The 72,089-nt window shown below is 44.7% G+C and overlaps 2 protein-coding genes across 2 annotated transcripts; one reads left to right on the forward strand and one right to left on the reverse strand.

Annotated features, from left to right (window-relative positions):
• Window positions 1-4,627: 4,627 nt before the first annotated feature.
• On the forward strand, window positions 4,628-14,054 carry LOC140502823 (glutathione S-transferase theta-2B-like). Its single transcript, XM_072606840.1, has 6 exons — window positions 4,628-4,964; window positions 9,650-9,737; window positions 10,673-10,823; window positions 11,002-11,175; window positions 12,280-12,489; window positions 13,745-14,054. Exons 1-5 carry the CDS (start codon window positions 4,853-4,855, stop codon window positions 12,481-12,483), a joined length of 729 nt encoding a protein of 242 aa, XP_072462941.1. The 5' UTR covers window positions 4,628-4,852; the 3' UTR covers window positions 12,484-12,489; window positions 13,745-14,054.
• Window positions 14,055-32,769: 18,715 nt separating this feature from the next.
• Window positions 32,770-51,133, reverse strand: LOC140502822 (uncharacterized). Its single transcript, XM_072606839.1, has 2 exons — window positions 50,967-51,133; window positions 32,770-38,496 (listed from the first exon to the last, which is right to left on the reverse strand). The coding sequence occupies exon 2, from the start codon at window positions 38,184-38,186 to the stop codon at window positions 37,191-37,193; it is 996 nt and encodes a 331-aa protein (XP_072462940.1). The 5' UTR covers window positions 38,187-38,496; window positions 50,967-51,133; the 3' UTR covers window positions 32,770-37,190.
• Window positions 51,134-72,089: the final 20,956 nt, after the last annotated feature.

Raw genomic sequence — 72,089 nt, forward strand, 5'->3', positions numbered from 1 at the left:
CTAGGCAAGTAATTTAACCTTGTTGGACTTGGTTTCCTCATCTGTCAAATGAGTTGAAGAAGAACATGGAAAACTGCTCCAGCATCTCTGCCAAGAGAACCTCCAAATGGAGTCATTAAGAGTTGGACACTACTAAAATGATTGAACCTTGCCCAGCACATTTCCTATATCTATAAAAAGAAGGGAGTAGACTAGAATTACCTGGCCCTGAGGTCCCCTCCAGCTCTTGCTATAGGATCCTATGACTCCTAACATGTAATAAGGTTGGAAAGGCAGACTAGGGCTGGGATGTGAAAGGTTTTACATACCAGTCAAAGGAATTTATATTGACCCCTTTCCTTTTCCATCCCAGCTCTGCTTGGTTTCCACTCCAGGCAACATCAGCCCTTACCCCAAGATAAACTAATCCCTTGAAATGGAATCAGCAGGCAAAGTGTCACCTTCTCCCCTGACTCAGGTGCCTCTACCCTCTGATTGGAGGACTCCACCCAAGCCTTCTTTTATAGAGAGAGGACTCTGAACTTTCCAGGCAACTCTCCTTTCTCTATTAGTGACTCTGCTTTGTTTTAGGACATCTTGCTCCCAGGCTGGGTACTCCATTGTGCCCCCCCTTCAGCTTCCTTTTCTTTATTGTCTTCTGCTATTAGATTTAAGGTCCTTGGAGTCAGGAATTATCTTCCTTTTTCTTATTTGTATCCCCAGAATTTAGCACAGTACCTGGAACACAGTAGGTGCTTAAATGTTAATGTTAATGTTAATGAATTGAATTAATTTTGGAGGTAATAGGGAGCCACTGGAGGTTATTGAATAGAAGGGGCTTACATGGGCAGATCTGTGCTTTAAGATTCTATCTTTGGCAGTTATGTGGGGGATGGAATTAAAAGGGAAAAGACTTGAGGCAGGTAGACCTGGGAGCATTCTGCTGCAATAGCCTAAGCATTGTTGGTGGAGTTGTGAACTGATCCAGCCATTCTGGAGAATGATTTGAAACTATGCCCAAAGGGCTACTGAACTCTGCATATCCTTTGATCCAGCAATGCTGCTACTAGGTACATATCTCAAAGACATCAAAGAAATGGGAAACGATCTGTTTATATCAAATATATTTACAGCAGCTCTTTTGAGAGTGGTTAAGAATTGAAAATTGAAGGGGTGCCCATCAATTGGAGAATGGCTAAACAAGGTATGGGATACGATTGTGATAGAACATTACTGTGCTAAAAGAAATGACAAGCAGAATAATTTCAGAAAAACCTGGAATGACTTACATGAACTGATGCAAAGTAAAGTGAGCAGAACCAGGAGAACACTGTACACAGTAACAGCAATATTGTACAATGATTTACTGTAAATGACTTAGCTGTTCCCAGGAATATAATGTTCCAAGAACTTCCCAAAGGACTCATGAGGAAACATGCCATCCTCCTCCAGAGAAAGAAAGGATAATGTCTGAATACAGGCTGAAGGATGTATTTTTCTCTTTTTTCTTCCTTCCTTCCTTTTCTTCCTTTCATTCATTTTTATTCAAGTCTTCTTGTACACAATGACTAATATGGAATTGTTTTACATGATTACCCATGTATAAACTATATCAGATTGATTATTGTCTTAGAAACAGGGTAGAGGAGAGAGGGAGGGATACAAACTGGAACTCAAAACTTTTAAAATGTTTAAAATCGTTTTAATATGTAATTGGAAAAACAGTCTAAGTGTGAGGTGATGAGGGCCTGCATCAAGTGAGGGAAGGAAAATGATAATACTAAATGCTTGTGGACTGATCGAATGCCAGAAGCATGAGATGCTTTGAAGAGATGCTTATTGGATCTGGGGGCGGTGGGCTGTGCTTCAGCCTACTCATCCGAACTGACTCAAAGAGGGAATAATATACACACCGGGTTGGGTATAGAAATCTGTCTTAACACACAGGGAAGGAGGAAGGGAACAGCATTAGAGAGGGGAGGGCAGATTGTGGAAGATGGTGCTCAGAAGCAAAACACTTTTGAGGAGGGACAGGGTGAAAGGAGAGAGCGAAGGACAAATAAGGGGAAAATTGGATAGGGAGAATTACAGAGTTAGTGAACATAACTATGAAAAAATGTTTACAGAATGTTTCTTTGATAAATATATTGAAAACAGAGTCAAATTTATAAGAACACAAGTCATTTCTCAAATGATAAATAGTCAAAGGATACGAGCAGGCAGTTCTCAGAGGGAGAAATCAAAGCTATCTATAGTTGTACCAAAAGCATGCCCTAAATGACTGTTGATTAGAGAAATATACATCAAAGCAACTCTGAAATACTACTTCCCAGTTATCAAATTGGATTATCTGACAGAAAAGGAAAATGACAGATGATGGCAGGGATGTGAAAAACTAGAACACTAGGCCCCATTAGTGCAGTTTTGAACTGATCCAATCATTCTAGAGAGCAATTTGGAACTAAGCCCAAAGAGCTATAAATCTGCACACCCTGTGATCCAGCAATGCCACTCCTTGGTCTGTATGCCAAAGAGATTTTTTTTTAAAAAAGGAAAAGGACCTATACGTACAAAAAATATTTATGGCAGCTTTTTATTCTGGCAAAAATTGGAAATTGAGGACATGCCCATCAATTGTGCAGTAGCTAAACAAGTTGTCATATATGGTTGTTTTTCTAATATTTTTTTTTCCGATTACATGTAAAGACAATTTCTAACATTCAGCTTTTTGAAATTTCCTAGGTGGTGCAATGGAGAGAGTGGTAGAACTGGAGTTAGCAGGAAGTGAATGCAATTCCTGTCTCAGATCCTTCTCAGCCAGGTACCCCTAGGCAAGCTGTTTGATTTCTCTCCCTCAGTTTTCTTGTCTGCGTGATAGACATTGTTGACCTGAAAACTTGTTGAAGAAAAGGCAACAGGCTAATTGCATACATTTTATGATTTAATTAATTAATTGGTCAATTCCCTATTAAAGAAAACAGTTACATAATGCATTATGGAGCCAGAAATGTTCTGGCTACCCAGTGCAGAAATCCTCTGGCTTATATACATTTTGCCGTGAGAAAGGAACTCTCCTAGTTGAACAAATCATAAATTTAGTAGGACAAGACAATTAACAAAGCAATGTCAATCAAATGTTGAGATTCCAAGCTGGGTAAACATATGTCTCGGTGACAAGGAAGGAAATCCCACCACAGATAACTGACACAGGAAGGGGCAAACAATGTTCAATAGAAATTATGACCTAAGATGTCTATATTTTCTTTACCATTAATATGCCATAACATAGTATGTGTCTATAGATAATAAGATACAAAGGAAAGACCCATTATTCAAGATGCGTCATAGTTTAAAGGTCTCCAAGGAATGCAGAGTCAGCTTTGGCTGGCTTTTGCTGACATAGGAAGAAACTCTCTGAGTTTGCTTCAGAGAGAACAAAGAGATTATTCCAAAATTTTATATTAAACATTATCAACATAATAGCACTTGGCTCCCCTAGAGTTGTTGTAAGGATCCAATGAGTTTTGTAGACCTTAAAGCAGGGTGGACCTTTGAGTTATTTCCTAGAATCTCTCATACTTCTCAAGTCCTAATGCAAAGCAATTCTCCATTCATGCAGATACCAGAGCACCTGTAGCGTCCACTTTGTTTCCAGTGCTTGGCTACCACACAATGGCCACTGTGACTATTTTAGTGGGTAAAAGAATTCTTTTGGGCTAGCAGGGACTCAGAAAAGCAGAACCCAGACATGATTGCAACAGTGCACATAAAAGTATCCCTAAACAAATGTCAATGGAAAAGACCAGGACCTCACTGAGAGTGCAGTAGGTTTGCCCCTAGGACTGCAGGGTCAGCAGGGCCCTAGGCAGTTACTATAACCGTGATGTCTGCATAACCCTGTCTTTGTTTTTCAGGACGGTTTGATTCTGGGATAAGGAGAAAGGGATGGTGTGTGTACATTCATCAGTTACTTTGATAGAAAAACTTGATCCACCTGAGTTTGGTTAAAAAACAAACAGGCTAAATGCATACTGTTTACTCCCTTAAAGCCAGCAGAGTCAGAAAAACTTCTGACTAATACAAGAATGACCAGGCTTAAATCTGTTTAGGACAATCCAAGGTTGTCTGTGTCCTTCAGTTTTATGGTCTCTATAAGTGAGTAACTATACCACAAGAAAAGAATTTCTTAATTGTATAGGTTGTAAACACAATGAGAGAACAGAGTTGACAAAGTTTCAATTGAAATTATGACCCAAGACATCTGTGTTTTCTTTACCATTAACATGCCATAACATAGTATATGTCCACAAACTATTAAGATATGGAAAAAGTCCCATTATTCAAGATAGTGTCTTGGGTTAAGGGTCTCATGAAGTATGCTCAGGCAGTCCCATCTGACCTTGTTGACATAGGAAGAGGTATTTCCTTAGTTTACTTCAGAGAGGTCCAGGCTCTTCTTCTGCTTGATTAATTCAGATCAGAATGGCAAAGGCCTTTTCCAGTTTTACCAAACCAGACTAATCCGCAAAGGATCCAGCCAGGAGCCTTGGAGACCAGCAAATCGCTGGGCTGGCCCTGAGCCTAGGAGGTGGGGAGGGGAGAGAAGGCCATCTTCAGGAACAAGTTCTTTCCTCTCCTTCCTGTCCAGGCCTTGCCCTTAGAGTCTCAGGAGAGTAGAGGGAGAAAAGGGGGACGTCACACCGCGTCTCTAGGAACCAATCCGGCCTCTCCCAGCCCTCACTCAACTCCGGGCCTTTGCATTGGTCCTCCCGGAGGGCGGAGGACTGCCCCGACCCTGCTTAGAGAGGGACCTCCTCCTTCACCTCCTCCTCCTAGATCAGGATCCATCGGATCCGCACAGGTCTTTGCAGCCATGGGCTTGAAACTCTACCTGGACTTCCTCTCCCAGCCCAGCCGCGCCGTCTACCTCTTCGCCAAGGTTAATCGCATCCCCTTCGAGCTGCAGAGGGTGGAGCTGTTCCAGGGTGAGCGCCCAGCCCCAAATACTGACCCCCAAACGATCTCTGCCCCCCCTTAAACAAACCCTGCGCCCCTCACCCTGAGCTCAGCTCCAGTCCTGGACTCCATCCCAGCCAAGCCGTTCCTCTTCCCCCTTCCCCCTGAAAGTGGGAGTCGAGGGGCGGACGGGATGGGGGGTCATCCTGCAGATGGGCCCCGGGCTCCTTAGGAAAGAGGGGGCAGCTCCCTCCTCCCGGACTATCGCCGTAGGTATGGGGGCAACAGACACAAGAGCTCAAGATGGGCAGGGACCTCCCTCCTCCTGCTCCCCGACTTTTGGAGGACCTTTTGGATAGGGCTTGGAGGAGGCAAGGACAGGGTCCCACCAGTCACGGAGTGATCTGCTCCATGCCATCTAATGACCGAGATTACCCAGGGAGGGAAGGGTAGTCACTGAGGAGGGAGGTGAGCTTGGAGCCCGCTCTCCATAAAGAAGGAAACTTGCGGCTTTATGGCGGAAAGGAAATCCCTGCCTCCCACTTTCACTTTTCCCGGTCACAGACCATACTTTCTCCTTCCTCTCTCACTGGGAAGCGTTCTTGTCCCCTTCTCGCCCTCTTTCCTTCCCTCTTTCCCTCCATTCTAGAAAAAAATTCCCTTTTCCCCTTTGGAAGCTCATGCTGGACCTCAGATCTGGGGCGGTTCAGCTGTATGTGAGTCAGTCGTGCTGTGAACACTGTGGGCCTCTTCTTAGCTGGCCCGCAGTCCTGGGCACCCTGCCCTGAGGGCATCCTGGGCCACCTGCTGGGTGCTCTGAGCTATCCTCGGGGTATACAGGCAGGATTTTCATCAATAAATAAATGAAACAAAACAAACACCTTTGATATTCTGTCCCTGGGGTTTAGTGGAGTGACTGGCATCTAGTAGGTGCTTGTTGATTTGACTTAGTAAACGACCATAAAAAACTCCTGCCACTACCACTAGAGGGTTGCCTGGGTTTCTGGAGCTTATTGGAGTATGTGTCATTGGAGTTCCTTGAACCCAGGCCCTCTCGACTCCAAGTCCTCTAGTCCAGGGCCAACCAGCTTGCAGTACTAGTGCTGAAATCAACTGGAATCCTCCAGCCCAAACCAGTGACAAATGTACCAACCCCTTCCTGGTCCCCGTCCTGCAGGTTTCTCTCTCAGACAAGCTCAGGGGACCAGTGGTTCCATTAGGCTGCTTTTCTCATCTATTTCTATTGGTAATTCTTTATTTTTCTTCGGTGTACCCCTCCAAACTCATGGAAAAGAATTCTTCCTCTCTATTCTCTTTTGCTCTCTTTTCCTCTCTTCTTTCTCCCTCTCTTTTTCTCCTTCCACTTTCCCCTTCCTCTCCTCCAATCTGCCCCTCTCTCCCTTTCCTTCCTTTTTCTCTCCCTCTCTCTGTTCCTCCCTCTCTTCCTTTTCACTTCCCTGTCCAACTTTCCTGTATAATAAATAACATAGCCTCCTATCTTTTCAAGGGGAAAAAAACTTATTTCATTTTGGCACCCTTGAATCCCATGACCACATTAAACATCTTGCCTTTGTTGACCAACTAGTTATTCATTTGAAAATAATCAATTAAGTAGTCTAAAGATAATCAGATTAAATGGGGAAATCAAAACTCTCCAATTTGGCTAAACTAGTGGGGGAAAGGAAAATGAGGGGAACAGAAAGCTAAGGGATTGACTGGCAAACTGGAGGGAGAGAAGTGGGTTGGAAGGGAAGTGCTGCTGCCTTGGTGTTCCTCCTTCATTCTCAAAGAGAATCCATGAATGGGTAGAGCACAAGACCCAGGGCTACCCTGGAAACTGGCTGGCCTCTAGAGCCTGCTACTTGACTCAGTTTCATCTTTCTTGATACCTCAAACTCCAGAGTCTTCCAGGGGCAGGGCCATGTCCAGTTGCCCTGATCTATATCTGACCAATGGATCCAGATGGCTCTGGAGGAGAAAGTGAGGCTGGTGACTTTGCACAGCCCACCCTCACTGTACTTTTCACTTTCCTCCTGATGTCATGGTCCTCTTTCAGAACAAAGGACTAGAAACATCCAGGGGTCATATTTGTTTATTTCCCATTAATATAATTTGCACACACATATTTTTAATCAACTAAGCTCAGAGTCCTCAGTTCACTTCATTAAATATTTATGAAATGAACTGGAGAAAGCATTTCTCTCTATTAAATCCCTCAGTCTCTCAGGATTTAATCACTCCTGGGCAGGTAGGTGGCCTTGAAGTATATGGATGCTGCCTTGTGACCTTGGGCATGTCAATTAACCTTTATCAGCCTCAGTTTCCTCCTCTGAAAAATGGGAATAAAAACAGGATCCACCTTGTAAAGTTGTTGTGAGGATAAATGAGTTAATGAACTCAAAGCACATTGCCAAACTTTAAGGTGCTATATAAATGCTAGGGGACACAAAGAAAGCGCAAAGACATTCCCTGTCCTCAAGAAGCTCACAATGTCATGGGAAAGAAAACATTTTTTAGAAAAGCTGCCAAGGAAAGGAAGGCACCTGGTGTGGAGGCCTGGTGAAGTCCAGAGGGTGTAGCTAGGTGGGCTGCCCTGGGTACCCTCCTTAACCAGAGGATCTCCACCAGCCAAGCAGAGGTTCCAAGAGTGAATATTCTGAGGAGGTATCAGTCCCAGGGCTGATGGGATCTTTCAAGAGGAGGAGATTCTGGGAGAAGATGGTAAAGCCTCCAGGACTGCAAACAGGTGGGAGGTGAAGCCATCTAACATACTAACTCTCCCTCTTAGATGCACAGCACCTGGAAATGTGACTTTTTGTGCCATTGATGCCTTCATGGACATCACTGATAAAACTATTGACTGGCCAAGGACATGTCAGATCATTCAACCAGATCTGAATGTAGCATGATGTTTGCCTCTGTCCCACCTCCCTGCATTGTCATCTAGCCCAGAGGTTCCCAAACTTATTTGGCCTATTACTCCCTTTAAGAAAAAATTACCCTGAGGTCCCACCCCCCTGGAAATGTACTTTCTTTAACCCTTTAAGTTTTTTTTTAAAATTTGCATCATTTAAAAAAACCCAATATTTTTAATGACACACATTAAATTTTAATAATTTGTTGTAAATTTGTGGGGTTTGTTATTTTCTGCATGCCCCATTATCCATATAGTACTGTATTGTAAACATGTCATTATACATACATATTCCTGTCTCTGTGTTGGACTTCCTTGACAACCTGCTACAGGCTTGCCCTCCAATACTTGTTTGTTAAGACCTGTTGGTGGACTTAACCTCTGATCTGTTATAACTTGCATTTTGTATATTTACTTGGAAAATAATGTAGTCGCTACAACTTTAACTCTGTTATACATCAGATGCGACATGTACAAATGTTTGTTTCAAATTTTTCTTCTCATTTCCTTCTTCTTCTTCTTCTACCACCCCCTTATTTTTATTCAATATCCCCTCTTCCAAATGTACCCAACGGTACTACCACTCTCCTGGGCTGTTCCAGCTCTCCCCAAGGGACTGTATCACACACTTTGGAAACCTATTCTAGCCCACCTCTCCCCATCTTTTACACTCAGATAAAATGAGGCACTTTGTCATATGACTTGCTGTAACCTAAATACAAAACAGCTACTACATTATCCCATCTACTTGTGCAATGACCTCATTGTGCAAAAAGTCTGAGTGACCTCACATCCATCTCTTTAGACACCTCCAATGTTTCCATATCTCACGAAATTGTTTCTTTGCACCTTCAGAAATTATTTCATTGTTGAGAGCTACTCACTGGTTTGGGGTAACTTTCCTTACAGACTATTGGTCCATGAGATAGAACCCAAATTTTCCCTGAATTCTTGGGTATCTGTTCTCCAGAAATTCAGAGTGCATAGGAGACCATGACCACTTTACCTTGTTTTGTCACAAACCCTAGGGCAACTAGGTGACACAATGGGTCGAGTGCTGGGCCTAGAGTCAGGAAGACTCATCTTTCTGAGTTCAAATCTAGCCTCAGATACTTACTAGCTGTGTGACCCTGAGGAAGTCACTATATCCTGTTTGCCTCAGTTTCCTCATCTATAAAATGGGATGGAGAAGGAAATGGCAAACCCTTCCAGTATCTTTGCAAAGAAAACCTCAGATAGGGTCATGGAGAGTCAGAGAAGACTGAAAATGACTGAACATTAAAAGCACATCTCTCAGGTGGAACGGTCACCTGCACTCTAGGGTTCCATCATTTCTACTTTAGCACTACTTTCTACTTTCTACTCTTTTGCTCAGAACCAGGCACAGAATAAGATTCTCTCCTGTTGCCCCTTTCACCTGCTTGATCTCTTCTGGAATGAGGGGTTTGGCCTAGGTAGACTGGAAGAGGCCTTTAGGGCTTTGCCCTGTGCTGTCCTCTCTACTTTGACCTTGAGTAGACCACATTCATGACCTTGGTCTTGGGCTCACCTCCTTGGAGAAGACTTTTCCCTAGGAATGAGGAGTCACAAAGAGCGAGGACAATATTGACAGCTGTAATGCCCTCCCCAACACCTCATGGCCAACTGCCTCACACTGAGAACCTGGGAAATGAGTGTCTCACCCCACTTTAAGGAAGCCCAAGCAATGAGAAGCAGTGGCCAGCTCCCAGAGGGCCACAGCTTGGTGGGGAGGGAAGAGGGCCCTTCTTGCTTCATCCAGCCCATCTGCTTTCCCTTTAGGACAGCACATGACTGATGATTTTGCCAAAGTGAACAGCCTGAAGAAAGTGCCAGCCATGAAAGATGGAGATTTCACCTTGGCAGAAAGGTACCTTTCCTGGCTCTGGGCCCAGCTTCCCTACTGCCTTTATGCCCTCCCTCACTCACACCCTCATTTTTTTCCCAAATTTTCTTTCACTATCTATTCAGACATGTGCAGTGAGGTGAGTGGTGGGTGAGAGGGAGAAAAGAAGAAAGAGAGAGGGATGGACAGAAAGGGAGAGAGGCAGAAGAAAAAGAAGGGAAGGAAAGAGGGAGGGAGAGAGAGATAATGGGGCCTTTTGGCTTTGAATGGCTTCACAGTTAGGAGTCAGTCAACATTGGGCATAAAGACATGCATTGTATTACAGTTCACCTTGCCTATGTAATCTCAGCTTTCTTGGAGACCAGAAAGATGTCCAGGGGTACAAGAAGAGAGAGAGAGAGATATGCAGTGGATCAAACTTGGGGGTGGAGAATAGAGATCCTTTGGGCCCTGGATTCTAGTCCAGGTTTTATCTCTAAATTACTATGAGAAGTTTGCCAAGTTTCTTCCTTTCTTCATCATCTTTTCCTTTTTTCCTCCTGCTGTAACTCAAGAGCATTTGCTTGGCTGCTGCTTAAGGCCCTATTGACTGACAAGGACAGAAAGTCAAGGGCCAGGGGGCTGGCCTTGGGGGAAGATCATACAGTCTTGTGGCATCCACACTTACCCCTCAACCAACCCACTCTTACCCACACATAGACATACATGCACACACGTGTGTTCATACACACACACACAGAAAGGCACAGGCACAGTTCCCTAGAAAGTTTTGCACAAGAACAGTTGGATGAGATGACCAAAGGAAATCCTTTAATCTTTTGAAGGAGGAATCTCTTTATGAAAATTCTTGAGGATACTGCCATGATAAACCTACTGTGCCCAGAGAAGACATAAAGGGGAGAATCCTGGGAAGGGGCCTTGGGAGGAAGTTGACTAGGGCTGCTTTTCCTACCCCTCAGTGTGGCCATCCTGCATTACCTGAGTCAGAAATACAACACCCCAGCTCACTGGTATCCTCCAGACCTGCAGGCCCGGGCACGGGTTCAAGAATACCTGTCCTGGCATGCTGACTCCATTCGAGGTACCTTTGGCACACCGCTGTGGCTACAGGTAAGACAATGGGCCTGAGCTGAGGGTGAGGTGTTAGGGAGCTCTTACATCCTGCCCTGACCTCTAACCTTGATCAGAATCCCTAAAGCCTTCAGATGAGGAGATGGACCCAGATGGACTTGGGGAGGTGACCATTTGTGTGGAGTTGAGACTGAACCCTTCTGTCCCACTCTGACAGGTGCTGGGCCCTCATGCTGGTATACATGTCCCCCAGGAGAAAGTGGACAGGAACATAGCTTCCATGATGCAACAACTAGAACATCTGGAGCAGAAGTTCTTGCAAGACAAGCCCTTCCTCACTGGTGACCAAATCTCCTTTGCTGATCTAATGGCACTGGAGGAGCTGATGCAGGTGTGGGGGACAGACTCTGTCCTGGTGACCAAGAAAAACATGAGGGAGTGTGAGGCAGAAGGAAAGTTGGGACCATAGAAGAGCATGATCAGATAAAGGACTTTCTGAATTCATGTGTATGGAAGTAAAAGACTTGTGGGTGATGGTGAGGTCAAGGGTTTGACTATTTCTGTGTGTAGCTGAGGGGCAGTGGTGGTACAAGTCATGGAAAATGGGTACATGGAGAACCTAGGAAGTCTGAGTATTTGAGGGAGGATGAATATGTAGGATAAAGTGCCCTAGGATGAGGGCTCGAATTGGAGTGGAGAGAAATCCTACCTCTGCCCTCATGGACTTGGTGTTTTACTGGAAGATACAATGTGGATACAGATAAGGAAACAAATTCAAGGTCACCTGAGGAAGGTCAGAGGGCTAACCATTGAGAGGAGAAGGAGATGCCTAAGCTCAGACTTGGAGGGGGAACTGAGGATTCCAGAATCAGGTGTGGGGGTGGGGCAAAGAAGAATAGGATTCCAGGCATGAGAGTTTGTGTGTTTAGGTGGTAAGACTGGAAATGGGATACCAAGCTCAAAGAAAATCTCAATGGCCAGTGTGCCTGGGACACAGACTCCAGGAAAGGGAGCAATAGGAAATCAGCCAAGATGGCAGATGTTCAAGTCCAGTCCATTACATTGTATTCTTTGGGTGAGGGGACAGTGAAACTTGGAAGAATGTTGAGCAAGAGAGTGGCAGGGGCAGGGTTAATCTGTGCTTTAGGAAGATGAACTGGGGAGCTGTGAGGCAGATGGATGAGGAAGAACTGGATTAGGTGCCCATTTTCCAGACAAGAGATGATGAATCCCTAGTGGATTCCCTAGTGGCCATATAAAATGGAGATGAGGAAATGTATGATGTATTTCTTGGAAAGTTGGAATTAAGTACACTTGGCAACTGATTGGCTAGGTGGGATTATAGAGGAAATACCAAGCATAATCCCCAGTTTGTAAATCAAGGTGATAAGAAGGAAGGTGAAACAGAAATTGGAAAGTTTGGATGGAGAGGGAAAGGCTAGTGAGAAGATGATTTCATTTTGGGAAATAATGAGTTGGAAGTGTTTTCCTGCAGACCGTCTATGCTGGTTTTGATGTCTTCGAGGGACGGCCCAAGTTGGCAGCTTGGCGTGGGCGGGTGGAGGCCATCTTGGGGGAGAAGCTATGCCACGAGGTCCGGGAAGCCATCTGTAATCTCTGTGCAGAGCCCAGGACCTTGAAGGACATCCCCTTGGCCATGAAGGAGATGATAAAGTTACGTCTTTCAAAGATCCCCTAATACAAGGTGAGATTGAGGGCTATGGGATAAGTGAACTAGGGCTTAATGAGGGAGAAGTCCCTGAATGTGAAGAGAAAAGAAAGAGAAGGCAGAGTTTCTTTCCTCTGTTCCCTAGAAATGTAATCTGTGTCTCCAGTGGCAGTCTCACAATCAGGCTCACCTATGCTGTAACTGCTTCTTGGGTCAGGGCCTGAGTTTGGCTTCCCCTCCCCTCACATTCCATTCTCCTGCCCATGGAGGACCAGCCAGCTCCTCTGCAGTCCCCACCCTCCAGGTATTTCCAGCCTGCAGTACCTGGGAATCCTTCAAGGACAAAGCCCACAGCTCCTACTTCCTTAGGCAGACTGGGATCTTCCCAGGAGCTGATGGGCAGAGAGAAGAAGCAGGGCCCAGCCCCTCCATTAGTGAAGGCTAAAGGGAATAATGTTCTGAGATCCAGGACCTGCTTCCCTTCTAGAATTTCTCCCTAGGTCAGAATCCCCCAAAGGAATGAGCCCCAGTGATGGAGAGCACAGGACAGACAGGCATCTGTGGATATCACCTCCTACATAAATTTGTGACCAGCATCCACACACCTCCATGGCTGCATTTGTGCACACCAGCACACATCTGGATACCTCAAATAATTCTCCCCCGTAGACAGTGACAAGTTCATATCCACACATAGGGAGAGATCAGTGAATCAACCTAGAATGTTTGAGCCAAAAGATTTCAGTTGTCTGGAAGCCTCAGATTGGGGCTGGGAATTTATAGGTTTTATACAAACAAATGTAAAATTTAAATTTATTTTAAAAAGTAATAGCCAACACTACAACTGAGTGGTAAACCACTTGTCTTGATGGAAATTCAAGGAGAAAAGGTCCCAGGGCTTTAAATGAACTAAGAGCTCCAAGGCCTCAACAGGGACAGAGACACAGCAGGAGGAGTGGGGAGAGGACTGGCTTTGGAGGCCAAAGGACCCCAGAGCACATCTGATCTAATGTGCACCAAAGTGGAATTCTCTACAATCCTAAAGGCGTGTTCATTCAGTTTCAAATTCTAGATGGCTAGGAGTGGGAACTCATTCCCTTTGGACACAGCCTATCCAAGGTTTCAGATTGCTCTAAGATCCAGGTGATTCTTCATTATGTTGATCCTAAATCTTCCATATCTCCCCATTGCTCCTCCCTCTGCCCTGGGAGGCCAAGGAAAACACCCATAATTGCTTTTCCACGTGACAGGATCTCAGATATCTGAAGACTGTGTTCTAATATTCTCTCAGATATTTCCAAACAATGATCCTCCTTCGTCTTCCTCCTCCTCCTCACCCCACATCCTGGACCTTGGCCCTCGGACAACAGACTGACAGAAGAACTTTCTCCAGTGCTCCATTCTATTTCCAAACTATATGCCCATATCCTCCACCCCCTTCTCATGACCTTGCTCCCCTTTATGTTGTCTCCTTCCCCCCCCCCCATAAAATATAAGAGCTCTTTGATGGCTCAGATGGTCTTTTTGCTTATTTTTGTATCCCAAGCATTTGGCATAGTGATTGATGTATGATAAGAACTGAATAAATGCTTTTTCATTCATTTGTTTGTCTGTTCATTCTTTCTTCTCTTTCTAATTTATAAAAATGCACCATCTCATTGATTAAGTAATTAATTAAGCAATCAGCTCTGCCTCTGTTCCAGTTTATGGAGCAAGTCAGAACCACCTCTTTCCCCATTAGCTTTTTTCATTCTCTGCCCACAGCAAACAAACTAATCTCAGAAATTTAAATAAACAAAAATGTCACAGGCTTTATAGTTCGTATTAACTCATCTGTAGGAGGAGGAGAATCATAACACCTACTTCCCAGGGCTGTCGTAAGGATCAATATTAATAACTAATAGTAGCTAACACTCACAGAGTGCTCAGGAAGTTCCAGGTACTGTGCTAAACACTTTATAATGATTATCTCATTTGATCCTCAACATCAACCCTGTGAAGTCGTTGCTATTGTTATCTCTGTTTCATTGTTTAGGAAGCTGAGGCAAACAGAAGAGAAGTGACTGGTCCAGGGTCACACAGCAAGTTAAGTGTCTGAGGTTGACTTTGAACTCAGGTCTTCCTGACTCTAGTGTTCCTGGGATCATGATTGGATCTAGAAGAGTAGATGGACTCACTCCTTCTAGGAGCAATGCCAGAGTTGATTTGATCATGGTTCCAGAATCAAAGGGAGGACAGGGCCTTGGAGAAAGTCAGATGTTGAGAAGATAGCCAAGGAGTAGGACATGACATGCAGTGGTGGACCAGGTGAGGCAGTCACCAAACAGAACAACACAGGGACCAAGCTCTAGAAAAAGACAATGATCCTTAAGTGAGAGTGAAGAGGAAGAATCGTGCCCACCACTCTTCCTGGACGCTAGCATGGTGAAACATCTCAGGACCATGCTACACCTCTGGGCTATTTTCCCAACTCCAGGGCATGTTATGGTGCTGGGTCCCAGGAGGCAGTCGACTATTTTTCCCCTGATGGTTTTTGTAGGTAGTTTTAAGGGCCCTGTTTTCTATACCGTGAGGCCCCACTAATGTGCTTCCTGTTGAAAACCATGCAGACTTCCATTAACTTTTGGAAAAGGATTTACTACAGTGGTATATTAAGGATACTGAATTCTATTCCCCCTACCTCCAACAGTCTGGACCACACTCTACCACAAGTACACACAGCTCCTTGGGATAGTGGTCACTAACTGTTGCATACAACAATGGTGAAGTGTACAGGTGGACAGCATACATGGAAAAAGGCCAACTCATAGTTTCTGGTTATTACATCTTCTCTTAAGACCATAAAGGGCAGCTCAGTGATATAGAGGATAGAGCACCAGGCCTGGATGCAGCAAGATTGATTTTCATGAGTTCAGATCTAGTCTCAGACAATAGCTGTGTGACCCTAGCCAAGTCACATAACCCTGTTTGTCTCAGTTGTCTCATCTGTAAGCTGATCTGGAGAAGGAAATGGCAAACTATTCCATTGTCTTTACCAAGAAAACCCCAAATGAGGTCCTGAAGTGTCAGAGCCAACTGAACAACAACAGACTTAAGACCATAGTCAGCATTCTTCTCTGGTAAGAGGAAATTGCAGTAGTTGAACCTTTTTCCTGCATTGGGTGGCTATTTTTCTGTCTCCATCTGTGTAGATGTTATTTCTCAGTGTTTCCTATGCATATATTGTCTTCTACTGGTCTAATTTTTCCAACGCTATGATTAATAAGACAGATGGAATGCAGTGCTCCCTCTGGGCTCATCTGTCCCAATTTTTTCCATCTAGTACTGGCAAAAATTTATGCTTTTCCTGATCCTTGAATCTCTTACTGCTTGATTGCTTGACAGATGGACTCACCTCTGAAATTCTTCCTGCAGTTTAAAGCTCCCAAAGATAGAGACAGCCCTTTTGGTCAGCCAATCAGCAATTGCCTTATTGCTTCAGAGAGATCACAGAGCATGAACCATCTTACTTACACATTTAAAACTTTCCTATCCCTTTATACTTATTGAGATCAGGATGTGGAATGCCTCCCTTACGTAGGAGTGAATTGAAAAATTTGGGAATGTCAGTGAACAAGGATGTTTGAGAACTCCTGGTGTGGAGTGGTGGCAGCAAGGGACAGGGTTATGTTTAATATATAAAGGGCTATCATCTAGAAAAGAGACTAGACCTGTTATTTTCTCCAGAAGTCAGAAAAATGAGTAATGGGAGGGGATGGGAGCAGGAGGCAGTTGCAAGGAGGCAGATATTGGTTCAGTCTAGAGGAAAACTTCCTAATAATGAGTGGAATGAACTGCCTCCAGTACCTGGAACCCTTAAACTGGAAGGCTCTTATGGAGAGAATTTCTGGCCAAGTCTGGATTGGGCTTGATGGCTCCTGGGGTTCTTTTTGTCTCTATGTTCTACATACCTCTGGGCTCAGAGAGCAAGGGCATGCCACAGTGAAAAGACGAGCAACCTGGTTGTTGTGGGCAGGGGCCTGAAAGGAGAAGGCATGGGAAGGACTGGAAGGTAAGAGATGGGTATGAAGAGATAGGAATCCCATTAGGAGTGCAGCTGTGAGAGACCAGAAGCTTTATCTTATTGGCTGCTTTGGCAATAAACTAGACCCACCGGGATTCAGATGGGGCTATTGAACCGTGTATTACCTTTGACCCAGCAATACTCAACCTAGGTCTATATCCCAACAAGATAATAAAGACGAAAAGGACCCACATGTATAAAAGTATTTATAGCAGCTCTTTTGGTGGTAACAAAGAATTGAAAAGGGGAATGTCCACTATAGAATATCTGGTTAAGGTATGTGAATGTGATGGAATGTGTGTGTCATCCTTTGTTGCCGAAGAAGACCATCCCATCAGAGAAATAATGACATGACTTCATTTGACTTTGATTGAGGGAGGGCTGTGCAGCTCACCAGCCTCACTTCTCTTCCAGAGTCATCTGAATCCAGTGACCAGATATTCATCAGGATGAGTGGAGATGACCCAGGATGAGGCAGTTGGGGTTAAGTTACTTGCCCAAAGTCACACAGCTAGTGAGTGTCAAGTATCTGAGGTGATATTTGACCTCAGATCCTCCTGACTCCTTCACTGGTGCTCTATCCAGTGCACCACCTAGCTTCCCCATGTAATGGAATACTCTGGTGCCATAAGAAATGATGAGTAGGATGATCTCAGAAAAATCTGGAACGACTTAGATGAACTGATGTAAAATGAAGTGAGCATACCCAGAGAACAGTTTATACAATAGCAGTCTAGTAAAGATAATCACTTTTGAAAGTCTTAGTCTAGTCCTGGCTAGATCCATGTAATGACCAAAAAGAATTCCAGGGAGCTCATGATGAAACATGCTGCTCGCTTCCAGGGAACACTGATGGAATGAATGGAGATGGAGATTTCTTTTTTCCAACATGCCCAATCAGAGATTTTTCTTTGTTTGACCATGGTTTTCTTGCTTTCTCATGGGCAGGAGTTTGGGGGTGATACTTGGAAGGCAGAGAAGTCAGATTTCCTTTTGAAAACAAAATGGTTCAAAAAAAGAAGACTATCACCACTGTTATTCAATATGGTACCAGAAATGTTAGTTTTAGCAATAAGACAAGAAAAAGAAACTGAAGGAATTAGAATAGGCAGAGAAGAAACTAAGTTATCCCTCTTTGCAGATGATATGATGATATACTTAGAGAATCCCAGAGAATCAAGTAAAAAACTACTTGAAATAATAAGCAACTTTGCAAAGCTGCAAGTTTCAAAATAAACCCACATAAATCACCTGAATTTCTACATATTAGTAACAAAGCCCAATAGCAAGAGATAGAAAGAGAAATACCATTTAAAACTATGGCAAACACCATAAAATATCTGAAAGTCTACCTGCCAAAACAAACCCAGGGACTATATGAACACAATTACAAAACACTTTGCACAAATAAAGTCAGATCTAAGTAACTGGAAATACATCAGTTGTTCCTGAGTAGGTTCAGCTAATATAATAAAAATAACAATTCTACCTAAATTAATCATTCAGTGCCATACCAATCAAACTACCAGAAAATTATTTTCTACAACTAGAAAAAACAGTATGAAAATTCATCTGGAAGAACAAAAGGTCCAGAATATCAAAGGAATTCATTAAAAGAAATGCTAGGGAATGTGGCCTAGCCCTACCAAATCTCAAACTGATTATTATAAAGCAGCAATCATCAAAACCACTTGGTACTGGTTAAGAAATAGAGGGGTGGATCAGTGGAATATGTTAGGTACCCAGGACACAGAAGTCAATGATTATAGCAGTGTACTGTTTCATAAACCCACTGACCCCAGCTTCTGGGATAAGAACTCACTGTTTGACAAAAACTGCTGGAAAAACAGGATAATAGTATGGTGGAAATAGTATAGACAAATGCCTGACACTGTACACAAGAATAAAGTCCAAATGGTACATGATTTAGGTATAAAGGCTGATACTATACACAAATTAGGGGAGCAAAGAATAGACTATTTGTCAGATTTATGTAGAATGGAGTGTGACCCAACAAGAGATAAAGAACATCATGAAATGCAAAATGGATAGTTTTGATTACATTAAATTGAAAAGTTTTGAACAAACAAAGCCAATGCAACCAAGATTAGGAGGGAAGCAGAAATCTGGGAAAGAATTTTTACATCTAGTGTCTTTGATAAAGGCTTCATCTCTAAAATATAGAGAGAACTGAGTCAAATTTAAAGAATATAAGTCATTCCCCAGTTGATAAATGCTCAAAGGATTATGAACAGGCAGGTTTCAGAGGAAGAAAATATAGCTATCCATAATCATATGAAAAAATGCTCTAAATCACTATTAATTAAAGAGATGCGAATCAAAACAACTCTGAGGTACCACATCTCACCTATTTGTAGCACCAATGTGATATTCCCAGTGCTCACAGTGGCCATGAATATCTTGACCCAATTCTGAATCATGAAATACCACAGACCTTCCACATAGAAGACAGAACCAAAACATTTATTCAGACTCCAGAAAGCCAAATCCATGATAGTAACAAAAATCTAGACACAATAACAATGCAAAAGACAACACTATCCCCAAGCCTTCCCCTGCTAGGCTTTCCACAAATGAGCTCCATTAAACAAATCACAAACAAGCTCTTGCATTCATGCTAGCCAGGAGTCTGCATCCTTCCTAACTCTGACTGCTCTCTCACTAATTTCCTCTAGCTCTGCCTCTTCCTGCTCCTCCCTCCCTGTTCTACCCATTCAGCAAACTCCTCCCACCACAGACTCATGTAACAGAGATGCATGTGATTCAGGCTTCCATGTTACCCAGGCAGGTCACATGGGCCTATTAATGAATATGAAAGACCTCTTCATTTAAATTACCATTACACTATCAGATTGGCTAACATGACAAAAAAAGAAGATGAAAAATATTGGAGAAAATGAGGGAAAGTTGGAACACTGATTCATTGTTGGTGGAGCTATGAGCTGATCCCACTGTTCTTGGAACTATGCCGAAAGGGCTTTGTTGTTGTTGTCCTTCATCTTTGAAGAGGACCAAAATGACATCACCATTGTAAAGTGAAATTTCAGTGTGTCTGACTGTGGCTGATCAGACCAAGACGAGCTTTGAATGCTCTACCACAGGTTGGGCACAGATATTCCGTGTGAATATTTGGGGTGACTATCCCAAATTTGCACATCTAGTGTTTACTTTGTACTGTCTCAATTCTGCTTTGCTCAAAGAGCACAGCGCCTTTTCTTACGTGGGCATGCCATGCTGAGTGGTCCTGTGCTAGTGTCTCCCATGTTGCACAGTCAAATTCAAAGTTCTTGAGAGTGTCCTTGTGCTATGCCGTAACCATAGTAACCTGGCACCCAAACGTGGGGCCACTAGCAACTTGGCACCCACCAACGTGGAGCCACAAGCAGGGGGGAAGGAGCAGGAAGCTCAGCCAAGGGAAATTAGGTTCCTTAAGAAACTCACCCAAGGGAGATTAGGTCCCTTAAGAAACTCAGCCAAGGGAAATTAGGTCCCTCAGGAATCTCAGCTGAGGGAATCTGGTCCCTCAGTCCCCCCCGAGTGAGTCAGGCTCTCCAGAAGCCTAGACAGTGTACAGGAGCTATCAGGACAGGGTCAAAGGCAGATACCTGAGCGTGACAGGAGACGGTAGCCTGTCTGCCTCACCGAGTCCTCTGGAAGCAGATCCGAGAAGCAGATGCGGGAGAAGACGTGCACATTCAGCTCGGTGGGAAGAGGTGTAACCGTGAGTAAGATTGAAATGGGGCAAAGCTCACAAAAGTTGAGTCAGTGTCAATACACAGCAATAATTTACAAAAAGATCAGGAAACATGGAACTACAGTAAGTTTGAGAAATATAAGGAAGTTCATAGATACCATCTGTGAAATCTGTCCTTGGGTGTCAGAACGACCTCCTATGAGTTTAGACTCTTGGGTCATTGTTGGAGAGCAGTTAACAGCTTTTGAACTCAAAAACCCAAATAAATTGGATCCTCACACTTTCTTCCTATATAATATGCTGAAGAATGTGTTCATAGAGGAAGATGGTGGCAAGGCAGTGCAAATGAGAACATTTACCACATCTTCACAGACGACCCCCTCTGAGTCAGGGAGTAGTATAAAGGACAATAGCCCAGAAAGGCAGCCAGCATCCATATATCCAGACTTAGAGTTGGAACAAGAGAAATGGCGAGAGAGAGAGACAGTTCGGGAACTGAGAGAGGACATGCAAGAGTTAACCGAAAAATTAAAGGGCTTGCTGAAAACTAAAAGGAGGGTTAGCTGGAAAAAGGAGTTCACTGATGGTGAGAAGGGAGGAAGCACAGATAGTGAGAGAAGAGGAACAATTCTGACACCTAGCAACAAGATGAGGGAAGTACAAATAATTTTCAAAAAATCAGCCTTACAGCAGACTCTAGAAAAGCTGAGAGAGGATGGTGATTACACTAGCTTAAGGGAGATTGGCGGGGAATGGATAAGTGCGTTCCCTGTATTGGATGATAAAGCAGAGGACGGCTCCGTGACGAGGACTCACGGGCCCATACCAGCCGCACAGATAAAAGAATCGAAAAAGGCGGTTACAGATTATGGGATAAATGCTCCTTATGTCCTCATAAGATTAAAAGAATTGGCTAATTATGTGTTAACCCCAAATGACTGGAAATTAATCATGAGAGCCATCTTGATTCCCGGACAATATGTTTGCTTTCTTCAGCTTTTGGCAGAAAAATTAAGAACCATAGCAACCTGGCGCCCAACGTGGGGCGTTTTTTCTGGCCACCAAGTGATCACATGCCCAATGCAAGTTCTCCATAAAATAGTCTTTTTGGCAAATGTACATTTTGCATTCAAACAATGTGGCCAGCCCATTGGAGTTGCACTCTCTGAAGCATAGTTTGAATACTTGGCAGTTCAGCTCCAGCAAGGACTTCAGTGTCTGGTACCTTATCATGCCAGGTGATCCTCAGAATCATCCCAAGACAGTTCAAATGGAAGCAATTCAGTTTCCTGGCATGGCACTGGTAGGCTGTCCAGGTTTCATAACCATATAACAATGAGGTCAGCACAATGATTCTGTAGACCTTGAGTTTGGTATTCAGTCTAATACCTCTTCTCTCCCAAACCTTTCTTCAGAGCCTCCCAAACACTGAGCTAGCTCTGAGAATGCGTGCATCAACCTCATTGTCAATGTGTACATCTCTAGAAAGTACACTACCGAGGTAAGGGAACTTATCCACAGCATTCAAAACTTCTCCATTTTTTGTAATTGATGGTTCCATGTATGGATGCTGTGGTGGTGGCTGATGGAGCACATGTGTTTTCTTGGTTTTAATTATTAGGATAAAATTAGCACAGGCAGCAGAGAATTGATCCATACTTTGTTGCATCTCAGCTTCAGAGGCTGCATTGAGTGCACAATCATCTGCAAACAGAAAATCATGTACTAACACTCCACTTTGGTCTTGGCTTGTAACCTTTCAAACTGAAGAATTTACCATCAGTATGGTAGTTGACCCTGATGCCGTGTTCATCCTCATTGAAAGCATTTGTCAACATGGCTGAAAACATCATGCTAAAAAACATGAGAGCAAGCACACAGCCTTGTTTCACTCCATTGGTGACTGGGAAGGCACGAGAGCTTTGTCCATTATCCAGAACCCGGGCAAACATGCCATCATGAAATTAACTTACAATATTGATGAACTTCTCTGGACAACCAAATTTTTACATAATTTTCCATAAGCCCTCATGACGAATAGTGTCAAAGGCCTTGGTAAGATCTACAAACGTTGTGTACAGACCTCTGTTCTGCTCTTGGCATTTCTCCTGGAGTTGTCAGACAGCAAACACCATATCGACTGTTCCTCAGCCATTTCTGAAACCACACTGACTCTCAGGTATATGACCATCTTCCAGGTGAAGGATCAGCCTACTAAGGAGGACTCTAGCAAGAACTTTGCCAGCAATGAATATGAAAGATACCTCTGTGATTGTCGCAGAAAAATTTATTCCCCTTACCCTTAGAGATGGACAATGGAGGCATCCTTGAACTCCTGGGGGATAACCTCCTCTTGCCATATAACCTGGAAAATTTCAGTCAGGTTTTGTATGAGCAATGGTCCCCCTACCTTGTAAATCTCAGCTGGAATAGAATCAACACCAGGTGTTTTGCCACATGAAAGGAGACTAATGGCCCTCCAAACCTCTTCTTCAGTTAGAAGTTCAGTTAAGGAGGGATTGACTTCAGTCTGAGGTAAATAGTCAATGGACTCAGCATTGATTAATGATGGTCTGTTGATGGAAGTGTTCAGCGTATCTCTCTAGGATAAGGTCCTTATCACTAATCAATGTGGCTCTATCATCACTGAGTAGTTGTGATGCATCATAGGTTTTTGGTCCATAAATAGCTTTCAGGGAATCACAAAAACACTTTGGATTGTGACTATCAGCATAAAACTGAATTTCATCTGCCTTCTTATTGGGCCAGGAATCCTGTATCTCTCTAAGCTTTCCTTTTTCTTTTCTTTTGATGGAATTAAATGCTGCCTTCTTAGAGGTGGATGAACTATTCCTGCTGATAAATCCTATGGAATTCAAGTTTTTCATTTAGCAGCTTCTGAATTTCCCCATCGTTTTCATCAAACTAGTCTTGGTGTTTGTGAGTGTTCTGACCCAGATGAACAAATGCAGTGCTGTACACCAAATCTCTGAGAGTTGCCCACTCCTTTTCTGCACCAATGTTGCCAACTGTGTGTTGACTCAGCTTTCCATCTAAGTCAGCAGCAAACTTCATGCTCAGAGAAGAGCTCTAATTTGTTGACATTAATTCTCTTGGTATTCGTTTTGCCTTGGGGTTGGTTCTTTGGATGAATGTGAATATTTAACTTGGAAGGGATATGTCTATGATTAGTCCAGCACTCTGTACCACACATTGCCTTTATCACTCTTACATCTTGTCTGTCTCTTCTTCTTACAATCACATAGTCTATTAGATGCCAGTGTTTGCTGTGAGGGTGCAGCCATGAAGTTTTATTGCATTTAGGTAAATGGAAGACAGTGTTGGTGATGAGGTGATATGATGCACAAGTCTTCAATAGTAAATGACCACTGTTGTTGCTGTTTCCAACTCCATTCCTCCCTGGGACTCCCTGCCAAGTCTGGTAGTCTGAGCCTACTCTAGCATTAAAGTTGCCCAGTATTATAAGCTTGTCCTCTTTTGGCACATTGATGATAAGGGTCTCTAGGTCTTCATAAAATTTTTCTTTGACTTCATCAGGATTTGTCATGGTGGGAGCACAGGCACTGATGATGGTGGCATGTGGAGTCACATTGCCATGAGGCTGTCATTCACTCCTTTTGACAGGCATACCAGCTTGCTGATTAGATTAATTTTGATTGCAAAACCCATGCCAGTTTCACGACGCTCCCCTTCACTATGCCCACTCCAGAAAAAGGTGTATCCAGCTCCAACTTCAGTAAGCTGGACTTCATTTGCCAACCTTGTTTCACTCAGGGCTGCAATTTGGATGTGATACCTGTTGAGTTCTCTTGCAATAAGAGCAGTTCTTCTTTCAGGTCTACTGGATTTTGTGTTATCTATTAATGTGCATATGTTCCATGTGCCAGTGGTGAGTGGAATCATCTTTGCAGATGTTTTCATACTTTTTTTGTTTCAACCACCTAGTGGGATTACCTGCCTGCTGCAGCAATCAGACCAGGGTTGGGTAAGCAGGCAATGTTTAAGGCACCTTTTCTAGCCCCTTGCCTCACACTAAGAGGTGAGCAGTGCAATCCTTAAAAAGCTGCTCAGATTGCTGCTTCCAGTGAGAAATGACCCTATGGCCTGGGCTGCCTGTGTGCAGGGTTGTGACTACAGTTCCCAGTGTATCCACACCTGCTGCTTCATCACTTACCTGTTGCCACAGGACTTTGAGGCATAATAGTGAAATGGTATGGGTGATGTGATGTCTTTTGATTTCTGCATAAATTGGATTTAAGTGAGGCAGAGTTGCACGAAGTTGTCAGCTTCACTCTCTCCTCCTGAGTCATCATAGTCCAGTGACAGGACAGAGTCAAGATGGCTGTCAATGGTTCAGGATGCAGTGGATGACCTTGGCGTCTTTGGTGTCTAACCAAGCTCTAAGTGCTCCACATTGCCTCCTTCATCTATTCTCATGGCCATTGGAACAAATTGTTCTCATCCATCCATTCTATCAGGTGAAGTCTTCACATGCTTGGGGTAGACACCCCCCTAACTCACCAATGGGTTTGTGAATCCTTGGTTACCCTCAACCTGGTTTGGTCCATCTGCCAAAATGGTTTACTGGGGTGTGGCCACTGTGCATGCTACAGCTTCCTGGAGCAAGTCAAGAGTTAGGTGGAACAGGTGGACACCAAAGGTGGAAAAAGCCCAGAAAAGGGCTCAGCAGCCATCACACCAAAGGTACTGGTCCTTCCTGAACATACCCTACACCCCAAAGGGCTACAAAAATGTGCATACCTTTTGACCCAGCAATACCACTTCTAGGGCTGTATCCCAAAGGAATAAATAAAAATGGGAAAAGGATCCACATGTACAAAAATATTTATAGCAGTGCCCTTTGTGGTGGCCATGAACTGGAATTGAGGGAATGCCCATCAATTGAGGAATGGCTGACAAGTTGTCTGTATGAATAAAATGGAATACTATTGTGCTATAAGAAAGGATGAATGGGAAGACTTCAGAGAGGCCTGGAAAGACTTATATGAACTGATGCTGAGTGAAAGGAGCAGAGGTAACACAGTAGCAGCCATAGTGTTTGAGGACTGATTTTGATAGACTTAGCATTCTCAGTAATGCAAGAACTTAAATCATTTCCAAAGGACTCTTCAAGCAAAATGCCATCCACTTCCAGAGAAAGGACCATAGAGTTATGGCAGAATGAAGCAGACCATTTTCTCTTTTGTTTTGCTTGGTTTTGGTTTTTCTCATGGTTTCTCCCATTCATTTTAATTTTTCTATGCAACATGACTAATGTAATGTCTCCACTCCAGCTTCCAGAAAGATGGAAGATTTCTGAGGGCAGCGACCTATGGCTTTTAGGTTTTGTGGCCCTGGTCCTGCGCTCATAGCCCCACCCCTAACAAAGGCCTGTAAGAAGTGGATGAATTGAATTAGTAACTGGTACTGAGTCAGCACTTTAGAGTCTGTGGGGCATTTGAGGGTATACTCTTTTACCGTTCTTTTGGGCCTCATAGTGGCCCACTCATATTCTTATCCCCATTTCACAGATGAAGAAAATGAGACTCAGAGGTAAAGACATTTGCCCAGGGCCACACAGCTAATAAACAATAGATCTAACTCTCTGGATTCCTAGTATGGTGCTCTTTCCACCTCACCATGCCCACTCCTGTTTATTTTAGGGTGTTGTGTTCAGTTGGGGGTCTTACAATTCAGGGTGGAGGGAAGAACATGGATGAACTGGAGATAGCACAGAGGAGGGCAGCAGGCCTGGTATGGAAGGACCTGGGTTGGTCAGAAGAGCAGAGGATGTGGAGTCTGTCAAGGAAAAGACTTGGCAGTAAAGTGGAGTGGGTGGGCATGACAGCTGTGCCATTTGAATGATGCCATGGGGAAGAGGGACTTCAGCTGGTCTGCTGAGTCCCAAGGACAGAAGGGGGCATTCAACCACTAGAGCTGACTGAAAGGGATATAAATTGGGAGAAGGGGGTAGAGAAGCTGCCCCTCCCTGGAGGTGTCCAGCTGAGGCTGGATATTTCTCAGTGATGCCTCAGTCTGGATTCTCCTTCAGGCTTAGGTTGCATGAGGTGGTTCCTGAGACTCATTTCCCTTCTAACATTCTGTGGTTCTGAGTGAATCTGGGAGTGAGGAGGGTCAGCCAGCACTGTGTGAGCTCATTAGGAGCACCCTGAGCTATGCTAGATGCCCCCACAAACCTGGCTCAGTACTGAGCCCAGCAGTGGCTGAAACTGGGGATGGTGCTGGACCAGTCACTTCCCTTCCAACAGAGGCCTCAGTCATATGAGAGTTTATCAACAGGTATCTATTAAGCACCTAATATGTGCCAAGGACATCATGCCAGGTGCTGGGGATACAAAAGACCCAAAGGAACCAGTCACAGCCCTCAGGGACTTACACCCTGTCTGAGAAGACAATGTGTACACATATGTAGACATGTATATATATAAAACAAATGGGAAAAAAATACAGGGTAAACTTTAAGAGGAAAAGGCACTGGCAGCTGTGGGGGAGGGGAGGCAGGCAAAGGAAGGGCATCATGCAGAAGGAGTAGGTTGGGCTGAGTTTTAAAGGAAGCAAGGAATGCTAAGAGGTCAGAGGTCATTTGGGACTGAAAATCAAAGGTGGGGACAGCCAAAGACCTGGAGATAGGAGATTGAGTGTCATTTGGGAGAAAAAGCAAGAAGGCTGTGATAGCCACAGAAAAATGAAAGAACCAGGGGGAAGAAGGAGTGATCAGAGTTTTCCACTCCCACCTCCCTCCTAAACATATTTTGTTGAGGGAGGGGGGCTGGGACAGGTAGATGAGGTGTCCAAAGGAAACCTGAAGGTGTCTGGACATTGAGAAGTATGAGGCCACTGCCCTGAGACACAGAGAAATGCCCTGGGATAGGGTAGAAAAGGGGATGAACAAAGGGGTCTAGTGGGTGACATTTGAGGTCTCTCCAACTGTAAGATGCTGTGAGAAAGGGCCCCCCCACCAAGGGCTGTCTCCCTTCACACACCACTCCCCCACCCCCAGCATAGCCATCCTGCACTACTTAAGATAGGACATCCCTTGTCCCCAGTAGGCAGGCCCATGCACTGGGAACCTGTCCTGACATGCTGACTTTGGACAGAGTATCTTTGACTCCATAGTCTTGATTTGGATGAGAGGTCTGGGCACCTGGACAAAAACTGCTGTCTCTGCCTGGCCCACTGCGGTCAGCACTGAGCACTTGAGGTGAGGCGTGGCTATGAGGATGACTGTGTACAGTGGGGAGTCAAGGACCGACTGCACCCTTCCTTTCTTAACACATGTTGGTCTCACTTATCAATGACCTCCTTCTCAAGGAGAAAGACAGGAATGTGCCCACAGTGGCCCAGCCCTACAGTATTTGGAGTAGAAGTTCCTGCAGGATAAACCCTTCCTCAGTGGCTTTCAGATCTCCTTGGAGGAGCTGAGGTACATGCAAGGAGGAACCCCCATCTTATCTGGAGGTCAGACTTCCAATCATCTCCAGGCTGGGCTGGGAATGAGGATGCTGTTAGATACCCCCACTTTCAGCTGTCTCATGCCCTATTTCCCGACCCTCCCCCCAGCTTCATACCTGGAGCCAACTTTTGGCTCAAGGAGCTTTTTGGATTTCTCAGAGCACACCTCTTTATGCTCATTCTCTCCTTGCCTGGCAAGGGAAGTTGGACAGAATCTATGTGTCCTGTTGACAAATAAAGAACCTGAAACCCAGAGAGGTAAAGGAGAAGCCCCTGGATAAGCTTTTACCACATGCCCAGCACTCACTGGCTGGCCCTGTCTCTGCTTTCAAGCAGACACAAAGAAATCAGCTATAGAGTGGACGGAAGGGCCCAGTGGTCCTTACAGGGCTTTGACGGGCAGAGAGGAAGGCCCAGAGTCTTTGGGCTTCATCCCCAGGTCATGCCCTGGGTTGTCTTCAAGAAGCCCTCAGAATCACAAAAAAACACCACCCAGGTCCCTACAGTCCAGAATTGTGAGGTACTAGGTGTGTGACCCTGGGAAAGTCACTGAACCTCTCTGGAATTCTGTTTGCTCATATGTAAAATGAGGAGATTGGATTTGATGGTCTCTTCCAGCCCTAAATCTGTGATCTTAGGATCCCCTTCTTTCTAGGTAAGTCAAGTCAAGAAGCATTTGTTAAGCACTCATTAGGTGCTAGGCATCTCTGCCAATTTTTCTTGGTCAGGATGGCGTCAGATTTTCCAACCTCTCTTCTCCTCCTAGAAAGGCAGTCCCTTGGGATTGCTCAAGTTTCAGGTGGCTCTGCCTTCTTCGTGACTTCCTGACCTGGCAGGGTGCTCTTCCTGTCCTGGCTTCTCTTCATTGGCCATGGCTCTCTCAGCTGCTCTTTTGCTCCCAGCTGAGAGGATAGCCCATAGTAGCCCTTTTTCTCTGTGGCCAATGCATGAACCAGGTGTACCTGCTCTGCCTTCCATTGTCCCTTCCAGCCAACCAGCAGGGTCTCCTCCTGCCCAGGGGTTCTTGCCTATCCAGGCAGGGACTGCCTAAAAGGAAACTTAGGACCTTGCCTATGCAGAGGAGAAGGGATGTAACAAGGCACTACTTCCCCATTTGGGAAGGTTCTATGAGGCTTCCTCCTCTCCATCATCATCAAGTGTTTCTCAAGTGCCTACAATGTGCCAGACAACGTGCTGATTGGTGGGGATCACAAGAGACAAAACAGTTTGTTGAGTATGTTGTAGTAGTGAGATTTCTCTTGCGGATCTTGGTTGGACTACATGGCCGCTGAAATGCCATATACAACACTGTCTACCTGTGGTCTTGCGATGCATATATTCTTTTCTAAAAAATTAGCCCTTTATATTGATCTGTTTTAATATTTTATTTCCCCCAATTACATGCTAAAACAATTCTTAACTGTTTTTTGTTTGAGTTCCAAATTCGATCCTTCTCTCCCTCTTCTCCCTCCCCCTCTAGGTGGAAAGCAATCTGATACAGGTTATACATGTACAAGCATGTAAAATATTTCTATATTTGTCATTTTGTACAAGACTCAAACAAACAAAAAAGAATGAAAGTAGAAAATAGTATGTTTCAGTCTGTAGTCAGACAATATCAGTTCTTTCTCTGGAGGAGAAAAGCATGTTGGATTTAAAGAGTAGTCATGACTATGTTAGCAGGAGGCAGCTAGTGAGGTGGAAGATTTGATAAGAGTATGGGAGTCTGAAAGATCTGACTCTGAATTCCATGTCAAGTTTTTTTACTAGCTATGTGACCTTGGGCAAGTCACTTAACCTCCATTTGCCTCAATTTCCTCATCTGTAAAATAAAGATAATAATACTTGCCTGTCAGGGTTGTTGTGAGGATCAAATGAAGTTATATACACACGATTTCCTAATATGTATATGATTTAGATATTATGTATATACCTACATATATACACACATACAGGCAATGGACTTTGTCAATCTTAAAAAACTATTTAAGTTTTCACTAAGCAGTGGTAGAAGCAGTAATAAAAATTGGTGCTGCTGTTATTGGAAGCTGGTATAGCTAGAGGTCTCCAGGGGAGTGCTCAAGGATCTCTCCTTGGCCCTGTACAATTAATACATATTAATTGACTTGTATAAATGCAGACAACTCATCAGATTTGCAGATGATGCAAAGTCTGACATGGAGGAAGGAATGGATAGTTTTAATAGCATGAAAACTCTATGTCAGTGTGTTGTGGCAGCCAAAAGAGCCTAGCTTGCATTTGGTGGCGCTGGGTTGCCAAGACTAGTGGGCTCTCCCCTCTTCACACTCCCTCAGGAGTACTGGCTTCAGTTCTAGGCACAATGTTTTCAGAAGATCGTTCAGCTGAAGGCTGTTTTGTGAAACACAACCAAGATGGCAAAGAGTCTTCAGTGAAGACTGAAGATATGAAGATGAGATGAAGCAATGGAAAACATTTGGCATGGATGCTGGATGATTGCATTCAAGTACCTGAAAGGCTGCCATGGCAAAGAGAAATCAGACTTGGCCTGGTCTGTCTGGCCCCAGAGAGCAGAACCAGGAGCCTAAGGGTGAGAGGCAGGCATCAGCAAGCAACAGTTTAGGTTTGATCCTCACAACGAGAGCTGTGCCAAAGTGGAATGGACTGTCTGGGGAGGTGGTGGGTACTCCTCCTTGGAGGTATCCAGAGAGGTTGGATGACCACTTGTTGGGTACATTACAGTGGAGAGCTAGAGGCATTAACCCTCTGACTCCAACTAGCCTTTGTGAGACTATCAGGTCCTTTCCCAAACTCCAATTCTGTGCTTCCCAGGCCTCCTGGTCTCAACCAGATGTTCCCTGAATGTTTGCGGGCCTCCTGAACTTGTAGGTAATGGATATTTCCTCACTAACTACCCTAAAACTCTGGGGCTCAGGTTTCCTGATTTTCCAGCCGTGTCTTGCACAGGATATTGCTATAACAAACACTGAAAAGAAAAATAACTGAAGATTTAGGCCTTCTGATGAATACAATGAACAAATAATTCCAAGGGACTAGCTACAAAGCGTCCTCCTCAGAGCGGATGGCCTCAGGTGCACAATGAGACAGTTTTAACCCCCTCCCCTTTCCAGCTGCTGCTTGGCTTTGTCCGGGCTGCTCCTCCCAGGTTAAGCCCAGCACATTCATTTCATCACGATGCTGTTGAACCAGGCCTTTCCTCTCCCATCAGAGGTGGAGTGCTAACCTCCCATTGCCTTTCTTTACAGACTGCAGAAACAGGACTTCTGGCCTCACTCCTTTCTGCACCGGCTGCTCTGCCTGGCCTCAACTTCCTAGAAAACGATGTCTCCTTCCTTTGGATCGGGACTGTCGTTACTGATTGTATCCCCCTGCTCAGCACACCGGCTGGCACACAGTAGGCACTTCATAAACGGACAGACTTGGGATACGGCCAGTGCAGGAGTTTGTTTTGCTTGACTGTAGATTTCTTACACGGGTTTTTTTTTTTCTTTTGAATTTTATTTTTTCTTAACGAGAGAAAACAGATGTTTTGTTCTTTGACAAGTGAATGGGGTAATAGGTATACCAGACTTAAGGGCAGGGTGGGAACGGGGGAAGAGGAGGCAGTGTCTCGCTATCTGCTTAGCTGCTTTCATGACCCTAGAACCCTAGGGCTGGGGTTGATTCTTAAGCCAGTGAAAGCATGCACAATTCTACCAAAATGGAGATTATATAACCCAAAGGCGAAATGAGAAATATTTGTTTTTTTAACTTCCTTTACAAGCTAAGAGTGGGCTACCCTCCCTCATTTCCACATCCTTTATGATCTGTGAGTTCGCTCAGTGAGTGAGCCACCTGTGGCTCCACAGTCCCTGGGCAAGTGAACACAAACACACACTGTCAGTTACCGGGGACTCAATTGATGAACTGACCACTGAGACTCATCCTGTCTCTCCAGAAAGGGAATAACTCTAGATCCTAGAGGATCGTTGATGTGGAAGATGCTCTGCCAACCACTCCTACTTACTGGTAGATGTGTTTTGAACCTATATATTTTCTCTTCTAATTACCTCTTAAAAACAAGCCTGGAAGATATGCTGGCAGAAGGAAAATGAGAATTACTGAGTGGAGCCAGATAACCCCTTTCTCCAAATGTCATCACACACTAGCAGTGGCAGCTGAATGAAGACATCAAAATAGGTTAGGGGCCACATCAATTAAAGATTAAGTGCCCACTATGTGCCAGGCACTGTACTGATCACTGGTGATACAAAGAAAGACGAGGCAATGTGTCCTCAAGGAGTTCACAACCCAATGGGAGAGACAATATGCATACAATTATTTACACGAAAGCTATATATAGGATAGAGACAGAATAATTAACAAAGGGATTAAGAAAGTCTTCTCCTAATCACTGATTTTAGTGAAGATATGAAGGAAGCCAAGAGGTGAAAATGAAAAGGGAGAGTGTTCTAGGTAAGGAAACAGCTCAGGAAAATGCCTGGAGTCAAAAATTAGTCCTAGCATAGAACCCTTGTGTAGTTCAAGGGATAGATGGAATAAGAAAGATGTAGAGAGATTATTGAAATAGCAATGCCAATGAGGACATCACCTGCCTATCACAGAAATAGAATTGGAAGAGCCCTGGGCAGCCATTCAGTTCTCCACCCAAGGGGCTCCCTACTGTAACATACCTTTGCTGGAAGACTTCCGGAGGGGGAGCCTCCCACCTTCTCCAGACAGCTCTAATTGCTTCCTATCATTGGCTCTGTCCTTTTCTCTCGATGTTCCTGGTTGCCTTCTGTGGCCAAAAGGTCTAGGCTAGTACTTGATATTTCTGGGATACTTTAAGGATCCTGAAGTGTTCTGTGTGCACCATTTCACTTGTCAGGACCACCCCTTCCTCCTCTCACACCCTGAGGGGGCAAGGGCCCTATCTGAGGCCCCATAGCTAGTATGGACCAGAGGCAGCATGCTTATTCTAAGCTCTGGGGACTCCAAGCTAGGCTGGCCCACTGGGACCTGGGTTCGAAGACAATTCAGGAAGTAACTACACAAGACCAAGTTACTGCACGAAGTATGGTTTATTGCAGAAAGAACTAGATACCAACCAGCAGCTCCATCAACAGTGAATGTAGCTTCCTGCAGGTGCTAGAGCAGCATCCAAGGCTAATGTCTTAGCCCACCATGACACTGACAAAGGGGAGCTTGTTTGTTCTAAATCATTTTTTCACTGAACTCTTTTCCACAGGATCCAAGAGAACAGGGAACTTGGATTCTGAGCTCTGTGGCTCGCCTTGCAAAGGACAGCTGCAGAAAGACACAGATCAGGCCAAGTGGTTCATGCTTTCCCTATTTCTGGTGGGGAAGCCATGACCTAAGAGATTCCTGGGAAAGACACTGTAGGGGACTGTGAGACATGCAATCTCTGTCTACTACACAGAACGTAAACCAAGTCAGTACTGGGATTGATGGATGACTGCTGTTCTCCAGAGGTCACTCCTTGGCATTGCACTTTCATGTCTATAACTCTAACAGATCATTAGGGAAGGACATCCTTTTGACAGCACTAAGGCAGTCACTGCCATTTAAACAAAACACAGAGGTGAGAAATCGCAGCAATTGGCAAGCCCTATCAGGTCCCAGAAAGCTATCCTGATTGCTGCTGCCACAGTTATCTAATGGCCTCTGGCAGTCAACCCTGGCACTCCTTAGAAGTAGGTTCTGTGTTTGGGGGATTAAGAAAACTACATTTTCAGGAGAATCAGGATGGTGTTGCTAAGAGAAATGCTACCAGCCCCAAGAGCTATGTAAACATGTGATGTAAGCAGGAGACAAACAGCAAGAAAAAGAACATCACAGGAATTCGGGATTTGGAGCAATTTCTGAGTTGGTTTCAGAGAAAAACTCCATCCTCTTGTTCACTTTCTGTGCCCCCTTGCAGAGCTCTAAGTATTTCTTATTCTTTTTTCTAGCATATACTTCCCTTTCATTTTCAGTCCTGGCAGGGCAACCATTTGTTTCTACAAACACAAGTTAGGGAAGTGCATTGATATCAGTGGTTGGGAACCTCCTTTTTAAAGATGCAAACATTTCCTCTGACAGAAGGTATTCCAAGGTGCCACTGAACTGCAGATTGATCTTGGATGATGTTTCTGAGCCTAAATTCTATTAATCTTGCTTTGCTCCTGCGTAAGGTAGAGGCTGAATTTTCATGCCATTCATTTTATCTTCATACTAAACAAAAGGTATCAGAGGCCCATGGTTATCTACTTTTTGGGTGGATGGGGAACTGCCCCTTTCAAGTGAGGGAAAAGACTTAGTTCTTCCAAGAAAAATCCAACCACCATCATCCTTGGGCCATTTCTGCAAGTCTTCCCATTGCTACCCTAAAGGCCCATGGATGGCAGCCAGTATGCAGATGTGCTGCTCACAACACTGGAGCTTCCAAATGTCTTCTCTATATACTGCGGTAAGTAGCCTGCTGCTAGAACTCATTGTGAGCAGGGGTTTTGCCACAGCAGTAATTTCTAGGCCCAATCTAGCCTTCTCTTGTTATTGAGACTATTGCTAACCCAGTAGTAGGGGGAATAGAATGCCTAACTCCAAGGTGAAGTAAGGGCATAAGCAAATCATAAGAAGCAATCTGGTTCAATGCATTCTAATCTACACAGTAGGGTTGAGATTTTTCAATCATTTTCATGAACAGCAAACTATCTATATGAATTTGGCTAAATATATCTCTAGAGCAACTTTAGCTAGCTGCCAGTTGGTCTGAAACTAGAGCACAGCATGTAATTAATTAGTAGATGATGCATCCTTTGTCCTTATTCAACTTTTCAACATATCTAAAGTTTTCACCACTTTTCTCTTCCTCCTAAGTTTCCAGCCCCATATCTCATTCATAGGATCATAGATTTACAGCTGGAAACTCCTAGGTTATGTAACCCAAACTCTTCATTATACAAATGAAGAAAAATGAGCCACAGACAGGTTCTGTGACTCCTCATGGTCTTCCTTGTAGAACTAGAATTTCTTTGAATTCTAATTTCATAGTCTAAAACATAACCACTGAACCAAAAAAAATCAATAGGACATATAATAGCTACAATGAAATAGGAGTATAACATAGGATAAACCAATATAGAGTAGAGAGAGGAGAAGGAAAGAAATCAAAATCAATAAATCAATAAGCAAGATCCTCTAACCATTCACTCACTCACTCTCAGAAGCCCATGTTGTAACAGTTCCCCAAAGGTCCAGGTATCATCCAATCTCCATTCATGTTTCTAGGAAACAAATCATGAGGTTCATCATAATTCACCTTTCAGTCTAGAGTACAGGAAGGTTCTTCTAGAGAGAAATGTTACCACAGATGTCTGTAAACTGTCAGAGTTCAATTTCAGTGCAGGTGTCAATGAATTTTCCTAAATGGCATATAACCCCCATTGCTACCTTCTTATTATTTTCCAGATATTCCTTGGTATTCTCGACCTTTTGTCTTACAAATGAATTTTGTCTAATTCTAAAAGTATCTCTTAAGTAACCTGGTATATCACCAGCTCTGAAATTTGACCATTACTTCATTAATATTATATTGGCACAGCCTATTCAAGAACACTGAATTTCTCTGCAATCATCCAGATCTTCTTTTATTCCTGTAAAAAGTCTTGTAGTTCTATTTTTAGAAGTCCTATGTGTGTCTTTATAGGATACTACTTATTTATCTGATCTGAAATAGAATTCCTCTTCCAATCTCTTCTCCTGACTTTCATCAACATACATAAAAGCTGATGAATTCAATGGATTTCTTTTGTATCCAGCTACATTATTACTCAAGTTATTGGTTGTCTTACTAATATTTTTTTTTCTATCTGGCCTTTGGGCTTCTCTATGAAAACATAATATCAATATCTGTTTATAGTGGAAAGATAAATTTTACAAATGCAATCATGAAAAGGAACATAAATGAAAGACAATAGGATTAAATGAGGATTGGTACTACCAAATCTCAAAGTATGTAAAGCAAATATACGAAGGATCTATGTCCATAGCAAAGCAGTAAAATTCTCAAAACAATCTGGTACTAGACAAAATACAGAAAAACAGATCAAAGACACAGAGTAGATAAGTTAAGACTTAGGAAAAAATGGACAAAGTAGAATTTGGTAAACTAAAAAGTATGTAAACTACTGGGAAAGGAACTGTGCGAAGAGATACTAGGAAAAATGGAAAGTAGTGTGGTTTAAAACAAAGATCTGATGAACATGTTATACCAAATTGCACAAAAAATTCTCAATGGATGTGACCCAAATATAAAAAGTCACACCATTAAAAAAAAACAAAACTAAACTAAAGGAGAACTGAAGCCTACTTATTTCACAACTATGGAAAGAGGGAAATTATTAGTCATTCACAGGACAGGTCACAAAAGAAAAAAACAATTAGGATTATGCAAAGTTTAAAAGTTTTTACATAAATAAAAATTCATGTCGCTAGACTCAAAAGAAAAGATCATGGGTGAAAAGTCTTTGCATTAAATATCTCTAAGAACAGTCTAGCATTTAAAACCAAAAGGCAATTGCCATGTTTATAAGTTAACACTTGTTCCCAAAAGACAAGTGGTCAAAGCATATGAAAAACTTTCAAAAGAAATACAAATGCGCAAGTACTTGAAAAAAATGTTCAAGAGACCCTTGTAATCAGACAAACTGAAATGAAAACTACCAAAGAACTGCCTTTCACATATCAATCTGGAATAGATGGGGCAACTAACTCATTGTTGGAGAGGTTACAAAAAAGCAAGCACGTTTCATGGAGCTATCAATGAGTTCAACGACTCCAGAAAATAATGAGGAATTGGTAAGAAACTTACTGAATTGTGAATACCTGTTTAACCCACAGATTCCACTACTGGAATTATCCTCAAGGAAGACACCTATGGGACCAATCTGAATAAACATGTTCTGAACTTCATCACATGTGGTGACAAAAACTGGAAACAAAACATATCCCCACTGATCAGGGAATGATTGAACAAACTGTAGTAGAAAAATATTGCAGAATAATACTAGGCTAGAAGGGAAGACAAAGATTAATTGGAAGAAACTCAGGAAGATGTGCTTGGAGAGTGGCAGAGTAAGGAAAGCCGAGTCAAAGCACCAGCAGACGTAAATACCTTGATGAGGTAAATAAAATCAGCACTCAGAGGAAAGCAAAACCCTTGTCAAATACAGTAGTCAATGTTAGTAAAATAATATATAAAATATAAGCACAAATCTCTCCTTTTGTGAACAAGTGAAAAACTTTTGAGAATGTGTGTTAGAAGGATATTTAGGTATTTGTTGGGATAAATCTATTGTGAAAAGATGTATCAGTTTTTAAAGGGGGAAAAAACCCCATGCCATTCATCAGATTATTCTCTTCAGTAACAACTGGTGTTGAATAAGGTATTTGCTTTGGAGCAAGGCTCCCTCAAAGTTTCTCTCAATTATGCAGCCTCTGATGCCTGGTTAGACCAGCACTCAAGCGGAAACATCTCCCACATTCACTACATTCAAAAGGTTTCTCTCCAGTATGAATTTTCTGATGGCGACTAAGCTGGGCACTCTGGCGGAAGCACATTCCACATTCATGACATTCATAAGGTTTCTCTCCAGTATGAATTCTCTCATGCTGAATAAGATGTGTCCTCTTGCAAAAGGCCTTTCCACATTCACGACACGCATGAGGTTTCTCTCCAGTATGAATTCTCTGATGGGCAGCAAGGGATGAGTTGTAGTTGAAGGTCTTCCCACATTCATTACATTCATAAGGTTTCTCTCCAGTATGAATTCTCTGGTGGCAAATAAGCTGTGAGTTCTGGTGGAAGGCCTTTCCACATTCGTTACATACATATATCTCTCCTGTATGAACTTTCTGATGTCGAGTGAGTTCTGTGCTCTGGCGGAAAGCCTTGCCACATTCATTACATTCATAAGGTTTCTCTCCAGTATGTATTCTCTGATGGGCAGCAAGAGATGCACTGTGGTTGAAGGCCCTCCCACATTCATTACACTCATAAGGTTTCTCACCAGTGTGAATTCTCTGATGGGAAGCAAGGGATGAGCTGTGATTGAAGGCCCTTCCACATTCACTACATTCATAAGGCTTCTCTCCAGTGTGAATTCTTTGATGGCGAGTAAGATGGGCACTCTGCCGAAAGGTCTTTCCACATTCGGTACATTCATAAGGTTTCTCTCCAGTATGAATTCTCCAATGTTGAGTAAGCTGTGTCCTCTTGTAGAAGGCCTTTCCACATTCATCACATTCATAATGTTTTTCTTTAGTATGAATTTTCTGATGCTGAGTCAGCTGAGTTCTCCATTGGAAGGCTTTCCCACATTCCAAAGGTTTCTTTTCAGTATTTAGACTATGATAGTCAATAAGGTCTGAATTATAACTGAAGGATTTCCCACAATCGTTATACTTAGAAAATATCATTTTTGAGCTGGTTCTGCTGTATTTTTTTTAACTGTCTAAATAGTCTAGAGTTCTTTCTGTGTATCACATTTGTGGAGACTGTCTCTAAAAGATGTTCTGTGTTGTAGACAAACCACTGGCCACCAAAGATTCTGCTTTATTTCTTATCTTCAAATAGGTTTCCTTTGGCTGACCTATTTGCCAAATGTGTTTTCCTTGTTCTGCTGCCTCTATAACCCAAGGCTTACTTCCAATATGGAGACACAGGGAAGTCTGATTCTTTCAGAGAAATGCCACACTTGAAGTGGAGTCCTTGGCTTAGTCTCCAAATCTGAAAGAGAGAAAAAAGTCAATGTCCGCTGTTCTCTAGTTGCACAAGGAGGCTTGTTCTGTCTCATCTATCAAGAAAAGTAACTCAAACTTTAAGAGGCAGGAGAAATAACAAAACAATCTTGTGTTTTGTAGGACTGTTAGGAGTTAATCAATTCTCAAACCTTACAGTACCATGCAAATGTAAATTAGTAATATACAATGTACAAAATGCCTCAGATTAAAACAATTCACGGACTAGGCATGTTATTTTAAATTGAGGAAACTGAGGTTCCGAGTACTTTAGCAATTTTAGCAAAATGTATGTGGCCCAAAGTCACATCATTAATAAATGTAAAATACAGGTCATGAACTAAATGGGACTTCTGACTTGAAGTCCAGTACTCTTTCCACTAAATAAAAATACATAATAACAAAGGAAATGTGAGCATAGCCAGAAAAATAGGCAGAATTTCCAGGCTTTTTTCAGCTCATTATCAAGGAAGGTTACACAATTACATCTGCCTAAAATCAGACAGGTAGACACACAGAGTATTAGAACTCATAAGACATAAAAGATCTAATACAAAACCCTCCTTTTGAAGATGAAGAAACAAACTTAAGAGGTTGTTCTCCTGAACAAAGCTCACAACTATACCTGTACTTTTGATTCTTTCCTCTCCTCATTTTCTCCATCTACTACCCTCTCCTCATCTACTCGTTTAATCCCTAACACTTACAAACCTAACTAGGTCTCCCCTCTGGCCCCAAAATACTCAGTTCAAACTATCTTCAACTGTCTCTCCTCCCTTTTAGTCAAACTTCTACAAAAAGCTGCCTGTTCTCACTTCTTCCACATCTTTTTGTCTTTACTTATTTCTCAACCCTTAAGACCTCTACAAATATATTATCTAATCTCACCTGGGTCCTCATTGAGACAAGCAAATATTCTATTATTCCACATGAACTGCTATACCACTTTCTCCAGTGGATGTCTGAAACATTCTCAACTCTCCTTCAAACCTCCCCATGGCAACCCTTCACACACTCTCTTAACTGAATAATTCACTTCTCATTTCACATCATTCATTTACATGTCTTTCTGCACAATCTCAAGAATGATCCTTCTTGATCAACAAATGGACCTCAGATAAACTGAGACTCGGGAAAGATTTTATTTTAAAGAAGTCAAAGTCTCCCACTGCATCCAGGGCCATCTCCAGTTATCCTGCTCTATATCTGGCCACTGGACCCATATGGCTCAGGAAGAGACAGTGAGGCAGGTGACTTTGCAGTCTTGCCTCACTTAAATACAATTCATTTGCAAGTCATGACCTCACCTTCATGATGTCAAGACCTTCTTTGAGAAGGAAAGACAAAACAACAGATGAAGTTGCTTGCCAAAGCAACACCCCTACCCCCACTGCATCTTTGATCAAATCTTCTCAACTTCTCTAACACAAGAGAGCTTCTACTATCATCCCCATTATTTCTCTTTTCTCCATTCTTTCCCCCTATACGGTGGCTCTTTCCTTGTCACCTACAAACAAGTCCGTCTCCACCTTTAAAAATTTGCATTTGATCCAGCTATCCTCAACAACTATCATACTATATCTATATACCATATGATACAATCATACTAGATCTCTCCTTCTGAATACCTTGAAAAAGGTGTCTGCATTTCCTTTCTCACTGCAATCTAATACCTCTGCAACCTGGCTTCTGACCTCACAATTAACTGAAACTACCCTATCCAAAGTAACCAATGATTTCTTAGTTGCCAAAACCAACGAGCTTTTCTCAAATCTTTTCTTCCTTGACTTCTCTGAAGAATTTCAAATTGTTTGTCACCACGTGTTCATAGATACTCTCTTTTCTCTTGATATGTACAACACACTCCTCTCATAATTCTCCTATCTGCACAATCATTCCTTTTCAATCTCATTTGTTGGGTCTTCATCCACATTATGCCCACTAGTGTGTTCCAAGGCTCTTGTCCTGGGTCCCCTTCTCTTTTTTTCTCTATACTTCATCATTTGACAATCTCATCAGCATCCGTAGGCTCAATTATCATTTTTATGCAGAGGATTCTGAGACCTCTATAGTCACTCTTAGTGTTTCGTTGAGTCACTCCCACAAACCTCCAATCGTGCATTTAGCATCTCACCTGGATGTCCCATAGGCACTTCAAAGTCAACAGGCCTGAAACAAACAATTCTTTTCCCATCTCCCCAAACCCTACCAATTTCTAAACTTTCTTCTTATTGCTGAGGTTGTCACTATCCTCCCAGTTACCCAGTCTCAGAACCTGTATAATTTTTGACCCTTTGATTCATTCCCTTCTTTCCATTCATTGACAGGTTTAGGCTACCCATGACCTCTCAGAGAAACTACTACAACAGCCTTTAAGAAACTTCTAACTGGTCTCCTGGACTCCTGTCACCCCCAATCTCCATTCCAATCTACTCTACTCACACTCTACTGGGATGCTGAAGTGATCTTTCTAAATCTTAGGCCTGATCAAGTCACAGAACTCCAGAGGGTCCATATTTTCTCTATCAATAGGAAAATCTTGTTTGACATTTATAGCTTTTCATAATTAAGCACCTTCTCCATCTTTTAAAACTAACTTATTATCCTCCTCACCCCAACCTACCACCCCATTTGCATTTTCCTTTTATGTGACACTCCATTTCCCATCTCTCTACCTCCTCCCCTCTACCTCTAAGTTTCTTTGGCTTCCTTTAAAGCTGAACTCAATTTTTACCTTCTATAGAAGAGCTCCCCTCAGTCCTTACCTAGCTAATGGCTTCCTTTTTCAGATTCTACCTGAGATGCTCTACCTTTCTACCTTCTACCTGATGTGCTCACACACATATACATGTATAAATTCTGTGTGCATGTATGTACCTAATAATTTATCATGTTTCTCCCCATTAAAATGAATGCTTGAGGGCAGGGTTATTTTTTCCCTCTTTTTTTTTGCTAAAATTTAGCAGTGCCTAGCATATGGTAAATAACTATAAAACTGTAAATCTCTATTGTGTAGATTTTTATGATTGGGGAAAAAATGTAATACATGCACTACTGACGGGGGAGAGAAGAGAGGAACGTTACTTACACAGCAATGTTGTCAGCATCATCCCTTATCTCTTTCCCACTAAATATATAAAACCAAAGAATCATATACTTTTAGCAAACATTGCCAAATAAAACAAATCACATATTTGCCATGTCCAAAAATGCATGTCACATCTGGCACTCTGAGTCACCCCTCTGTCAAGGGGTAGGAAGCATGTGTCACCCTTGGTCATCTGAATCAGGAGTAGTCACTGCACTGTTCAGAGTTCTAAAGTCTTTCCAAGCTGATTTTCTTATGGTCATTTCACTCTGTATCAGTTCATTCAAATCTTCCCAAATTTCTCTGAAATCATCCCTTTTCTCAAGTTTTATAGCAGAACTATACATCATTACACTCACACTATTATTTGCTCAACCATCCCCAGATGCTTCTCTCCCTTTCCTCTTTTGGTTACAGTTCTTAGCTAAAGCAATAATAATGAAAAGAGCTACAAGGATCTTTGTACATACGGATCATTTTCTTTCATCTTTCAAGGTATGTAGGTCAACTTAGCAGCATAACTGGGCCAAAGGGCATGAGATTTAGAGACTTTTTGATCATGATGCATACTGGCTTTCCAGGGCTTGTGACAGTGTACCAATGGTGGTATGTTGTCTCACTGTTGGAATTGCCTCTGATGAAATTTTCTGCTGTTTCTCTCCTATGTTTTTTGACCCACAGATTTTTTAGGATTAGGTTAGTCTCCAATTCATTTTTAATCCTTTCTTCAAAGGCTATTATTTCTACTTCCTGCACCTGTGAAGTTCTTATGCCTTACAGTATATAGTAAGTCAATTTCTGTAAATATGACAGGCACAGATGAAAAATGTTTACTCCTTTCTACTTCCAGATGCCTACTGTATCTAACTTTTCTATGATTTGATTCAGATCCTTGGGCTAGGATGACAATGAGAAATGCCTTTTTTTTTTTTTAAAGTCACTTATAAATTATTCTCTTAACAGACTACATGCTAGAATACAGCAATATAGATCAAGTTCACTGGACATTTTGCAGACCCCACCTTGTTCCTTTTCTGAAATTAGTTCACTGGCCATCCAATTCACTTCTGAATTGGAACGGCCTTAAGCAACCATCTCCTGGAACCCATCCTAAACTACAATATACCTGAGAATAGTGTTTTAACCTTTGCTTTAAAGATGCTCCATATCTCTCTCCCAACGTGGGGCCCCTCAAAGATAGCAACAGAGCTGTTGTCTAGCTACATTCCTCATTCAAGTTAGTTTGGATAGCCTAGGGGTTCCCTTCTCTCAGAAACTGTGACTCTATCAGTGTCTTACTTAACACAGTACCTGGGCACATAGGTGCTTAGGTAACACATGTTTATTGACTGTGTAGGAGGCAGACATGGGCAATGCCAACAGATGGTGACATTCTAAACTTTGCCCTCATCCCAGGCTCTCCCTCCAATGATCCACCCCACTCCTATGCCATCCTTTGTTTAGTGCGATCTTCCTTCCATTCTGCTCCCCAAGGACATCCTCAGGATGATACTTCTGAGTTAGGTCACTCAATAAGCACATTGTTTAAAAGGTGTTTTTTCCCTCCATGGTTTCTTGATGCTTTAGGAGGCAATAGTGCCCCTAATCACTGTGTGGTCTGAGCCTCTGTCACAATACAAGTCAAAGATTGGTGTTGGAGGAAAAATGGTCTTTAAGAGATTCAGTGTAAAGTGTTATAAAAACAGGTACTGCACTAGTATTTTACAAATATTATTTCATTTGATCATTATAACAACTCTGTGAGGCAGGTGTTATTACAATCTCCATTTTTACAGTTCAAAAAACAGAGGCAAAGTGACACAGCTAAGAAGCATCTGAGGGAGGATCTGATTTCAGGCTTTCCCGACTCCAGGCCTAACACACTATTCACTATACCAAATAACTGATTCCCTAAAAGGGTTATACCCTACCTTGACCACACATCTAAGTGACATGGCACAGCTATGGCCTCCTAGAAATTCCAATGTGAAGGCAAGCATTCTCCTTTTTCTAGATGACATGGCCTTACAAGCTCTAATCTTTAGTTAAGATATATCTCTCAAGATATCACAACTAATGGCTTCTGTTAGGCATTCCTGAAGATGAAAGGGATCACTCATGAATAATTCTATTCAAGAAGCCAATTCATTCACCAAACTGGAGAGATATCTTCTGGGTATTTTGTCCTAGAGGGCCTATGAGGACACAAACCCCATGTGGGGACAGGTTTTATTTTGGTCTAGGTCCCAGGAATAATACATGGCCTAAAGTAGTCTCTGGCTGGTCATATGACAGTTTCAGCAAACGCTTCTTCTCTAAAGAAACACTTAGCAGTGTCTATTTACCATGAAGGAACCTCTCTTGGCAGGAATAAAGGGGAGCTCTTCATCTAGCATAAAAGAGAATTTGGGTGCCCTTAAGACTGTGATGTAAAGAAGACTTCCACTCCCCACAATAAAGCATGTCAGCATTTGGCAAAGGTTGGCTAAAATATCTATTTCAAGGGAAGAATGCTGGGTTACAGATGTCCTGATCAATATGGTGTTACCCAATCTTCCACATTTTCCCAGTTCTATCTGCATAGTGAAAGGATGGAAACCACCTGGAACATATTCTCTTGACTTGTCCACCCCTCCTCCCCCCCCAACCTCATGTCATGCAAGTTTAGAACTAGAAGAGATCTGTAATTCCTTCATTTTACAGATGAGGTGAAATCCACCAAGGTACAGCTGACAGCTCAACATTGGCACACCAGAAGATCACTAAACTGGAGTCCAGGCACCTGAATTAGAATCCTGTGGCAGGAACACTGACCAGCACTGTGACCCTGTGTAAGTCACATGGCTAATAGAGAGGAGCCCCTGCCTCACAGCTGCTGTGACAACTCCCTAACATAATGTATATGAAGCGCTTTGCTCCACAAGCCACTGCTGTTCTGACTAGTGAGTGTGGGGGAAGCAAAGCTAATCTGCTCACTCACTTTGGTGATCCCCAGCTCCCCTTTCTGTGCTTTGACCAAAGGTTTCCAGGGCAGCCCAGAAGAGTCTACATTCAATGAAAACCACTAAACCCTACCCCCAAATCATACCCCTTGCAGTCTTCCCCTCTCCAGACTAGAGATCTGCCACTTCCTGTTTACTGAGTACCAACTTAATTGTATGTTCTTGGGTTTCATAGAAACTGGAGACAAGAAACATCTTTTTAAGCAGACTGGGGGCCTTTTTTGAAAAAAGCTCCCCCCAATCTAGCCTTGTGATTTCATCTGTGGTCAAAACTCTAAGCAGGATGACTCCTTTTACAGCTGCAAACCACAGCAACTCATTCTCAACTTAAGAGTATTAGAGAGGGGTCTGAGGCACTGAAAACTTGTGAATGCACTAAAATTACACATAGCTGGGGCCTCAGAGTTGTCCAGCACCAAGACCTAGCCAGGTCTTCCTCACCCCAGGACCAGCCCTCTGGGGCCCACAACAAATTTCAGGGGATTTTAAGAACATGGATGGGGGAAATGATGCCTTTATTTCGCTGTAACTGATTTCTTTGGTAATCTATGTGCTTTCTGTCTTGCTTTCAGAGAAAGAGGTGAAAAGGATACCCAAGGGATTCAGGACAAGAAAGGTGAATTAAGAGTTCTTGGACTCTACCTTCCAGGAAGATTACTCCTCATATGCCACATCCTCTAAATGCTTTATACAAGGACTCCCAACAACAAAGTCTTCCTTGTATTTGGCTCTGGGACAAAGGAATGTCGGTGATAACTGTACAATTTTCCTCTTTGTTTCAGTTTTCAAAGTAATGGGCAGATCCAGTCTTGGCCAATAGTTAGAGCCGCCCCTCTCCCCCCCCCCCCCCAAACCTGCTGAAAACTGCACTGCCTTCCTCCTAGAAGGCCACTGTGTGGCCTCCCAGCCTTCTGAAAGCAGCAAGTTTGGACATGCTAAAGTGAAAAGAAAGCAATCAACCCAAATTGACGAAGGCAAGTTTTCTTGAATAATGATCTTCACAGAAGAGCAGCTTTGGCAGGAGAGGAAGAAAAAGAGGAGGAGCTGGGTAATGGGGAGGAAGGAGCAGAGGAGAAGGGCCCTCAGGGTAGGTGGCATTACTTCATTTAGGGTACTTAGGAAATGTTTTACCAGATTACTCTGCCAGACCGTGGGGAAGAATATTCTATCATCATGTACTATTTGAGGAATTTTTCTAACAAACCAGTACCTAGGGGGTCAGGAGAAGGGTGGAGGTGGTGCAGAGACTTTTAAATGAAGCAAATTTGAAAAAGGAGAGCGTCTGTGGACAGAGACTCCAGGACTTACAAAGAGGAAGGAGTGGAACCAAAGCTCTGGCTGCCGCGTGTGTGCATGTGTGTGTGTGTGTGTGTGTGTGTGTGTGTGTGTGTGTGTGTGTGTGTGTGTGTGTGTGTGTGTGTGCGCGGGCGCGCACACATGCTCAGCTCCTGCTTCTTAGCCCACAGACACTTGGCCTCGGTTCCTATGGAAGGTGTCTTTCAGTTCCTACTAACAGCCACAGGAACCAACATCAGCAAGACTTCAAGTGTCCCAGGGCACATTTCCAGGTTTACAACATAGGATCTAAAGACCTAAAAGCCACAGCCAGAACTTCTCTAACAAATATTATCTCCCTGATGATCCTTATAACAAGCCTGCAATAAGAAAACTGAGAGGGGTGGTGACTTCCCAAGGGTCACTTGCCTAGTAAGTGTCTGAGGTTTCCTGATCACAAGGCCAGCGCTCTAGCCACTGTGCAGCCCTGCTGCCTGTTAGACACATGGATGGATCTCTGAAGGCTATCTGACTGCAGGCAGGAAGATCTGAGTTCCCACTTCACTGGGTATGGAGTCATCTGCCTCTCTCAACCATCAGTACAGGGAAACGACAGAGGGTTACTGTAAGGTTCAAGAGGTGACACATGTACTATAGCACTTTACACAATTGGAAGCACTTTAGAAATGCTAGCTCTAACTGACTGACAGTTGAGATGAGTCTGAGATCTGTGAGGGTGGAGGGAGTTTTCCTACAGGAATGAAATGAAGAGGGAGGGGAAGGTGGCAATTTTTACCTTGTAGACAATAAACAAATCCTTCAGAAAGGATACTTCTTCCCCAGGGCCCAACATAATCCATAATAATCTAGTTGAGTTCACCTTGTAGAAGCCTAAAAAATATTTCCTGAAAGAATAAGTGACTGGAAGGTGAGGCAGGCACAGCCTGCTCCCTGGACCTGAAGACCAAGGAGAAACCGAGTAGGCTAGACTCAGAAAAAGTCAAGAACTCCAGGACTCTTGGGCAGGGTACAGTTGGAGGCAGAGCAACCTGCAGCAGGCCCTGAGCGGGCCCACTCAGATCTGCTGCTGGAGAAGCAGATTCTACAAAAGCCACCTACCATCCTTATCAAATCGAGGTCCTTACAGCTCTTCTCTCTGGCCCTGACCAGAAAAATGGCAATCCTCAGAGAAGTTCTCTAAGTTATGCAAGAAAGGGGACAGAAGTAAAAAGCAAGCATCAGCTTGGAGCTGGACAGCAGGTGACTTACCTCTACATTTTGTAAATTCTCTGGAATGTCATCAACTCCCAGTCTATAATCTCACCTACATGTGTGACCTCAAAGCACTGCTTTCAAAAGGTTGGGGAAGGAGGGTGCTGAAGTTCAGGAGGGAACCCAGGTCAGACAGAGGAGGCGGTGAAAGCTAGGAGCAGGCACACAAGGCCCCAGGCTGAGGGAACACCCCCCCCCCCCCCCCCCCCGAAGGCCTCTGGGACAGTTCTGGAGTCAGGGTTTTATCCCTCAGTGCTCCAGAACTTCCCACATACTCAGGCAGGCTTGGCTTCCTTCAGCATAGCCCAGAACTTCGTTTCAGCTTCCTCTTTTGTTACAAAGAGACCTGTATTTCAGGAGAATCTGTTTATCCCCTGTGAGGCAAAAACGATGTAAATAAAAGAGCATCACACACTGCTTCCTGGCAATCATCACCAGTGTAGGTAAACTCCCTCCACCCACACAGATCGCAACTCCTAGGTAATTTAGAGTCTGGTTGAGTTACCCAAGGCACTAAAGAGAGACTGGGCCCGATAACTGGAGGGAGTCAAGAGGCAGGGCCATGAAGCCAATATTCTGCCCACCGGCCAACACAGCCTTCAATGATCAGTAACTTTCTGAAGAAGGAAACAAACGGAAAGCTACACAATTCGATCAGATTTGTGGCTAAGAGAACACAGCCCCACACTCTCACAGGGCAGAGAGCTGCCAGGAGTCTCCCCCTACTACTGCCAGGCCTCCTTCTTTCCTTTCTCATCACTCCCTCCGAAATCTCTCTTCTCCCTTGATCATTCCTGGTAACCCCTTATCACCTCCTGTACTGGCTTCTTTCCTGTCCTGATCCTGTCCCCCCCACCACCCCAAACCCCTACTTTGCTCCAATCAAAAACTGTTAGGGGCTAGAAAAAACTATTTCACCAATGATGGATCAAACTCCGGGAAGCTGAAGTGCACATTTCCCCAACATTAGTAAGTACTTTGCTATACACAGCAGGTTTTAGGCAGCTAGGTGGCACAGTGGATACAACACTGAGCAGCAAGCTGGGAGTTCAAACCCAGAATCAGAAATGATTAGCTGTGTGACTCCGGGCATGGAGATCATAATGGCGCCCACTTCCGAAGGCTGTCCTGTGAGAATTAGACAAAATACTATTTGTAGAGTGCTTAGCAAAGTGCCAGCCACACAGTAGGATATACACACTTCATAGGTCCTTGCTGGTTGTTTCCTCCCCTTCCCAGTGCTGCCTCCCACCCTCCAAACTGGCCTTCACTTATCTCCACGCACAGCCTTAACCTGAGTGTATTTTTTCAGACAATTCACTGGCTACCAAGCTACAAGCCCACCTCCTTAGGACTTCTCACCTAACGGCCAACCGTGGGAAATTCCTAATGACAAATTTCTCCTTTGCAGAGGCTGGCTCCACCCATAAAAGTAACTGAGCTGACTTTTATCCATAATAAACTGAGAAACATCCCCCTAGGAGGGCCCACATTGTTGCTTGACAATCTTTCTCCTACAGACTTCTGGGTAGTCTGTGAACTTTGGTGGGGAAAAAAAAAAAACTTGACACATTCACATTCACTAACCTTTAAGTGAAATTTAGCAATTCCTTCAATTATGAATTTTTTTGAAAGTATGATTTTGAAGGGGGGCTCCCCAGCTTCACTGGATGTCCCTGCTACAAAAACAACTCCAGCCCTCTCCATCTAAGCTGTGTGACCATAGGTAAATCACTTGACCTCTCTTGGCCTCAGTTTCCTCATGTAAAACAAGGCAGTTGGACTCAATGAACCTATGCTCTCCATGTGCATCCAGTCCTCCTGGAACTTTAAACGCAACTTTCCTCAAATGTAATCAGCAGTCTTTCTGATATCTCTGTGGCATCAACACTTACTAGGCAGTCATGCGACATGCTCCAGACCATTCTGGCACTGTCCCATCATTTGAGGCCCCATGATGCTCCTGCCAAATGCAGCCCCTCAGCTTCCCTGGTTTCCTCCCTATGCTCCAACATCTTTGCCTGATGAATTCCTAGTGATCCTTTAACACCAGTCCAAATACCACCTTCCCTGGGAAGCCTTCCTGGATAACAACAGCTGACAATTATTGAGTACTTCGGGGTCACGTCCTGGCTCAGCTGATCCTCACGCCCCCTAAGATGGGTGTGATCGTTACTCCTCCTTTGTGAGAGAGGAAAAGAAATGAGGTCTGGAAAGATTTCGTAGCCTGCCAGGATCCTGGGGCTCTGGGAAACTCTCCCTCCCCGGCCTTCTAGCACTTTGGTAGTTTTCTAATGCCTTTTTGTACATTATGACGGATGTCAGGATCTGCCTTCAGTCTCCCAGCTAGGGAGGAGGCAGGGTGGTAACACTAAGAACAGCTAGCATTTGCACGGGCCTTTCAGGATGGCAAAGCACAGGGCAAAGATTACAAAATGCAAGTCTCTGCCTTCAGGCTTAAAATTTACAGAAGGAAAACAAGGCAATGGGGAACAGAGGGAGAAGGATGGGCCCGGAGATTTCTAGGGAACAGAACTCCAGGTCTGGGATCAGGAAAACTAGAGGTCAAGTCCTACCTCATATACTCACTAGCTGAGTGACCCTGGGCAAGTCATTTCACCCTGTCTGCCTCAGTTTCCTTATTGGAGAAGGAAATGGCAAACCACTGCGGCGTCTTTGCCAAAAACAAAGCAGACAGAAAACCAAAATGGGTTCAAGAGGACTACGCACAACTGAAACAGCGGAACATCACCCAGTGTGCTTACACAGGACACGGATACGTTTATCCCGCACGTACACGTTCACACACACACAGAAGTATACATACATACTTACACACAAACATTCGCTCAACACGTGTACATGTATATACACACGCAGACCATACACCCATGCACACAGATGTATACACACATATACTTACAAAGGACACGGATACGTTTGTCCCACATGTACACGTTCACACACACAGAAGTATACATACATGTACTTCCCCACACTTGACACGTGTACACGCATTTACATGCACAGACCATACGCACACATACACACAGACATCTTTACAGACATAATACAGACTTTCCAAAGCAGACATGCACACATACCTAGGCACACATGTGCGTATGCATATATACACACAGCTGCAGACACGTACACAACACACACGTGTGCGCACACATACACACTGACACACACGTGTGCACACACACGTACACGACGTACCCACATACATGGACACACACACGGTGTGTGACGTCAGGCGGACCCACGGGGGGGCTGAGCCTGGATTCCCAGGGGAGGAGGCAGCCCCCCCACCCCCCGCTGGGATCCCTGCTCCTGGATCAGCACCGGGCCCCCCTTATTTAGAACCTCCCCGGCCCCTCGGGCCCACAGCCCCTCCGCCCCTCCTCCCGGGTTCGGCAGCGTCCAGGAGGGTGCCCGGTCCGGTGCCTCAGTTTCCCCTCCCGCCACGCGAGGGGCTGGCCTCCGTGCAGGCCCGGACACCCACAACGACAATCCGGACAAGGGGCGTTTCCGAAGCTTCACCGACGTCGCCCCCGGAGGGAGGTCGGGGCTGTGGTTCCCCTTTCTCAGCCGAGGGGGTGCCGGGCCTGCCCGGAGTCCGTCGCACAGGCCGCGTGCCTCAGTTTCCCCCAGCTAAGGCCCCTCCCGCCCCCGGCCCTCAGTTTCCCCGCCCAGCCGCAGCGCGGAGGCCTAGATTCGGCTCAGAGACAGGCGCGGGGCCCGGGCCCGAGGGCGGCCTCGCTGGGAGTCCCGGACGGCCTAGGCCGCACACACCTTCCCCCGGCCCCTCGGACTCACCTCCTTCCCTCCCCCGGGACGGCGGCCCCTCCTCAGGCCCCGATACGGCCGGCGAGCTCCGGCGGCGGCGAAGAGAACGACCAGGGCGTCCGCGAGCCAAGCACCGCGAGAGCCCGAGCGCGAGCCAGCGGACGAGCCCCGCCTCCGGCCGCGCGCTCAGGAAAGCCCCGCCCCCGCCCGCTGGCCGCCTATGAGAGAGACGGCAGGGCCGCCGCCCGTCCCCCCGCCCCCTGCACGTAGCGTCGCCCGCCCATCGCCCCGCCCCCTCCCGCTCGCCGCCCTCCCTCCCTCTCATCCACCCGGGTGGGAGCCGAGCCCGCCTCCCTCCCCGCGGCCTCGGCCTTGTTTGCGTGCGGACGCTTTCCTCGCGTGCCCCCGGCCCGCGAGACCCCGGAGGGCGGGGGGGACTCGGCCTCCCAGGCGGGGCGCGCCTTCCCTTTCCCGTTCCCCGCCGTCCCGGGCCGCCCCTGGGCCAGACGTGGAAGGGCCGGGCGGGCTGGGCGAGCCTGGCGCCGGGGGCGGGGGGGCAGCTCCGCAGATCCCACGGGTGCCCCGCCCCCGCCGCCCTCCCGCAGGGTTCGGTTCCCCGATCCTGGGCCTGCGGGCAGGGAGGGGCTTTCCACTTCCCAAATTCCCCCGCTTCGCCGGAGGGAGTTTCCACGCCGAGAATCCCCCGCGTCCGTCGGGGGAGTTTCCACCCGGGGAGTTCCCGGCCTTGATGGAGGGAGTTTCCACACTGGGTGGGACGGGGCAGGCACCCGAAGGTCGGCCGGCCCCGCGCTGGGAGGATTGGGGGGCTGGGGCTGGGCCCCCTCCTGGGCTTCTGGGCCCCCGGGAGTGGGGCTGGGGCTGGGAGCCCCCGGGGGTGGGGCTGGGGCTGGGAGCCCCCGGGGGGTGGGGAGCTGGGCTGGGGCTGGGCCCTCTCCTGGGCTTCTGGGCCCCCGGGGGTGGGGAGCTGGGCTGGGGTTGGGACCCCCCGGGGGTGGGGCTGGGGCTGGGCCCTCTCCTGGGCTTCTGGGCCCCCCCCCCGGGAGCTGGGACCCCTCCGGGGGTGGGGCTGGGGCTGGGAGCCCCCGGGGGGTGGGGAGCTGGGCTGGGGCTGGGCCCCTCCCGGGGATGGGGCTGGGGCTGGGCCCCCTCCTGGGCTTCTGGGCCCCCGGGGGTGGGGAGCTGGGCTGGGGTTGGGACCCCCCGGGGGTGGGGCAGGGGCTGGGCCCCCTCCCAGGTTCCCCAAGCCCGCCTCTTGTCCTCTGCCCTCTATCTCTTTCTTGAACTCTTCTCGGAGTTCTTGCTGGGCCGGTGTCCAGTTGGCATCCTCCTTTGCAGCTTCACTTGTGTGTGGGCAATAGAGGTCTAGGGGCACCTGCCGGGAAGGGGGCTCCAGACCACTACAGCGGGTAGCACCAGCGGTGCCCTCTAACTCTACCCGCATCAGTCTGCTTTTACCAGGGAACACTCACTTCGAAGACAGAAGGGTAATAAAAGTACCCAGGGGAGCCCGGGCCAGGAATGAGGAAGGCTCGTCTGGAGTTCGAATGTGGCCTCAGACACTTCCTAGCTGTGTGACCCTAGGCAAGTCACTTCATCTTGGCCTCAGTGACCTCCATCTGTCAAATGAGTGGGGGGGAGGAAATGGAAAACCACCGAATGGGGTCCTGAAGAGTGGACAGAACTGAAAGGCCCTGTGCCAAGTACATGGGGCTACAAAGAAAGAGGAAAAAAATGGTCCTTACTTTCAAGGAACTCACAGCTTAACGGAGGAGACATTGTGCAAACAACCATGTACAACCAAGATATATGGAGGATAAAGTCAAGGGTGGTCTCAGAGAGAAGGTACTAAAATGAAGGAGGCCTGGAAAAGGCTTGAAAGAAGCCAGAAAGGCCAGAAGACAGAGAGAGAGGAAGGGAGATGGTGTCAAGAAATGAGGGTCTTGTGGAGGAACAGCAAGGGCTTTGGATCCCAGAGAATGTGGAAATAGATGAGGGGCAAGATGTCTTCTATTCCTAATTAGAAGGAGTTTCTGCTTGGCCTGCAAAGCCTCCTTCCGTAGAGCCAGCAGAAGCTGAGATTAGGAATGTGCTTATCTAGATTCATAGTTATTGAGTCTCCCTAGCTAGGCCTGCTCCCATCAATCCACCCACCCATCCATCAGTCTGTCAGTTGACATTGATTCAGTACCTACTATGGGTCAGGCATGGCGGTGTTGGGTTCTGGGTCCAGGGAAAGTCACTTAATCTCTCAGACTCAGTTTTCTCATTTTACAGAGAACCTCTTGAGCTGGGAAGGAACTTGGGTCATCTAATCCAATCCCTTATTTTATAGACCAAGAAGCTACTCCTACATGTGGCTTTGGGCAAGTCTGCCCTGGGCCTCAGTTTCCTCCTTTGTAAAATTCAGCTTCTGTGATCCTACTGGAGAATTCCTTCCCTCTGCCTTTGTTTCAGGACTTTGCCTCTTCCCACCTTTTACTAACCCACTGTCATCCCTAAAGCTCCAGCCAACCCTTGGAGCTCCCTCTGAGGTCCTGGCCCTGAGCCAGACTGACCGGGCAGGTTCAAAGAACAGACTTGTCTGGTTCTTCATTACCGGTCACCTTACTCCTAAGGCTGCCAGGCACTTCTACCATTGTGGCGTCCTCTTCCCTTTCTCTCTTTCCTCTTCTAGCCCTCTCCTCTAGATAACCCATATACGCTTCCTAGGGTTTGTTTACAAGGGAAAACAGAAGACACTGACTGCCCTATAGGGCTGCCAGGTGGTGCCATGGTACAGAGTGCCAGACCTGGAATTAAGAAGACTCATCTTCTGAGTTTGCATCTGGCCTCAGACACTGACTAGCTGTGTGACCCTAGGCAAGTTACCTAACCTTGATTTGTAAAATGAACTGCAGAAGGAAGTGATAGACTGCTCCAGAATCTCTGCCAAGAAAACCCCAGATGGGTCATGAAGAGTGAGACATGACTGCAAATGACTGACCCACACCAGTTGCAACTTTCCCATCAACCTAAAGTCTTCCATGCTGCTTGTAAAAGATACCTGTCCAATCACAGATACAAGGTTTTTACAAGGTCTCCCCAACTACCCTTGGCAATATCATCCTAACACATACTAGCTAGCTATTGGACGCAGGGCTGGAGAGACATCCCCACCCTCACTTGGATCCAACTAGTTTATGAATGTTCCCTAAGAGGTCCCATATTAAAGGGATGGGTTTGGCTCATAAGTGGATAAAGCTCTACCCCAGTGAGTGATGGGAACTGAGTTAAAGAGGAGGATTGCTATTCATGAATGGGAACAGGACATTTCAGATTAAAAAAAAAATCACTCCTTTGCTAGCAGAGCTTAGAAGGAAGACTAGGTGTTGCCTCAGACTTGGGGGAGAAGCTGAGGAGCAGGCTTAGAGCCCAGCAAGAAGGAGGAGGAAGGGCCTGTGACTGACAAAGCTAGTGAGGCTTCATCAGGAGCAGGTCATGCCATGTTATTCAAACTTGCTATTTTGATGGAATCAAGAAAGGGTAATCTTTCCTACCTCTGTCCCACAGAGAAATGCTACTCTCTGGGACTTGGCCTTTGGAGACCATACTCCTCATCCCCACTCTCCCATCCCTTCTCCTTTGGGATTCCCAGTGGATAGAGTCCTGGGCTCAGAATCAGGAGCTCATCTTCAGGGATTCAAATCTGGCCTCAGACAATTAATAGCTGGATGATCTTGGGCAAGTCACTTAACCCTGTTTGACTCAGTTTCCTCATCTGTAAAATGAGCTGGAGAAGGAAATGACAAATCACTTGAGTATCTCTGCCAAGAAATGGGCACATGAAGAGTTGGACACAACTGAACGGTAGCAACCTGTGCTGAGCTGTCCTGCCTGGTGAATGAGCAGGAGCAAACTGCCGGGGTGTGATAAAGCCAGATTGAACTGGTTTGAGAGCTGGTGGCTACCTTTTTTTTTTTTTTTTGGACTAGGCAATCAGAGTTAAGTGACAGGGTCACACACCAAGTAAGAGTCAGTTGGATTTGAGTCTGGATTTGAACTCAGGTCCTCCTGACTCTGGGACCAATACTCTATCCATTTTGCCACTGAGCTATTCCCATTTTTAGTGTTGTTCTGGTGAGTGTGTAGATTTAAGAAAATGGTGGAGATTAACCTTAAAACTGTATCAGACAAACATTTTTTGTCTTTTCTGGAGACCTGGTTGTTAAACATTTACCAGCACACCTCTGCACCAGCCATGCTTTATATTCCATCCAGCCCCAGAAAACATCTTGCCTTATTCTTTGCCAACTTGTAAATTGTCCACTCCCAACCCTTTCCTTCTATTGCTCTGGGAATTAGAGTCGAACCCAAACACTTCCTCTTCTTAGAAAGGACTTGACAATCGACTTCCCTAAGGCCCCACTTACCATCCCTGTGACTCCCCAGCTCCAAGGTCATTTCCCCAACTGCCACTCCTCAATCCATGTTATCTCCCTCCTTAGAAGGTAAGCTCCTTGGGGTCAGGGAATGTCTCTCTTTGATGATGTGGCCTTCTGGGTCCTTGGGTGTGGCCTTTTGACTGAGTCCAAGTTTTCCAGAAGGAATACTTTTATTAAAGGGATTTGTTCTGTGAAGTTTGGATTCAGTCAAAGAGCCATCCTTGAGGACCTAGAGGGCCACATGTGGCCTAGAGGCAAGTTTTCCTACCCCTGGAATTTAGTCAGTCCTTTTGGCTCATTCATTCATAAGGGGCATCCTGCACATACAGTTTATCTAGGTTTCAGCAAAGCATTAAATGTCATTCTTGTGGAGAAGAAGGAGATAAGTAGACCTGGATACAACTAGGCAGGTTCAGAAGTGTTTGAATGGGTGGCTTTGAGTTACAGCCACTTGTGGTTCTTGGATAGCATGGGAGATTTCCATTGGAGTGCCCCAGCACACCCAGAAGAGGCTGTGGTAAGGCTTGTGGGGCCAGGACACTTGGGGCCTCCAGAGCTGGGTGGATGGGTGGGGAGAACCTCCTGGGAGAGGGCTGCATGGGGGAGAGGTGACCCTGGTATCTGGGGGTTCCTTGAAGGCCTAACGGCACACAGGCTCACCAGGGCTGATACAACTCTGTGACAGTTGTGAGCTGCTCCTTGCTGCCTTAGGCACCTGAAGGGCCTCAGGCTCTGGAGAGCTTTCATCTTCTCTCAGACTTCTTTCATATCATGGGGTTGACTCATTATCTCTGTCACAGTCACCCAAAAACCATTGTGGTGGGAAGGTTTCTGGGTTTGGAATCAGGATATTTGAGTTTAATTCCCAGCATGGATGGTGGCTAGCTGTGTCCCTGGCTAGTCAGCTCCTCCCTAGCCCCCAATCCTTTGTGCTCTCATTAACTTGGTAGAGTTGGATCAGAAATCAGAAGACTCGTGGTCAAATTCTATCTCTATAGCGCTGTCCCTGTATGACCCTGGACCCTTCACTGCACCTTTCTGGGCATCAGTTCCCTCATCTGTGAAATGAAGTGTTTAGGCTCCATGGTCTCTGAGGTCCCTTCCAGCTCTGGATGACCCTATGAGTGATAAGACTGTGATAATACAACCTACCAATCTACCTCACGGGGTTTTTGTTTGTATTGTTTTTAGATGAGGAATACTCTTGTAACTTCAAACTCTATACTTGGGGATTGTTCTTGTCAGTCATTAATCATTTATTAAGCACCTACTGCATCCTAGGCACCGTGCTAAGGACTGGGCATACAAAGAAAGGCAAACATATGTTCCTGGTCTTAAAGAACTTACAGTCTAATGGGGGAGGCAACATGAAAACAGCTGTGAAGAAACCCATTAAGACAGAATAAATTGGAGATAATGAAGGGAAGGTACTCTCATTGATTGAGCACCTACTGTGTGCCAGGAACTATGCTAAATCCTGCAGATGTAAAGAAAGGGCAAAACATAGGCCCTGCTCCCAAGGAGCTCACAGTCTAGAGAGGGAGATAACATGGAAATAACCAAGTGCATACAGCTGTGTAAAAACAAGCAAATGCACAGGGACAGGCAAGAGAATCAGGAAGGGAAGGCACTAGCTGGGGGTTGCAAGGGAAAGCTTCTCAAAGCTGGTACTTTCAGTGCTGCCCACTGCCGAGCATAGCATAGCAGGAGCATGGTGGTGCTTGTAACCTCAGTTAGTGCAGGGGATAAAGTTGGTGGAGTTCTGAGCTACAGTAGGGCTAGAGCAGATTGGTTGTCTCTACTAAGCCCCCCTTCCCATCCCAAGTATGGTGGGAGGGAGGAGAGGTTTTTGTCATGGGGCAGCAGAGAGGAGGAGGGAGCAGGTCAAAGCTTCCAGGTTGGGGTCAACAGTGTGTGGCCACTGTACTTGCAACCTGGGTGAGGCAGGGAAACCCAGTATGCTCAAAGCTAAACTAAGTAACTAAATGAATGACTGGGCGAGTGACCAACTGAATAAATGATGACTGCTAACATTGATATATTTTATAGCGATTTAAGGTTTGCAAGGCACTTTACATAGATGATCTCATTCCATTCTCACAACAAACACAGGAGGGAGGTGCTGCTTTTGTCCCCATTTTTCAGTTTAGTGACACAGACACTTAGTATGTGATCCTGGGCAAGTCACTTTACCTCTGTCTGCCTCAGTTTCTTCATCAGTAAAATGGAGATGTGGGAAACAAGAAAGAGTTCTGTTTCCACAGGGTAAAAACTTCCAGCTTTGTGTAGTTTCAGTTAATCAGAGTTGTGACCTAGGACAGTCAGATTAAAGGTCGGAAACCTGTGCTCAGGCCTGACGAGCTGTTTGAGGGTATTTCCTATCACAGAGGACAGCATGAAGTCACATGGCCAATGGATGGTGTGGTCCAAAATTCCGAACGGTATAAAGGGCTTGGATTGGTCTGAACAAATTGTAGTCTTCCTGTAGCCTTATTTGGGAGCTACCTGTCCATTCAGGGGGAATGGATGTAAAGATTAACAAAAGCTTTCCTATTTCACAACACGTGTTGATCTTTATTTAAGGTGAGCATATTTTTCACAGTTGGGGGACTGTTGGACTTATTTCTCACAGAGATAATGATGGGGTGCTTGGGTGCATGCGCTTGGACCCCAATTCTAAAATCACATTTCTCTTTAAAAATCCCATTTCTCCCTAGCCTCAAAATATTATCAGGCAGTTTCTCCCCAGCCCAAGGGCACAGGTTGCCCTAGGAACAACCGTTATCTCCCTTCCCGCTCTAGTAGCCAGCTGCACGTTAGAACTTATTTGTTTGAACCAGCTGTGTACTGGGTCATAATGACCTTTACTATTCACTGACCAATCATATGTATTCTAGACTTAGACATACCTGTACTCCCTTATATTAATCTTGTCTAACAAGACATTAACGAGAGAATCCTGGTTTTTTCTGTCAGCCCTGACCATTGGTTGACTTAGTGGTGTTTCAGGCCTAAAACCACACCTCCGGGTAACTCTCCCTTGGGCTATTTCTCAATGAATTTTGGGTAAAATACCTGCACAGTAGATACCAAAAGTGCATGTTCCTTTAAGAACTGACCACTCCTTAACCACTCCCTAATCGCACCCCAAAACACCTAGTTAGCATGTTTGGCACAAGTGATACCATAAAATATCCTAAATAAACTTTCCCTGTACCCCTTTAAGGTTACAGGTTCCCTAAGAACTCTTGCCCACTGAAAAGAGTAATAAATCTTTACCTTGACTTCAACAGTGCTTGAGTTCATGAATTCTTCTGCAGACGACCTGCTCCTGGTACCCTGGTCTTTGTGGGAATCTCACACCCCCTTTCCAGCCCTCATCACTACCAGTTAAATGAGATAGTATTTGTAAAGTACTCCATAAATGCTAGTTTTATTATCATAATTATTGCTATTTTTAGCATTAATTTTACAGATGAGAAGACAGGCTGAGAGACGTGAAGGGACTTGCCCAGGGTCACATACCTAGAGAGAGGCTGAGGCAGGATTTGAGTACAGATCTTCCTGACTCCAAGTTCACTCTATCCAGTAGGCCATCATGATGAGGTCAGGGAACCATAATGTTGAGGCTTGGGGTGCTCAGAAGGCCAAAATATCGACACACTGGGTCCTGCTGAATGAATTCAACTGAAAACTTCTTTTGGCCAAAGTAAAACAAAGTTTATTAAAGATTTACCATATTGGGCTGACTCTTAAGAAGCCTAACCATTTGTGACACTTGTATTGACAAGTGGGCCAGATAGAATCTGAGCGCCTTCATGGAGGCAAGATGGAACTTATATACAGAAAGACTGTGGAGAAGATCTAGCAGTGGCCAAGTAGTCTTGATGGTACTGGGGTGGCTGAACAGCTGGAGACAATTGGGAGGTATCAGACAATGGAGGGCTTGGGTGGGAAATAATCAGGGATGGGCCAGGCTATGTTGAGGGTAACAGATTTGGGAATGAAAGGCCAGATTAAATGGGAAGATTCAAGGAGAGTTAAAGGGGGTTTCCAGAGTCTGTACCCCATCAGTCATGCCAAACTTATTGTTTATTGAACTGAAGTATTACCCTCCTGATTGCAGAAACATCATTATCACCTTTAGTGTCTGGAAAACTACATTCTTGTATTGCTTTTCCCTGCCTCCCAGGAGACCTTGAGAGGGTGACCCAGGGTCCTACTATGGGCTAGATCATAAAGGCTGACTGGTTTAGGGGAATTGGGATAGGCAGAGCCCATTCTCCTTACTCTTTGCCTTTGCTCCCTCCCCAGGGGTACATTCACCCCTGCCTGTTTATCTAGGCCCTTGGTCTTTTTCACTGGGAGCTTTGTTCATTCACTAGGAGCTCAGGGGACTCTGAGTCCCATGGACCCTGTTCTGTAATTCCAGTGGCATGTTTTCTCCTGTTTAGCCCTTCCCTCTGTGTCATTACCTGGGAATTCTCTGTACAGGCCTGGGCTTGCAGGCTCTCTGGGCTGGGAAGGAGATGAGTTGGAAGTGACAGGGCTCTTCTGAACACAGAACCAGAGGAAGACTTGGGAGTCAGATGTCAGGCAGGAAATGAGGAGTGGGGAAGAGCACAGGGTGAGAGTACGGAAGAAAACCGCCCCCTAAAGGCAATCAACAAGCATTTATAAAGTGCCTACAGATGCCAGGCCCTGGGGAGAAAAAGACAAAGAAGGAAAGAATTCTCCTTGCACTGAGCTTATATTCTAAAGCATGCCCCAAGCCTATCACAATTTTTCTTGGGTAGCGTGATCTTCCAGTACCAAGGCCCTTCCCAACTTGTACAGAGGTCACCAAGTTCCCTGAGCTCCTTGCAGCCCTTCCCCAATTCCCAAGCATTCAGTCTCCCCCTAGCAAACACCTATGCGAGGGAGTCCCATTCCAAAAGCCCCGCACCAGTTTCATGGCCCCAGGCTCAGTCAGACTGGTTCCTTTTGGCGCCCGTGTGTCGGGAGGCTGCTGCAATCTAGCGGCAATTAAGGTAGTAAACCCATAGAGTGGGTGGGGAATCCTGGGAGAATGGGGGGAGCAGGATCTTAGACCCTCCAGACTTCTTTGGGGCCCTTTCTCCTCAGTCTAGGGTAAGACCTGAGAAGTCACTGGGACTCTGCTTTACAGTGTGGCATACAGTGTAAGGAACAGAAAAGAAGACTCACCAAATCTTTAAGAGGATGGGGACTGATGAATCCATCATTCGGAAACCTGAGTCTGTCACCAAATCTCCATGTGGCTTCGCATAAATCCCATCCCACATGTTGGGTCTGAGCTCCAGTTTCACTCTGTAAAATGATGGATCTTGGGCCCTAGACTCATGCAAAGTGTACAGGTGATGAGGTTTAGGGGTGCTGGGGACCCCAAAATACCGACATGCCAGGTGTTGCTCCAATGAATTTGACTCAAGCCTTCTTAAAGCCAAAGAAAGACAAAGTTTATTAAAGATTCACCACCTTGGGTTGGCTCTTAAGGAGCCTAAACATTTGTAATGCTTGTATTCACAAATAGGCCAGATAGAATCTCAGCTGGACAAGAGTCTGAGCTGGATTGAATCTGAGCACCTTCACAGAGGCAAGATGGAGCTTAAATACAGAAAAGACTGTAGGAGGGATCTGGGGGTGATCTGGTAGTCTAGGGTGATGGGAGGAAGGGTTTAGGGAGGGACTTGAGGAAAAGTCCAAGGAAGGGGTGACTGGTCAAGTGTTGGAAACAGCTGGAGGCAATCAGGAGATATCAGACAATGGAAGGCCTGGGCCAGAAGCAGGTATTGCCAGGTAATCTGGGGTTCCAGGGACTGTCTTCATAGATCAAACCCAGGGAGGATCCTGATGGGAGGGACTGGTAATGGGATCAAAGGGAGGAACATCAACAGAATGCTAAATAGAAGATAGGGAATATCTGGCCTGGGAGAAATGGAAGGGGAATCCAAGGAGCCCTTCCCCAAAGGCCAGACTTTCTAGGGACCCTTCAGATTAATGGGACAAAAGCCCTCCCAATCCAAAGGAGAAAGGTCTTGGCTTGGGCTTGTACCTCATCATTCCCCCCTCAAACAGATGGGACCCAAATTGTTTTGTGGTAAGGGGCGAAGGTCTCAGCTTCTGAAACATCTTCCTGCTGGCAAGGGGTATAGAGCTGTCCCTGTCTCTCTGGGTCTTGTTAAAGGGGTCAGACTTCAGATCCTGGGCAGTACCAGGCCAGTGGGCTGGAGACCTTGGATTCAGTGAGAGGTTAGTATAAAGCCTGGGCTGTCATCTGGAAGTTGATAGCTAGGATCCTGGAGGAGACAAATCTGGCCAAGATGTTAAGCAAACAAGGAACAAAAAGACACAAAAAGATTATAGCCAGCAGAGGAATAAGAATAGGAGGAAGTAAGGAAAGAAGTCAGGATTCCCATGAAGAGGATGATTTGGGGGCACTGAAACTATTATGGATTTCTTGCATCCATTGTGCCTTTTCCAAGATACGTTCAGTGTGGACCTCTACTTGTCCTGGATTATTAATGTACATACAACATGAAGTGTTTGCTAGAGCACCCCACCTCCACTGGAGGCAAGCAGGTAGTCTAAGGCTATTCTGTTATCCAGAACTACTTTTGCTAGGGAATCCAAAGACTGCTGGATTTCCCGGAGACCATAAGCTGTCTTGTTTGCTAACTGGTGAATGGTCTCTGTAAGGTTAGGAAGAATGAGTTCATGCTACAGGTGACCATACCAGGGCATGAGATACTCTGTTCCCTTTTTAAGAAACCAGGCAACATTTTGCCAGAATCCAAGCTTTGTTCTTTTTAATTTAGAGACCCTGGTTTGTGTGGCATTGAGAATGGAGAAGAGGTGGCTAAAAATTCAAGGATACATATCCTCAAATCCTTGTGGTCAGGATGGTAGTTCTGGGGTCTTGCCATGTGGTGGTGCTTTGTTTCACCTCTTCCCCAGGACTCTTTTTACTTGGTTCCCTGACCCCACAAAGGAAGGTATAGCCTTTGGGGGTGCAGATGGGGTGAGTCTATAAAAGTTCTGAGTTTGGATGCCCCAAGAATCAGAGTGGTTGCACATTGAACTCCCACTTGAGAGGGGTGTCTTTAAGAGATTAATAAGGGTTTTGTAGCTAAAAGGAGCTATGGCATTGTGGCTTAACTTAGGGGTGAAACTTAGAAAGGGGTGACCCAGTAGAAGAGTACAGGGAGGGATACGGTCATAGGTGCAAGTAGGAAATGCTCCCTCTGAGCAACTTGTATAACTGGCTGATGTAAAGTTCCAGAGGCATTTATCACTTTTCCTACCTATGCAGATGGTACAAGTCAAATGACCAGCTGAGACTTCTACAAGCCCTTTCTTAACAAGGGTCTCAACTTGTTCAGTGTCAGTGGAACTTATACGGGAATATTCCCCTGCGGAGAAGCAAAGTGTTGAGATGGAAAGGGTAGCCCACGGTGGGGTAGCCAACATAAAAGGGGTGGCATAGATCTCTGAGGAAGTCGTATTGGGGAGAGGAGCTTTCTCAAAAGCAGCCCATGGTGGGGAGTGACACACCCAACAATCTTCAACCCCTCCCCTACCTAAGGAGTTTCCCAGTTTAACCAAGGAGTTATCTTCCCACTTTCTGAGGCTCCTGGGGAGCAGGAGGAAAAGGGTTAACAGTATCATTGCCAATTCAAAAGGAAATAGTTTCACAAGAGAAAGAGGAGTAAAAAGAAAAAAATATTTTTCCTGGAGGGGATTAAAGAAGACTATAGCAAGGCCAAAACATATAAGGGCATGTTTGAAAGGGGAGTTTTCTTCTGTCAGGTATACCCTTTCTTTCCAGATTGCTCCATGGGCATATAGAACAAGGAAAACATATTTTGAGTAAATAAAAACATCGATCAGCCTAGGGTCAGGTGCTAAGGTATAGGTTAAGACTCCCAAAGCCTGTCTTCTCCTTTCGTCAACATCTAGAGTGAACGATTTTTCTAGATAGGGTAGGGCTAGTGCTGGGGTGGTGATCAGATTAGTTTTCAGAGTCTCAAAAGCTTTAGCCTGTTCTGAGTCAGTGACCTGAGTAGGGTCATAAAGGGGTTTAGCAATAAAACCAAAATTAGGAATCCAGAGTCTACAAAATCCAGTCATGCCTAAAAACACTCTAACTTGTTTCTTAGTGGCTGGAACAGGGATAGACACGATTGTCCTTCTTCTCTCAGAGGTTAAGGAGTGAGAGGTAGGCATGAGTTCTTGGCCCAGATACTTTATGGACTGGCATGCTATCTGGACTTTGTTCAAAGAGACCCTATAGCCTTGAATGCCCAAGAAATTAAGGGTTTCTGTGGCGTCAGCCAAGGAACCCTTCTGGGTGGGGCTACAGATAGGAATATCATGCACATACTGAATTGAGCTACTACCTGCTAATTTCAGGCCCCTTAGATCCATTTCCAAAGCCTGGCCAAATAAAGGAGGGCTATATTCAAAGGCAAAAATAAATTGTGAATATTCTTCATTAGGCTTTTTTGCAAGAAGGATTGCAGTGTTGCATGGAGATGAACAAGGGACAAGGATTTTATACTTAAGGAATTTTTCAATTAAAGGTTGTAGTCTTTCCCAGGCCTCAGGCTTAATCAGATACTGGTTGAGATGGGGGAGCACCTTAGGGTCTGAGAAGCTAACAACGGCTGGGGGGGCAGAAGTAGTTCGAATTCCCGGATCCCAAGCAATTGGCTCAACTGTTTCCCACACGCTCAAGTGCACATAGGGAGATTTAGTGAACAGAGGGAAAAAGAAGATGGGAGCATTAACTAGAGAAAATTGCCCCCCCCCCAATTTCACTATCAGGTCCCTTCCCAACAAGGGGGTAGGGCAAGAGGAGGGCATAAGGAAGGAGTGTTTGAACAGCAGATCCTCAAGTAGGCTGGAAAGGGAGTATGTTTGGAGATGTTCCTTAGTTTCCCCTTCAATGCCTATGACCCGAGGGGTCAAGGGGCAGGTAGGGCTAGAGTAACTGATTAAAGCAGAGAACTTAGCCATGTTAAAGTGGGTAACCTTACTTTCAGCCTTTGTTTTTGCCCAGGGCTTGGCGAGAAAGGTGGAGAAAGTGGGAGCACTGCCAGCACCCAGGCTTTTCTGTCGTTCCAAGTCTTGAGAAGACTGGAGGACAGGGTACTGGGGGGGTGCTCCACCACTTTTCCAACCTGAGGGACAATCTTTCCTCCAATGTCCCTACTGGTCAAGTGGGCACGGTTCCACAGGCGTGGATTCCTGGGGCTCCCTCTGGGGGAACATCCTGCAGGGGCAGTCCTTGGACCAGTGACCCTCCTTGTGGCATCGAAAGCAGGTTTCCCCACTGCCCAAGTAGCCAGATTTCCTCCAAGGGGGCTCCCTGGAAGGGTACTTCCTGGGTCTTTTCCTAGCCATGGTAGCAGCCAAGAATTGAGCATGTTCCCTGTCTTTGGCCCTCCCCCTGTGTTCTCTTTCCTCTACTGCAAAAAGGCCTCTGTTATTAAAGACTCCAAAGGCCATCTCCACTAATTGGGCCAGGGGTTTAGGGTCCCATTGCCAATTTCTTCAGTTTCCTCCTAATATCTAGGGCAGACTGAATAATAAAATACATGCTCCCTTCTATGGAGTCAGGATCTAAATTTGTATGCTTTTTTAAAAATTAATTTTATTTATTTTTAAAATTAATTTTATTTATTTTCACTGTTGTACAATCACTACCATATAACTTAGATTATTATTTTTCCCTTTCCCCCCTTCCTCTCCTTCCCCGAGAGGGCATACAATTTTATTTAGGTTCTACTCATACATTCATATTAAATACATTTTCACTATAGTCGTGCTGCGTAGAAGAATTAAAATGAATGGGAGAAATCATCTAACAAACCAAAACACAATATGCACAAAAAAAAATGATCCACTACATTCTGTGATTGAATTCTATAGATCTTTCTCTGGATATGGAAGGCATTTTGCCTTAGAAGACCATTGGGAATTTTTTTTTTTAAGTCCTTCCTTTGCTACAAAGTTCCAAGTCTACTAGAAAAAACTCTCGCACACTGTGGTCGTTGCTGTGCACAAAGTTCTCCTGGTTCTGCTCCTTTCACTCAGCATCAGATCATATAAGTCTTTCCAGGCCTCTCTGAAGTCTTTCTAGTCATCATTTCTTATAGCACAATAGTATTCCATTACATTCACATACCATAATTTATTCAGCCACTCCCCAATTGATAGGCATCTCCTTGATTTCCAGTTTTCCAGCACAAAGAGTGCTGCTATAAATATTTCTGTACATGTGGGACCCTTTCCCATTGCTATGATTTCTTGGGGATACAGCCTTAGAAATGATATTGCTGGGTAAAAGGGTATGCATATTTTTGTAGCCCTTTGGTCATAGTTCCAAATTGCTCTCCAGAATGGTTGGATCAGCTCCACCAACAATGTATTAGTGTTCCAACTCTCCCACATCCTCTCCAACATTTATCATATTCGTGTTCTGTCATGTTTGCCAATCTTATAGGTGTGATGTGATACCTCAGAGTTGTTTTGATTTGCATCTCTCTAATCAAAAGTGATTTAGAGCATTTTTTTCATGTGACTATAGATATCTTTAATTTCTTCCTCTGAAAATTGCCTGTTAATATCCTTTGACCATTTATCAATTGGGAAATGGCTTGTATTTTTGTACCTTTGACTCAGTTCTCTATATATTCTAGAAATGAGGCCTTTATCACCAACATTAATTGTAAAAATTCTTTCCCAGTTTTCTACATCCCTCCAAATTTTGGTTGCATTGGGTTTGGTTGTGCAAAAACTTTTCAGTTTAGTGTAATCAAAATTATCCACCTTGCACTTCATAATGCTTTCTATCTCTTTAGTCAAAAATTCTTCCCTTCTTCATAAATCTGATAAATACATTATTCCTTGTTCCACCAATTTGTCCATAGTATCAATCTTTATACCTAAATCGTGTACCCATTTAGATTTTATTCTTGTGTACCATGTCAGGCATTTGTCTATGCCTAGTTTCTATCACACTTCTATCCAGTTTTCCCAGCAATTTTTGTCAAACAGTGAGTTTTGGGTTTATCAAACAGTAGATTTCTATATTCATTGTCTACTGTGTGTTAAACATCTAGATATTCCACTTGTCTACCCTTCTGTTTCTTAGCCAGTACCAAGTGGTTTGGATAATTGCTGCTTTATAACACAATTTGAGATCTGGTAGAGCTAGGTCACCTTCCCTAGCATTTTTTTTCTTTAGTCCCCTTGATATTCTGGACCTTCTGTTCTTCCAGATGAATTTTGATGCTATTTTTTCCATCTCTAGAAAATAATTACCTGATAGTTTAATTCGTATGGCACTAAATAGGTAAATTAGTTTAGGTAGAATTGTGATTTTTATTATATTGGCTCAGCCTACCCATGAGCAACTGATGTTTTTCCACTTACTTAGATCTGATTTTATTCATGCAAGAAGTGTCTTGTAGTAGTGTTCATATAGTCCCTGGGTTTGTTTTGACAGGTAAACTCCCAAATATTTTATAGTGTGTACAGTAGCTTTAAATGGAATTTCTCTTTTGATCTCTTGCTGTTGGGCTTTGTTACTAATATATAGAAATGCAAAAGATTTGTGAGGGTTTATTTTGTAACCTGATGCTTTGCCAAAGTTGTTTATTATTTCAAATAGTTTTTTACTTGAATCTCTTTGTATGCTTCTTAATAGCTTCTATTAGCCAATCTTGAAAAAGGGCAGGGTTTTCCTTTTCTCCTCAAGTAATTTCCCTAACTTTTTGAAAATTTAATTGTTTTTGAAATGCAGTTTTTAGGCCTTCTAAGAGGCAAATTATCATACTCTCTCTCTTTCCTCTATCCTCACTCTTTTGATAATCCCATCCTGGGTTACTAGTGAGAACAGCAGCTGCTCCTGGGTGGTATTTTATGGGATCATTGCTAGCCATATGATTCCCAAAGTTTGGGTCTTGTTCCTAAATTCTCCCCTTCTCTTTAATGGTATAACAGGCAGAGAAAAGAATATGTGGAGCCTTCCAATAAAGTTCCAGTTATAGGGATATGTCCCTAAAACCCTCAGTAAACTTAGTGGGGTCTTCCAAGTATCTACCCAGTTTCTCTTTAACCTAAAGGCTATATGGAGCATGCACTTCCCTCAAAGGAAAAAACCTTGAAGGTGCTGTGGGGGCAGGGACTTGGTTAGAGAGATAGAAAGTCCTAGTTTTCATGAGGGAAGGACTGAGGAAAGCTGACTCAAATGGTTTGGGCTGCAAGGCCAGGGCATCTGACTGGCAAGGGGAAAGATCAGCTGGCACATGAGGAAAGGAAGGGGTTGGAGGGGAAGATACCCCAGAAAGTGTGATGGGAGAAGATCCTGAGGCCAGAGTGGGTATTGTCCCAGGGAGAGGGGCTGCAGAGGGAGGCACCTCAGCAAGACCCATGCCTGGGACCTGGGCAGGGGTCGCCCAGGGGGGAGGGGCCATGGGAGGAGATACAGGAGAAGAGATGTGGAAGGTAAATGAGGCAGGAATCAAGGGGGGTTGGGGTAGAGGAAAAGGGAAGGGAAGCTAAGGGAAGGAAGGGGTGACCAAGGAGGGCGAGGCCAGGGTTGGGGGAGGTAAGGAAGTGTTGGAAGGGGCTGGGGGAGATTGGGATGGGGATAGGAATTGGGATGGTGGGAATGGAGATGGGGAGGAGGTGAGATCAAGACCCTAATGTCCAATTCACCCCCATTGTCCTTTTGTGGGGTGGCTCTGGCTACAAGCATCTTAAAATCTTTTCTGAGAATGGGGTCCTGAGGGGGCTTGACAAAGGCTCTTATGTAAGGTATTTCTATCCTTTTCTCCTTTTGGTGACAATATAATTCTAACTGTAAAAGAGTATTACATTGTAGGGTCCCTAAAATGGGCCACACTTCATTGTCCTTCAGGTGACACTGAGGCCAAACTGTGTGGCAAAAGAACATTAACTTTTTCTTTTTAAGTTCTTTAGAGAAATTAAATTTTTTTCCCAATTTTTTAAGAGACAACCCAAAGATGAATTTTTGGGGATTGAAGAGGAATGACTCATTACTTGGTGTGGGGCTGGAAGTCCCTCCCTCCCTCCGTGAAGGAGGACGTGGGAGTAAGCCTTGAAAAAAAAACCAAGAGGACAAAAACATAACGGAATTTTCCCTGATTCCCCAGCACCCAGGGAATCCAGAGAGTTATGCACACTTGCTTTGGAGGGTATGCCCAGGTCCACTGCCTCAAACACAACCACTGGACTGACAACCTGAGAGTGTTCTCTAATTCAGAGACTTAGGCACACACTTCCTGATAAATGATGTTTCTCTACTTCCCTAGCACCCAGGAAATTCAGATAATTTGCCTGATACTGAGACCTGAGGCCAGATGCAAAAATCTGCTTCCAAGGTGCTTGGAGACAAGAAGGGGGATAGGGAGAGGGGGGAGGCTTACATACCTTCCAGTCTTGGCAGAAGAACTTGAGATTAGCAGTTCCTTCCACTCAGGGAACCAAATGATGAGGTTTAGGGGTACTGGGGACGCCAAAATATCTACACGCTTGGTTCTGCTCGAATAAATTTGACTCAAGCCTTCTTAAAGACAAAGTTTATTAAAGATTCACCACCTTGGGTTGGCTCTTAAACAGCCTAAGCATTTGTAACGTTTGTATTCATAAGTGGGCCAGATAGAATCTCAGCTAGAAAGTCTGAGTTGGATTGAATCTGAGCACCTTCACAGAGGCAAGATGGAACTTAAATACAGAAAAGACTGTAGGAGGGATCCGGGGGTGGTCTGGTAGTCTAGGGTGATGGGAGGAAGGGTTTAGGGAGGCTCTTGAGGAGAAATCCAAGAAAGGGGTGACTGGTCAAGTATTGGAAACAGCTGGAGGCAATCAGGAGATATCAGACAATGGAAGGCCTGGGCCAGAAGCAGGTATTGCCAGGTAGTCTGGGGTTCCAGGGACTGTCTTCATAGATCAAACCCAGGGAGGATCCTGATGGGAGGGACTGGTAATGGGATCAAAGGGAAGAACATCAACAGAATGCTAAATAGAAGACAGGGAGTATCTGGCCTGGGAGAAATGGAAGGGGAATCCAAGGAGCCCCTCCCCAAAGGCCAGACTTTCCAGGGACCCTTCAGACTAATGGATCAAAAGCCCTCCCGATCCAAGGGAAAAAGGTCTTGGCTTGGGCTTGTATCTCATCACAGTGGGGCAGGGGAATCAACATTAGGAAGGCAATAAAGGAGAGCAGACCCGAGAATAATATTCTAGTTTAACCTGTTCCCAGAATCTGACAGGCCAGCACAGCCAGAACACAAGCTTGGCCCTTGGTGGGGATCCTGACTTCTCTCAGATGATGCCTCAGGGATCTCATCACCCTTCCTGTCCCTGCCCTTCCAGCCTGGACAACCCCATTGATTCACTTCAACTCAACCAGCACTTAAATACCTAGTATGTGCCAGGCACTGTGAGAGGTGCTGGGCATACAAAGACAAAAAGGAAACCACCTCTGACCTTACGGACTTGAAGTTCCATCAATTGACCAAGCAATAACCAGCAAACACCCCCTCCATACCAGACATTGTGCCTCTCAGTAGCAAAGGAAAAATGTAACTATCCCTGCTCTCATGGAGCTTACTTTCTACTTGGAAGGTACTCAAGTAAACCTAAAAGGAGCAATATAAAGGAATCCCCAAGGGAGAGAGGAGTCAGCATCTCACTTCTAAAGTCATGATTGAGAATCTTGGGGATATGGCACAGCCCACTTCCTGGCCAAGAAAGGGGCCAAAAGGTAGCCATCCCTGTTCATTGGAGGGGCCCAACTGGCTTTACTTGGCTAAACAGCTTTATTAAAAGACAGGCCTGTTCAAGGTCAGAGTGCTGCTGGGGGGGAGGGGGAGATGGGGGGCAGGGAGAGACATTGCTCTGCCCCACCCCCATCCCCAAGAGCATCAGTCAAGAGGGACAGAGTGATTTTACTGCCTTGGTAGAGTATATTCATATATGTGTGTGGAGGTGGAGAAATCTATGTATAGATTTGTGCATTTTCACACACATAGGTATCCTTCAAAAGGAAAAAAGATTGCATATACACACTGCAAGCTTGGTGCCTGGCTGGAACCCTGACTTAAAACACACATCCACACATATGTATATAGACACAGACATAGATATAAGTATACATATAAATGTATACACAACGTGCATATAAACACACACCATCCACATATGTACATATGCACATATATGCATATATTTGCATATTTAGATATATGCACATGCATACACATGCATGCACAATATATAACATATTCACATATATGCACCTCCACAAAGCAGTATATGCGCACACATCCTTACAGAGATGTACACACACATATACATGCATATATATGTAGACATATATGTGTGCACTCTAAAACACCCTCATATATACATAGCCACACTTCACATAGGCACACACATACACAAGATATGCTCACAATACACATATACTTACATGTATATATTAACACCTTTATATACACATGTACACAGTGCACAGTATACTTATATACACACATGCACACATATGCAAATTTTAAAAGTTTTGAAAATTTAAAGATCAGGAAAGTATATGAGAGTTAGTATTTTATCTTCTGTCAAGTATCTTAGTTTTTCTTTTCTCCCAAGTTACCAGTAAAACTCTCCATCTAACTTCCTGAAGGATAGAGATTCCTGGACTGCAAATGGCTGGGGTTTCTGAGCCCAGTCCTATCTCACTCACCATACCTGGCCACTGAACTACCCTGTCTGTTAGGACTCTTGAGTCCCCAGTGCTGCAGGTTGTAGGGATGCTACAACAAAGCTGGGTCCAGGTGATTCAGTGAATCCATATTTGTCTATAAAGAGTTGTTTTGTTTTGTTTTTTAATTTGGGGGACTTTTTTCCTTTGCCTTTGTGTTATGAACTGTCTTGTCCTTTGTTGGATCTCTGAATATTGTGAACTCTTTCCTTTGAAGAAATGGCTGTATATTACAGAATCAGTGAAACTCCCTTACTCCAGTCTCTTTCCCAGACTCTGTTCCCATATTTCTTTCTTAAAACAAATTTTCTCCTTCATTTTTGTGAACTTGACAGACATCATCTATGAACCTTTCCATGTGTACCAAATACCCCTGGAACATGGAGAAATGCATGATAGGAGTGTTCCACAGGCTGAAGTAGAACCTTTGTGGTCATGAGAAAGAGCACGAGTCCTTGAAATCTGAGGGACAGGACTCTAGCTGAGACAGGTGTGCACAGGACTGGACAGCAAGAATGCAGTGGAAAACTGTGTGTTAGTCAGGGACAGAAGCTTCGACCAGTATCTGGGGAGAAAAGCCACCGCTGAGGTGCCTTAAGCTCTCCCTGCTCCCTGGCTCCTCAGCTGTAAAATGGGGACAATACCAGTGTCTACCTCTCAGGGTCCTTATAAGGATAATAATTGTAAAGTGCCTGGCACATGTTTGTAAATGTTAGCTAGTATTATGAGTACTAATAGGCTTGCTGGAGCAGCTAAGTGACGTTAAAGTGCATCGAGTGCTGGGTCTAGAGTCAGGAAAACATCTGAGTTCAAATGTGACCTCAGACACTAGCTGTACGACCCTGGACAAGTCACCCTGTTGGCCTCAGTTCCCTCATCTGTAAAATGAGCCAGAGAAGGAGA

The sequence above is a fragment of the Notamacropus eugenii genome, chromosome 4, assembly GCF_028372415.1.
Source record: "Notamacropus eugenii isolate mMacEug1 chromosome 4, mMacEug1.pri_v2, whole genome shotgun sequence".
NCBI lineage: Eukaryota > Metazoa > Chordata > Mammalia > Diprotodontia > Macropodidae > Notamacropus > Notamacropus eugenii.

Coding starts and splice junctions, on each gene's coding strand:
- LOC140502822 (XM_072606839.1), bottom strand. CDS start 38,186: ATGATATTTTCTAAGTATAACGATTGTGGGAAATCCTTCAGTTATAAT.
- LOC140502823 (XM_072606840.1), top strand. CDS start 4,853: ATGGGCTTGAAACTCTACCTGGACTTCCTCTCCCAGCCCAGCCGCGCC. Junction 10,824..11,001: donor GCACACCGCTGTGGCTACAG/GTAAGACAATGG, acceptor CCACTCTGACAG/GTGCTGGGCCCTCATGCTGG. Junction 11,176..12,279: donor CACTGGAGGAGCTGATGCAG/GTGTGGGGGACA, acceptor GTTTTCCTGCAG/ACCGTCTATGCTGGTTTTGA.